We start from the raw sequence: 72,089 nt of genomic DNA, 5'->3' as shown, positions 1-72,089 counted from the left end.
ACCATCTGGTCCTGAACTTTTCCTTTTGGGGAGCTTCTTAATATCTGATTCAATTTCTTTACTTGTGGTTGGTTTGTTGAAGTCATCTATTTCCTCTCAAGTCAAAATTGGTTGTTCATGCCTTTCTATAAAGTTATACATTCCATCTACATTGTTGTATTTATTAGCATAAAGTTGTTCATAGTATCCTGTCATTACTTCCTTTATCTCTGTGGGGTGAGCGGTTATGTCTCCTCTTCCATTTCTGATCTTATTTATTTGCATCCTCTCTCTTCTTCTTTTTGTCAGTCTTGCTAAGGGTTCATCAATCTCATTGACTTTCTCATAAAACCAGTTTCTGGTTTTCTTGATTTTCTCCATTGTTTTCATTTTCTCAATTTCATTTATTTCTGCTCTAATCTTCCTCATTTTATTCTTTTTGCTTCTTTTGGGATTAGTTTCCTATTCTTTCCTTAGTTCATCCAAGTGGACAGTTAATTCCTCAATTTTTGTCCTTTCTTCTTTTTTGATATAAGTATGTAGGGCAATAAATTTCCCCCTTAGCATTGCCTTTGCTGCATCCCATAAGTTTTGTTATGCTGTGGTTTCATTTTCATTTGCCTCAAGATATTTACTCATTTCTCTTATAATTTTTTCCTGGACCCACTGGTTAAGAGCATATTATTGAGCCTCCACATATTTGTGAATTTTCTGGCACTCTACCTATTATTGATTTCCAGCTTCATTCCTTTATGATCTGAGAAAATGTTTTGCATGATTTCAACATTTTTAATTTATCGAGACTTGTTGGTGACCCATCATATGGTTTATCCTTGAGAATGATCCATGAGCACTTGAGAAAAAGGTGTATCCTGCTATGGTGGGGTGTAATGTTCTGTAAATGTCTGTTAAGTATAGCCCATTTATTGTATTATTCAAACTCTCTGTTTCTTTATTGATCCTCTGTCTAGATGTTCTGTCCATTGATGAGAGTGGTGAATTGAAGTCTCCAACCATTATGGTAGATGTGTTTATTTCTCTTTTTAGTGCTTTCAGTGTTTGCCACATGTATTTTGGAACATTCTGACTCGGTGCATAAATATTTATGATTGTTATGTCTTCTTGATGAATTGTTCCTTTTATTAATACATAGTATCCTTCTTTGTCTCTTTTAACTGCTTTACATTTGAAGTCTAATTTGTTCAATATTAGTATAGCTACTCCTGCTCTTTTCTGATTGTTATTTGCATGAAATATCTTTTCCCAACCTTTCAGTTTCAACCTATGTTTATCCTTGGGTCTAAGATGTGTTTCCTGTAGACAGCATATAGATGGGTCCTGTTTTTTAATCCATTCTGACAGTCTGTGCCTTTTGATTTGGGAGTTTAATTCATTAACATTTAATGTTATTAATGTATGGGGTGTACTTTCTTCTTCCATTTTGCCTTTTGGATTTTATATGTCATATCTAACTTTCCTTCTTTTTACTTTAACTCATAGTCTTTCTTCTACACTTTTCTCCACACCTCTCTTTTCTGTCTTTTCATATCTGTCTCTAGTGCTCCCTTTAGTATTTCTTGCAGAGCTGGTCTCTTGATCACAAATTCTCTCAGTGATTTTTTTGTCTGAAAATGTCTTAATTTTTCCCTCATTTTTGAAGGACAATTTTGCTGGATACAGAATTCTTGGTTGGCAGTTTTTCTTTTTTAGTAATTTAAATATATCATCCCACTGTCTTCTCGCCTCCATAGTTTCTGCTGAGAAATCTATGCATAGTCTTATTGGGCTTCCCTTGTATGTGATGGATTGCTTTTCTTTTGCTGCTTCCAAGATTTTCTCTTTCTCTTTGACCTCTGACATTCTGATTAGTAAGTGCCTTGGAGTATGTCTATTTGGATCTATTCTCTTTGGGATATGCTGCACTTCTTAGATCTCTAATTTTAAGTCTTTCATAAGAGTTAGGAAATTTTCAGTGATAATTTCCTCCATTAGTTTTTCTCTTCTTTTTCCCTTCTATTCTCCTTCTTTATCTTTCTTTTTGATAGCTTAATTCCTTTAGAATATTCTTTTTTTTAATAACAATAATAGTAAATTTAGCTGGCTCTATTTGAAATGCCCTGAACATAAAGGGATAACTGTCTGATTCTCTCGTTCTTTAGAGAGAGATAGAAATGGAAAGAATTACAATGTAGCATAAAAATAACAGTGATACAAGAAAAACACAAAGGGTATGCTGAGAAAGGATTGATTAACATTTGGGGGTGGGTGGGGGTGGCAGTTGCATTCAGCTGTCAACTTGGCCAGGTGAAGGTTCTTAGCTCCATTGTTGTGGATATGAGCCAATGGCATGTGAATCTCATCTGCTGTTGATTATATTCTCAGTTGGCTAGTGGGCATACCTGCTGCAATGGATGATGTTTGATTTAATTGGCTGGTGCTTCAATGAGAGACTCAAAGTAGCATAGCCCAAGCAGCTCAGCATACCTCATCTCAGCACTCACAGCTCAGCCTTTGCAGATGCAGAAAGGAATCACCCCAGGGAAACTTGTTGAAACCCAGAGGCCTGGTGAGAAGGCCAGAAAAAATCACCCTGTGCCTTCCCACGTAAGAAAGAACCTCAGTTGAATGTTATCTGCCTTTCCTCTGAAGAACTATATGTCAACTCAATAAATCCCCTTTTATTGAAAGCCAGTCTGTCTCTGGTATGTTGCATTCCAGCAGCTCACAAACTAGAACAGTGGGTCATCAGTTAAGGAAAAGATTGAATGAATTTAGGGGAATCCAAGAAGCTAACTTTTGAACTTATATTTGAAGGATGAGAAGCAGTTAGACATTGTGTAAAGAGGAATGTTGAAGAAAATATTTCAGTGACACATGTGTAAAGACAAGGAAGTGTGGGCACAGTCAGGGAAGGTGAGACAGTTTTGTTGGACACTGGGAGAGAAATAGTAGGAGAACAAGTTTAAAGATGGACAGGGCCTCATCTCAAATAGCCTTATATGAGTTTTGTATTTATCCTACAGTAGGAAGAAGCAGAGATGTTTTATATGCAAGAGTGATATAACCAGAATAACATTGCAAAAAATCTGTCTGCATAATTATTCATAATGAGTGGCCATGTCATTGGATGGTAGTGAGAGTTCCGACAGAGAGAACACCTACAAGTCTTTAGTTACAAGTTACAAGTAATTATTAAGACTGTGATAATGCAAGTTTAGAAACAATACAAATGATCACCATGAAGGACTAGGTAAGCAAATTACATGATACATTATGATGATATAGTTCAATTCATTGAATGGAAAGAGACTACTATGTGGGAAAATTAATTTTAAAAGTGGATATGGAAAACAATTTAGTGATGACATGTCTATGTATGCATTTATCTATATATCCCTGCATCTATCTATATATGAATATACCCATTTATCTTTTCCTTTACCTATCATCTATCCATCCATCTCTCTAAAGCAATATTCATGCTATTACTACAAATAATGAATATCCCAGATTTTTTGTGCAATTACCACAAGAGACACTATCATAACATATTCTGGAGACTCGTAGGCAGTTTTGGAAAATATATGTAGAAAGATCACACAGGGCTTGAGTATCCATTCTACACTTACACCTTGAATCTGGATACTCACACATTTGTCAGCTGTAATTTCAAGCAAACTATCTAAATTCTCTAAGCCTCTGTTTTATCATCTGAAATATGGGACATTTTTACCCACAACATAGTGTTCTTGTGAGGATTTGATGCTATAATGTATGCAGACATTTTTAACACCTTAATTAGGGCATGATAGGAAACCATAAATGTTAGGAACTGCTGTTTTCTGGTCAGCATTATCATTCTATTTACAATCATCAAATCATTAATTTGCAGTGTGAAAAGAAATGTTGTATGTCTTATAAGTTTATTCTTTAAAATGGTCCTGTGCTGGAAGTAGTAGTCCCATTTCTTAAATGAGGCTCAGAGTTTATGACTTTCCCAAAAGTGCATGGCTAGATAGATGAGCCTAGCATAAACCTAGGTTTGACTCAAAATCCTTTTCTTTTCTCACTATGAAATCTTGTCTCCCAAAGAAAGGTGCTACTGGTAAAGGAAATTCCCATCCCTGGGGAATTAGATAATTACCTCACTGTACTTCTACCTAAACTGCATATTCATTAATCTTAATGAAAATTTGAAACTTTGAGCTTCAAAATTATTTTCTTTTCTCACTATGATATCGTGTCTCCCAAAGAAAGGTGCTATTGGTAAAGGAAATCCCCATCCCAGAGGAATCAGATAATTACCTCACTGTACTTCTAACTAAATTTCATATTCATTTATCTTAATGAAAATTTGAAACTTTGAGCTTGTTGTGATTGATTTTAGTTAATATGTCCCCAAGAAAAACTTCAGAAACCAGTCATTTTAATAAGGCCCCTGGAAACCGATTAGCAAGAAGAGCCATTTTACAGCAATTAGGTAAGGAATTCTATTTGCAATGAAGAGCTTTATAATGAGACCCAGTGAGACAGTTTTGCATCAACACTGACCAAACTCTGACTTTGTTTTTTCTTTACTTAATGATCAGCAATTGCCTAATTAAAATCAACAGATGAAAAATGATACCCCCAGAAAATGACATTTTTACTAAATTTTTCTAAACACTTCAAACTGTTGTAGCCCAACTATAAATAGATGCACTAACTAACTTCTTTCATACTATGTAATATGGGGTGGCAATAGGCAAATTGGAACTCCTAAGTTCTGTGGTGATGTATTGCATATAAATCTGCACCAAATAATTAGGGAATGTAATCACTGATTGAAATCCTCCAAATTCAGTAGCTACCACTACTTTTATCACAGTTGAATATTTTTGACCTTTAAAATAGTTAGAATGTGTTAATGAGGCTAAATAATATTTAATCCTTCCCTGAACAAAAATATTCAGAAAAGTTGACTAGGTAAATGCCTATTCACATGGAGATTGGAAATAAATATCAAATGTAAGATATAAATACTAGCAACACAAAGTAGTATGTGTTGTGTCTGCACAGTGCAAAAGGGGGTGATGGTCTGTGTGCTGTAATAACTGGACAAATTAGCACCTACAAGGCTGTAAATGCGAGACTTGAAATATGAAGAATCTTCTATAGTTTCTTTATTACCTTGTATTAAACATTATGAACCAAATTATGACAAATATTTATTCTTGTAGCTTCAAAATTTTATAAAAATAAAGCATGCCACAAAATCTGACCACCATGTTAACTTTATATTAAAAGATATGAAAAAAATCACTCCAGGAAAAACTACTTAAATAAAGTTGCTTGAAGTAGGAAACTAAATTTGCATCTTAAAATAACAGGAAATAATAGCATATGTGCACGTGTGTTGTGTATGTGTATCTGTAGGTATCTGTATTTTTATATTGAAACTTGTGGCACACAAGTGAGGAGAAACACAAGATTATCCACATATAGACATATGTATATGCCTTTGTAGTTAAACATAACATGTAAGACTAAAGCTAGATACAATAGGAATTTAGTACCAAAAATTTGGTTAAAAAAATGCTTGAGCAAATTGAGTTGGAGATTAGAAGTAAAAAGGAAAAATAGCTAATTAAATTCTGTAAAATAAATGGTTAAGAGTTTGACATTGGAGGCGGAAGGAAATGACCCTACATTCTGTGTCTCTAACCTATACAACTTGGGTGAGATTAAACACTGATTCTTTCTTCTCCTGACCTTTGTTTTCCTCATATGCAAATAGATTATATATATACATAATTAATATATATCAATTAAACTTGCAATCAGTGTTTCTGTAAATGTTTCCATGTTTATACTCATGTGTCAACTTGACCAGGTGGTGGTGCCCAGTTGTCTGGTCAGGCAGGCTGTAGCCTGTCTGTTGCTATGAGGACATTTCATGGACTTACCTTATGACCACATTGGCAGCATTCATAGCTGATTGTGAACTGATTGCAGTGACTTCTGCAATGAGTGACACTTAATCCAATAATTGGAAGGTTTTTAAGGAGGATTCAAAAGAGACAGGCTCTCTTCCTGCTTCTGCCAGCCAGCCTCTCAAGGAGGACCTTTGTTGGAGCTGCTAGCTCCTGGTCTGCCCTATGGATCCTGGACTCTTACATGTCCATGGTTGCCCAGCCAGCCTCTCTTGGGACCTTCATTGGAGCTGCCATCTCACAGCCTGCCCTACAGATATTGGACTCTATATCCTCATGATGACACAAAACACTTTTATAAATTTTATGTTTGCAGGTATCTCCTGCTGATTCTGTTTCTCTAGAGAACCCTATCTAATGCAAATGTCAAATGATATAATACATGAAAAGAACTTAAAAAGTATCTTAATATATATGTTTGAAAACATACATATATGGCTTTATTATTAAACAGCACAACATTTCCCTAATGTAACAAACATGCTTCTATTTTCAGCAGTGGTCAAATATTATCAGGAGAAAGGATAATTATGAGTAGGAAAGCAGTCATTAAGAAAAATGACATTCAAATTTATTGTCAAAGAGTAAATCTATTTGCAAGATATTTTAAATGTAAGAATTATTCTAATGATTTATTTTTTGATATAATTTATTCTAGTAATTTATTAAATTAAGATAAAAGGAAAAAACATTTCTTTTTCAGTACATTAAATATATATTTGATAAAAATTCTCTCCTAATCCTAAAGCTCCTGGGAAAGATGTAAGAAGTAAAACATTATCATAATTATAATTATCTGCCATAAAACAGTAGTTACTATCACATTTAATAGAGAAAGGTTATAAAACATCTCAATTAATACTAGGAAAGATAAGGATTTCTATTATCACAATTATTAAGAGTTAGTAAGTGTCTAAAATAGGGATATTTGTAGGGTGAGGATCAAGACAATAAGAGAGAGGAACCAAGTGCAATAATGTTTAGGAAAATAATAGTAGGCTTAAATATAAGCAAGGCAAAGGGAATTTTTCTATTGCCATAAAGATATTAATACATACTACCCTCAAGTTAATTTATAAACATGATGCAAATATAATCAAATTAATTTTTGTGGAAAATAATATAATTTACATAATAATTTACACAATTTGCAATAATTTGAAGAATTTATGTAAAATAACATGTTAGATATTATTATATATTAACTATGTATTATAGATATTTATATATAATACTCTGCTTAAATAAATATATACTTATGTGTGTATTATATATTATAAATATCATAATTATATGTTAAAACAACTGCATGCAATTATATATTAACATATATATATATATAATAGATTGAAAAATAATCAAGGGGCCTTAGTGTTTAGGTAAAAAATGCACTACTGTGTATTAAAGCATATTCAATCTGTAACAGTGTGGAGCAGGCAACAAAAATAGCTCTATTAGTGATGCATAATGAAAAATCAGAGAAACAAAACCAAGTTGAGAAGGAATATTGCAAGGATTTAATTTTTGTCTGTTAGCTGCTATTCATTCATATCTGAACAGAATTTTAGTGGATTTCATTTTAGGCTAAGTTTTCCTGTTATGTTTTCAGCATATTGTACTTTTTTTTTCATAATTGACTACAACTTGGGAAAATCTATTTATTTCACTGTGAATTATTGCCTCCCTCACTAGACTGTATGACATAAGAACAGACTCTGCATACTCACTGCTGGGTCCCAAGCACATAACATAGTATTTTTTGTATAGTAAATCTTCATTATTTTGAATAAATAGGGAAAGGATAAAGATTCATTTATGAAACTCTGTAATCAGTTATATGGGGAAAAACTTGAGGCTACTTTGTAGATTCTTTGTATTTCACATACTAAATTTAATTATAGATTATTTAAAGGTTTCAGTATTTTAAAAAGCATGAAATGTCCCTGATGAACATTAGCATAACATTTAAGATTCAGAAAGTGTTTCTTAGTATAGGAGATGGAAGGATGGAAGGAAGGAAAGAAGAAAGGAAGGAAGAAATGAAAGGTGGAAAGAAAAAATGAAAGAAGAAAAGAAAGAGGAAGAAAGAGAAAGATATAAACTTTTATATGTTAAAAAGCATTATCAATAAAATTATAATGCATAAATTAAAATGGGAAGCTTCACAATAAATAATAGTATATTAAAATGAAATATTTCTATAAATCAGCAAAAAAAATCAGCAAAAACTGAAAATACACAGATGAAAGGACACCAAAGGGTAAGGATGATTAGAAATGAAAGAAATGTGAATAAATGGCAAACATAAAAGTAGTTATTATGCTAATGACCAAAACACTCACATAAAAGCATAGACATCTGTTTTTAAATAATCACCTAAGCAAAATGAAAAATATACAAAATGTAATGAATATGCATAATATATAATAGATATAATATATAATTACATACTGAAATATATTAATATATATCTATATAGTTCTCAATGTTAGTACAGAAAAAAATCAGCATCCTCGCAACACTGCTGGGAGTCAAATTATCAAAAACTTTTGATATATATTCATTGTTCAACAGTTGTTTCTTGTGCTCTTTGTTTGTCTTAGACATTACAGATAAAGTAAAAATGAAACATCCAAGGATCAAAACCATTTCCCATAACAAAATCACAATGACAACAAGCAAACTAATGTAAAAATATTATATAAATGTAAATGAAATGGAGAAATATATAAATCAGCAAAGGTAATTAATTATAGTAATTAATGCTAACATAGCATTTATGATATCCTGACAATATTCTAGATCTTTATATATTTTACCTCATTTAATTGTCACAATCTGTGCTTAACATAGTTACTATTACTATTCCTGTTTTAATGATGATGAAAACAAAACACAGAAATATTATGTTGCTCGACCAAGTTCTGAAATCCCATAAAGGCAGAGCCAAAATTTGGAGCTGAACAATCTGGTTCCATTGTTCTCACACTTCACTACCATAGAAATGTCGGGGGCTAAGGGAGTAGCCCATAGTCAATGAAAGCAAAGATCTAAGCCTGGCATGTGGCTAGAGTGTTTGGGGCTGGTGTGAATAGAAGGAATGAGGGGCATGGTGGGTATAAGGTGGAAAACTAACAAAGGCCAGTTCATGTTGGGGCTTGTGGTCCTGTGCAAGGACTTTGGAGATGACTTTGGATGAAATGGGGAGCTTTTCTAGGATTATGTGCTGAGGAATGCTGTCCCCTAATTTACTTTTTAAAAGGATCATTGTAGGTACTGTAGGAGGCAGAATAAAAGCAGGAAAGCAATTGGAAGTAAATTTGCATTAGAAAGAATGGAGAAGTTGGTGGATTTTAATGAATTACTTAAATTTATAAAAATATTTTAAAATTCTAGTTAATTGTAAATTAATAAGGAAGTGTTGATTTATTCAATCAATAATACCAGGGTTATTCCTTAGCTATTGGAGTCAAATATCCAATTAGATCCTTGCCTCAGTTCATACAACAAATTGACATAATATTTTAAAAAGCTAAATGTCAAAAAACAAAATTGTAAATTTTATTAGGATGTAAATTAAGAGCACTGCTTATTGCCTTCATTTCCACACTTAGTAAAGAAAATACAAATAGTTTATCTGCTTAAAAAGGTAAAACTTCTATGTATAAAGCAAACTCCGCTAGGAGAAGGTCAAATAAATGATTGCCAGACATTCTCACAATGAAGTACACTGGCAATGGAAGGGACAAATGATAATACATTAGAAATGGTTATGAAATTTACATTGTTTCCCATCTGTTTTTCTTTTGATTTGTTTTGTTTGTGCAAATAGGATCACACATATATAAACAAAGACTGATACTTCCATAGTGACATCTAGTTCAGATATTACCTCATGTTACCTTTGTCTTTATAGATTAATTTTTAAGTTTTTTTTAGAATTTCTGAGGGATAGTTGGGCTCTGGAGGGCCAGCAATTCTTGAGGCCAGTGATTCCTATTATGTCAGCGATCATAATGAATTATCACTTAAAAGAAGAGAGAAGAGAGCCTGCATAATATACACATATCCTCACTATCTGGGAAAAACATTTGGAAGGAGATCCCTGCAAAAACTTGTAGTGGAAAATTTTTTCTGTAACCAGGTAAACTGACAGGTTCTATGGGTCATTTCCAATTGCTCATCAAGTTATCTACAGCTTTTGCCATCAAAAATAAATAAATAAATGACCTTGTGTGATATTGCACCAACTAAATGAGGCTGACATCTACAAATAGGAATTAATTTACCCTCTGAACTCTCCCAAAATAGCTCTTTAAATTTTTCCATGAGGGTGGGACTTTCTTTGGAAAGAGAAAATATATTTTTATCATTGACAAAGTTTAATGAATCAGTTCTTTCTATGGAGAAACATTTGCATGTGAAAGAGCTGCCTTTCTCTTAAGAGAAAAAAGAGGGTGTTTTAAAAGAAAATTGTGTATCAAGAAGACAAATCTAGGCAAAAGTAGTACACAAAAGCAGGAGACCCTCTTTCTGAAATTTTAAATTGAAGAGGCTATATGACTGTTTATTTTCTCTTTCCTTGTAGAAGGAAGGAAAAATGAATTTGATTTTAGTGACTGTACAAAGAAAACCAGATACCAAAGTTCTCATTAATTATCTCTAAAATTCCAAAGTGATGTATATAACTTTTGGAAGACTTAAATTGGGGCATAAGTCAGTATACCTAGAAGTGAGCAAATGCTGGCCAAATTAATACTCTATCATTCATAGCTTTATCTCACACTAAGAATTGTGAGCTGCATTACAGATAGCTGTGCTAGGACTCCAATTCAGGAAGACAAGTTAGTTCAAGCTCCGTTCTAACAAGCCTCTCACACACTGAGCTTCGGTTACACAAGGGAGAAAATAAAGGGAAGGGGAGAAAATTGTCTTGCCATATTTTACATATATATATATATATATATATATATATATATACACACACACACATATTTGTAAATATATTTGCATACATCAATATATATGTATATCTATTTATCATCTATCTGATCTATCAATAGTTTGCTTGTTTGTGTTTGAGAATTATTAGGCACTAATTACGGTGTTAAATTTGGGTCAGTAGTGGAAGAATAGAAATTTAAAAGGACATATTATCTTACCTTTAAGTCCAAACTGTTGAAAAACAAAAGGTTTCATTTTGGGCAATATATTTGGGGAGCAAAAGGGGATTATTCTTCTTTTATACACCTTATATTTTCGCAATTTGATATGTGAATTTCTTATGTTTCACATTTCCCCAAAATTAAAATTAGCTTTCTCAGTTTCAGAGGTGGTCAGGTGCACATAACTCCCAGTGTCACATGTAGGTTGTGATACCCACAGGCCTATTATAAACATGGAAGTGAGGTAAATGAATTCTGACTATGGAGGTAGAGGTGAGAGGGCACAGAGGGACAAGGCTCTGAGAAGACTTCAGAAAGATGGTGGCAATTAGAAGAGGGCATTGTGTTGCACTTCCTATGAGCAAAATTGCAAGGAAGAAGTGATCACTAGCAAGACAGGGAAGACCGTCCATCCTGTGGCTCTATCTTCTCTCCCTGCTTCCTCCTTTTAATAGACTCTCACACTATCCACATTGAAGACTGACAGCTTGGGAGCTTTACCATGAACCAAGAGACAATACTGATGTAGCTACAATTTTGGATGTCAATGATATTATGCTACAGTGATAACTTTCCATATTCATAAGAAAGAATGAATACATTTCTTCTAATGCAATTTTATTGAGATTTATTCAGAAACCATAAAATCCATCAAAAGTACAGAATCAATGGTTCACAGTATCATCATGCAGTTGTGCATTCATCACCATGATCATTTTTAGGATATTTGCATTACTCCAGAAAAAGAAATAAAAAGAGAAAAAGAAAACCCAAACATCTCCAAAACCCATATATACCCCTTATGCCTCTATTTTATTGATCACTAGTATTGTACTCTAGCCAATGTTAAGAATTGACAATAGAGGTAGAAAAGATATTATAATATTGTCAGATATATATTTTTTCTTAAAAAATAATGTTACTTTATCTAAATATCCCTATGGTTAAGCTAACTAAGATATCCATTTTAGTGGTTCTAAGTGTATTATTTGTTTTCTTAAATAAAAAAAATATGGGAAAAGAATGTCACTAAGAGAAACTTTTATAGAGACTTACATAGAGCCCAGGGCACTCCTTAGAGTTTTCAGGAATACTATTGTTTGGGGCTTGTTTATCTGTAATATAACTAAGACTTGCATAAGGTTAACCTCCAGAATGACCTCTCAACTCTATTTTAAATTTCTTAGCCACTGAAACTTCACTTGGTTCCACTTGTTTTCCACTATTTGGCCAAGAATCCATTCTCAATAAGGTGAATTAATTCCTATTTGTAGATGCCCCTCAAGGGGACTTTGCAAATACTAATTTTAAAAATTTCTGCCCAAAATACTCTGAAATATATAGCCAAGTGTTACATTAACCTGTATTGAATAATATCTAATTCCCTATTCTAGGTTTCATGTAATTGGGTTACTTAAACAAACTGACAGCACAGGTTAAATTAGATATTGTCCAGAATGACACTTAAATTTTGAACCAAATAATAATCTCTTCTTTGATCTCATGCAAAAGTTGAAATTTTAACACACCAACAATTTCATCCTTTACCCTGATTCTGATTTAACTTTGACTTCACAAGGTCCATATCACTCATATCTCTAATTGGAGTCTAACCTCTTTTTTAGCACCTTTAACAGTTGCAGTATGGAGTAATGCTGAGTTTCAAAGCTGCAGAACTCTAACTCAGAATCTTAAGTGTCATACAGATATCAATGTTCCAGGTAACTATCCGGTTATACACAGAGAGCACAGCATTTCCGAATTTAGAGACAATAGTTAAAACTCAGGAGTAGAAGTGACTGCTGTAAGAGCTTACAATCTAGAAACCTTTATAATAAGCCCTATTAGAACATTCTGTATCCTTTAATCATTCATTGCCCAATCTCTGCCCACCTTCTATCACCTGAAAACAGTGAATAGGTATATCTCTCTCTGCACATCTTCTCCAGCACCTGTATACTGCTCATTTTCTGAATAGTTTTATTCTCACACCTACAATTCATCCTACGTGTACAATCAATGTTTGCCAGTATCAGCATATATTCATGCATTCAACACCACAATCTATACATGAGTACACTTCCATTTCTTCCACAAATGAAAAAGAAGAGAGAAGAAAGAAAGCAGAAAGAAAAAGAAAAAAATAGAGAAACAAGAATCCCATAGTCCTCCAAGATATGCCCCTCCCATTCACATTTAGCTTTGGCTTATTGCCTTTGTTACAATTAATGAAAGAACACTACAATGTTACTGTTAACCATAGACCTTCATTTGTGATAATTGTATTTTTATCTTATACCATCCCATTTCAACATCTTTCAATGGTGACTTTCAATTGTTTTCCTCCAAGTAAAAATTTTCCTATATTTGCACATTTAATAACCATCATTGTCCACCTAGGATTCACTATGTCATACAGCCCCAAATTTGATCCTCTTTCCTTCTGATGTCATACATGAGCCTAGCCTTCTTCTTTCAACCATTCACACATTAAGCCTTGTTCATTACAGTTACAATATTGTGCAACCATCACATACTATTGTGTTATACATTTCTGGGTCTCTACAATCAATTCTGTTGAACGTTCTGTACTCCTTCAGCATCACGTGTCCAACTTTACCCTCTTTCAATCTCCTGATAATCCATGTACTCAATTTTACCTCTCAGAGTTTTCTCATTCCCGTTCATTAATATTAGTGAGACTGTACAGCATTTGTCCTATTTTGTCTGGCTTATTTTGCTCAACATAATTTCCTCAAGTTTCATGCACATTGTTATATGGTTCATAACTTTATTTTGTCATACAGATGCATAATATTATATCATATGTGTATCCCACAGTTTTCTTTAAACCACTCTTCCATTGATAGGTATATTAGTTTGTTAAACTGCCAGAATGCAATATGTCAGAAATGGAACAGCTTTTATAAAGGAAATTTAATAAGTTACAAGTTCACAGTTCTAACCTATAAAAATGTCCAAACTAAGGCATCCAGTAAAATATACCTTAATGCAGGAAAGGCTAAAGTGTCTGGAACACCTCTGTCAGTTAGAAACACACATGGCTGGCATTTGCTAGAGTTTATGACTTCTGGTTTAAAACAGTTTACCTGGGGGCTTTTTCTTCTGCATTTCCAAAGATCTCTGACTGTGTGTGCTCTCGCACCTCTGCTCTCCAAGCATATGCATCATCTCTGCTCAACTCTCTCCAAAATGCTCCTTTTAAAGGACTCAAACTAATCAAGACCCTCTGGGAATGGGTGGAGTCATGTCTCCTTCTCATCAAAAGGTCACACCCACAGTTAGGAATGCCATATCATCCTGAATATAATCTAATAGAAAAGATTGACACTCAGAGTTGGATGTGTCATGTCTCTGTGGAGATAATTTAATAAAAAATTTCTGCCCTTCAGTATTGAATCAAGATTAAAAGAAACAGCTGTATCTAAAAGATAAGCTTAGAATTAGAATATGATTTTTCTGGTGTACAAAATCATTTAAAAACAGAACAATGGACATTTGGGCTGTTTCCATCTCTTAACAATCATGATTAATGCCAATATAAACATTGATGTGGAAATGTCCGATTATGTCCCTGCTTTCAGTTCCTCTGAGTATATACCTCATAATGGGTGCCGCGTCCTCTTTTTCCTCCCCGGTTTGACATGGTTCCCTGGAAGGAAGGGCGGTGGCAAGGCCTTCAATGCCCCAAAAGAGGACGAGGCATAAAATGGTGTAATAGAAAAATACTGGGATTAACGACACTAATTGTGTGTTTCTTGTTGCTGGTTGTGCTCCAAGCATTATATCAAAACGAATCAGAAAGCAAAAATTTTGTATTAAGAACTGGAAAAAATGGTACAAATTTCAAAACTTTGTTAATGACTGTTTGGCAAAAATTAGGTTGGGATACCCCCATTAAGCAAGTCATGCTGCAGATGCAGCAGGCAGAAGTGCTTTTAGAACAAGTCACAGAAAAGTACCCCATAAAGAGTAAACAATTACAATTAAAAAACCCTGCATTGAGCCATCCTAGAAATTTACTTCCCACTGTGCAAGGACCACCTAATGTGAAATATAAAATTGGAGACAGATAGTGGGAACCCCCTAAAGGAGCTAATGTCAATGGGAAAAGATTCCCTGACCCTCCATTACCATACACAAGAATTTACAATAAAGATGGCCATAGAATTGTAAATGTCAATGGTAGGCACGTTAGATTTAACTCTTTATCATTTATAGAAAAACTTAGAAGAGCAAGCCCCCCTTGGTGTCTTTTTGGAGCCTAAAATGAAACGAGATCTTTTACAACAGTTAGTGAAATCACATTTAAGATGGAGTTTAACATGCTGCCCCTGGTTCAGGGAACCTGTCCAAAAAACTTCAAGAGGAAATAAAAGAATAAGAAAAATTAATACCTATCACCACCCAATCTCCCCCACCATGGCGCCGGTCCATGCCAATGAAACAATAAAAAATCTAAGTAGACAATATAACCTTTTAATCATAAACCAGATTAAAATAGGTCTTGACATATAGCCTCACCTGTAGAATAATAGGAACAGAAAATCTAAACTCAGAAAAACTGCAAACACAATGTCTGCGGCTTAAGCCAATATCTTGCTGCTATCGAAATCTTATGTACATGTTCCTAAGAAAATCAGAAGGTGTACTTTCGCTTTGCTTCCCTGAACCTGTAACTTTACCTAAAATGTAAGCCATAACGCAACCATGATCCTGTGATACCTGTCTTTTTGCCAAGAATAAGGGTATAAAATCAGTTAAGCAAAAATAAATCTAAGCAACTCTTCTCAGAGCACTCTAAGCTGTCTCTTGGTGTTCTTCTCACGCCGATGACCCTTCACACCTTCAAGCCCGTTCCCTCTGCTGCGACTGGACCATGGCAAATGGGATTGCAGAATCATAGAGCATTCTATACTTAGAGGCTTTCAGAATGAATTAATGTACCTATTTCTCCACATCCTCTCCAGGTGGCATGATACTGGCATAAAGATAGATGTACTGACCAATGGGATTGAGCTGAGTGTTCAGAGGTGGAGCCTCTCATATATGGCCAATTGATCTTTGTAGTTTTTCATTTTTTTGGAAGATGTCCATTCTAGTAGGTGTTAGTAGATATCTCGTTTTGCTTCTGATTTGATTTCCTTAGTCATTGGTGAAGTCAAGCATCTTTTCATGTTTTTGAGCCATTTGCATTTTCTCTTTGGAAAAGTGTCTATCCATGCATTTTGCCTATTTCTTAATAGATTTGTTGTCTTTTTGTTGTTAAGTTGTAGTATCTTTTCATATATTCTGAACATTAAACCCTTAGCTGATATGTGATTTCCAAATAATATATCCCACTTCATAAGTTGTCTTTTTACTCTCCTGAGAAAGTACTTTGATTCAGAAAAGTATTCAATTTTGAGTGTCTATTTTTCCTTCATCACCTACACTTTAGATGTGAAGTTGTGGAAGACATTTCTTATCAAAAGTTTCTTAAGATATTTCTCGACATTATCTTCTAAACATTTTATGGTCTTAGCTCTGATATATAGGTCTTTAATCAATATTGAGTTTATTTTTGCATAAGGTGTGAAATAGGGGTTCTTTTTCATTTGGATACAGAAATCAAGTTCTCCAAGAATCAAGTGTTAATGATGTTGCTCTGTCCCAGTTGAGCTGAACTGACCACCTTATCAAAGATAATTGACCATACATAAGAGGGTCCACCTCTGAACACTGAGCTCAATCCCATTGGTCAGTACATCTATCTTTATGCCAGTATCATGCTGTATTGACCACTGTAGCTTTGTAATATGTTTTAAAATATGGTAGTGTGAGAGTTCCCTCTTTGTTTTTCTTTCTCGGGATATTTTTAGGCATATGAGCACCCTGCCCTTCCAAGTAAATTTGGTTGTTTTTTTATTTCTGCGAAGGAAGTTGTTGGGTATTTAATTAGTATTACATTGAATCTATAAATCAATATGGATAGAAGTAGCATCCTAATTATATTTAGCTTTCCAATCCATAAACATGGTATGTCCTTCCATTTATTTAGGTCTTTCTTGCTTTCTGTTATCAGTGGTTGGTAGTTTTTTTGTGTATATGTATTTTATATTCCAGAATAAATTTATTCCTAGATATTTGATTCATTTGGTTGCTATTGTAAATGGAATTTTTTTCTTGATTTCTTCCTCAGATAGCTCATTGCTTGCATATAGAATCTACTGATTTTTGGTTGTTGATCTTGTATCCTGCCACTTTGTTGTACTCGTTTATTACCTCTAGCAGCTTTACTATACATTTATCAGTATTTTCTACATATAGGATCATGTCATCTTCAAACAGTGAGAGCTTTATTTCTTCCTTTCCAACTTGGATACCTTTTTTTTTTCTTGCCTGACTGCCCTAGCTCAGACTTCCAGCACAATGTTGAATAATAATGATGGCAGTCGACATCCTTCTGATCTTATAGGGAAAACTTTCAGTCTATCCCCATTGAGCATGATGTTAGCTGGGAGTTTTTCATGTATTCCCTTTATCATATTGAGAATGTTTCCTTCTATTCCTATCCCTTGAAGTGTTTCCATCTAGAATGATCATTGAAATTTGTCAAATGCCTTTTCTGCACAGTGTGATTTTTTTACTTTGACTTACTGATATGGTGTATTATATTAATTGTTTTTCTTTTGTTGAGCCAGTCTTGCATATCTGGGATAAATCCCAATGGATCCTGGTGTGTAATTATCTTAATGTGATGCTGGATTTGATTTGCAAGTATTTTTTGAGGATTTTTGCAGCAATATTCACTAAAGAGATTACTCTGCAATTTTCTTTACTTGTAGTGTCTTTGCCTGGTCTTGGTACCAAAGTGTTACTGGATTCATAAAATGAGTTAGGTAATTTTCCATCCTCTTCAATTTTTTGAAGAGTTTGAGCATAATTGCTACAATTTCTTTCTTGAATACTTAACAGAATTCACATGTAAAGAGATCTGATACTAGATTTTTATTTAAGGCAAATTTTTCTACACTCAATCAATATTTCTACTTATTATCAGTTTGTTGAGGTATTCTATTTTATCTAGATTCAATGCTAGTGGTTCATGCTTATCTAGGAAGGTGTTTATTTCATCTGAGGTATCCAGTCTATTAGCATATATTTGTTCATAGTATCCTCTTATAAACATTTTTATTTCTACCCAGGAAAAGTTATGTCCACTTTTCCATTTCTGATTTATTTTCATCCTTTCTCTTTTTTCTTTGTCAGCCTAGCTAAGGGTCCATTGATTTTAGTTATTTTCTAAAAAAAAAAAAAAACTGCTGGTGTTATTGATTTTCTGCATTGTTTTCATGCACTCAGTTTCATTTATTTCTGTTCTTATTTTTGTTCTTTTCTTCCATTTGTTTTGGGAATTGTTTGCTTTTCTTTCTCTAGTTCCACTAAGTGAGCAGTTAGTTCCTCAATTTTTGCCCTTTCTTCTTTTTTAAAATAAACATTTAAGGCAATAAATTTCCCTCACCACACTCCCTTTGCTGCTTTCTTTAAATTTTGATATGCTGTGTTTGCATTTTCATTTGCCTTGAGATAATTACTGATTTCTCTTGTAATTCCTTCCTTGACCTACTGGTTGTTTAAAAGTGTGTCATTTAGCCTCCATATGTTGGTGAAGTTTCCAGAAGTTTCCAGCTTTTTGCCTCTTACTGTTTTCTAACTTCATTCAATTATGATTTAAAGAAAAATTATACAAAGAAAGTGCTTTGTATAATTTCTATCTTTAAAATGTATTGAGACTTGATCTGTGACCCAAGATTAGGTCTATAGTGGAAAATGACCACCAGAGCACTTGAGAAAATTGTTTATCCTGGTGTTGGGTGCAATGTTCTGTAAATATTTGTTAAGTCTAGTTCATTTATTATATTTTAGATATTTGTTTCCTATTTATACTCTGCTTCAGTTTGTTAAAGCTGCCTGAATGCAATATACCAGAAGTAGAATGGCTTTTAAAAGGGAATTTATTAAGTTGTAGTTCTAAGGTCATGAAAATGCCCAAATTAAGGCACCAACAAGAGGTTACCATAATTCAAGAAAGGCTGATGCCATCTGGAAAATCTCTGTGAGCTGGGAAGGAAAGTGGCTGGTGTCTGCTGGGGTCTCTGGCTTCTGAACACCTCTGTCAGCTGGGAAAGCACATGGTGACATCTGCTAGCTTTCTGTCCTAGATTTTTCAATGACTTCACTGGGGGCATTTCTTTAATCTCCAAAGATCTCTGGTTGTGTGGGCTTCGTTGGCCTTGAATTCCAAAATGGTACCCTCTTAAAGGGCTACAGTAAGCAACCCCACATTGAATGGTTTGAAACACATTTGTATGGAAGCCACCTAATCAAAAATTACCACCCGCAATTGGGTGGGTCACATCTCCATGGAAACAATAAAACAAAATCTCACTCAGCACTATTGAATGAAGATTAAATAACATATTTTTCTGTCTAGATGTTCTATCTATTGATAAGAGTGGTGTATTCAAGTTTCCAACTATCACTATAGAAGTTTTTACACCTCCCTTAAGTGATGTCAATGTTTATCTTATTTATTGTGGGGCACCTCAGCTCAGTGCATACATATTTATGATTTCTTTGTCTTCTTGATGAATTGGTCCTTTTATGAATACATAGTAATTCTTTGTCTTTTTTAGTTGTATTAAACTTGAAGCCTAATTTGAATGATATTAGAATAGCTATCCCTACTAACTTTTTTCTGTTGTTTGCAAAACTATATTTCTATAACCCTTAATTTTCAACCTGATTTTGACCTTGGGCCTTTTGTGAGTCTTTTGTCAACAACATATAGATGGATCCTGTTAAGTTTTAATCCATTTTCCCAATCTATGTCTTTTGATTTGAAGTTTAACCCATTAATATTAATTTTATTACTGTAAAGGTAGTACTTTCTTCAACCACTTTTATCTTATCTGTCATCTCATTTTTTCTCACTTTCTACCCTATTTGTTACCCTAATGCTAATCTTCATTCCTATACTCTTCTACAAACCTCTCCCTTGTCTTTTCATTCTCTTTAATATTTCTTGTAGAGCAGGTAGTTAGTTTACAAATTTTCTCAGTGTCTGTTTATATGTAAATATTTCAAAATCTCCCTCATTTTAAAGGGCAGTTTTGCTAAGCATAGAATTCCTGATTGGAAGTTTTTCTTTTTTAGTATCTTAAATATATCATACCACTGCCTTCTCACCTCCATGGTTCAGCTGTTTAGATCAACACTAAGTCTTGTAGCTTCCCTTGCATGTGATAGATTGCTTTTCTCCTGCTGGCTTCAGAATTATTTTTGTCTTTGACATTTAAAAATCTGAGTAATGAGTGTTTGGAATAGTTCTATTTGGATCTATTCTATTTCGGATATGCTGCACTTTTTGGATGTGTAGTTTTAGGTCTTTCATAAGAAAATGGAAATTTTCAGTAATTATTGCCTCCATTGTTCTTTCTGCCCCTTTTCCCATTCTGGTACTCCCATAACATATATATTCATGTGCTTCATGCTGTCATTAATGTGTATGAGAACTTGCTCAAATTTTTCCATTCTTTTCCTTTTTTGTTCTTTTGTGGGTAGGGTTTTAGATGTTTGAATTAGTTCACTAATCCTTTTCTCTGCCTCTTAAAATCTGCTGCTGTATGTTTCCATTGTGTTTTTCATCTCTCTTATGGTGTCTTTCATTCCTATAAGATCTGCCAGTTCATTTTTCAAGCTTTTGAGTTCTTCTGTATGGACAGCTTATATATTCTTTCTATCCTTCCTCTCCTTTATCATATTTTCCTTCAACTCATTAATTTGATTCAGAAAATTTCTCTGAACATCCTTAATTAGTTATTTCAACTTCTGTATCTCGGTTGAGGTGTTAGTGTGTTCCTTGATTTGGCTATAATTTTCTTCCTCCTGGTTTGAGTGATGATTTTTGGCTGTTGTTTAGCATCTGATTTTCTTACTCAGTTTATTCTGGAGGTTGTTTTCTCTCTTTTGCCTATGGCTTTCTTGTGATTTTTTTCTCTAATTGCTCATATTTCTCACAAGCTAATTGTCAGATTGGCTCTGTTCCCCAGTACCCCCCAAAACTGGGCTCCCACCTCAGGCTGCCTCAGAGATATTGGGTAGGCCCTGTGCAAAATAGCTGTTTTTCCATCTGCTCAAAAGAGCTTTGTTTGTTTTAGGGCTCTGTATTAAAAATTGCATCACCCATATTTCTCAGCCAAAACAAATATAGGCTCCTGTAAAGGGAATCTAGACCAGATCCAGTGGTCCTGAGAAAAGTTCTGTAAAGTCTCTGAAAATCCTTTCAATTCTCTTGCACTTTCCTGTCTGCCTAGAAGTGGGTGCTGTTCAGTAATTTAATTGTCTTCAGAAAATGTTTACCCTTTTGTGTCCAGGCTGTGTCTGACTGAGCAGATTTGAAACCATGAGGTCCCTGGGCCCTACTTTACCAAGGAAACTTTGATTCAATGTGGGACTATGTCACTGTGCTGCTTTGAAACTATTATGTATTCCAGAAAAGCCTGTCCTCTTAATCTTAATCCAATCTTGTTGAAGCAGACCTATTATTTGGGTAGACCTTTTTGATGAGATTTTTTCTATGGATACAATCTGCCCATTTGACTGGATGGAGACGTGAACCCAAGCTTGCAGGATGGGTCTTAAGCATTTTACTGGAGCTGTGTATACATGTATAAAGAGAATAAAAGGCATAAAGCATAAAGAGAGCCCAGAGCCAACATGGAGAGCAGAGATGAAACCAAGCCTAGTTGTTTGGAGATGCTAAGAAATTAAATCCATAGTTTTCCCTGAAGAAGCTAAGAAAGGATTCATAGATATTTGGAGATGCTGATAGAGCCATTTGAAACCAGAATCTGGAAGAGAAGGACAGCAGACATTACCATGTGCCCTGCCATATAGTAGAGAACCCTGGACTTGATTGGCCTTTCTTGATTTAAGACATCCTTTTTTGTGTGTGCCTTAATTTTAACATTTTCATGGCCTCAGAATTGTAACTTATAACTTAATAAATCCCCTTTATAAAAGCCAGTCCCTTTCTAGTATATTTCATTTTGGAAATGTTAGTAAACCAAAAGAATTCCCCAATTTATTTGTGGCAGAGGACTCCCCAAGCTCTCCTGGTTTTCAACTGTTTCCCAGGCAAGGGTCAAGCTGCCCACTAAAATTTCCCTGAGGGGCTGGAGAAGGCATTTGAATGCAGGACTAGAAACACAACCACTGCCATGTTTACTCAGATTTTTGCCCTTCACTGTTCTGGGCCTTGAAATGTCCTCCCCTATCACCCAGGCCTCCAAATAATCGGGCTTTGTCTCATTTTACTAAGAGGTTTTATAGTCTGTGTCCCTGATCAAAGATAAGAAGGGCTGTTTCTGTGCCCTTTGCATACTGAGAACAAGTGAGGGGAAGGTGAAAAAAACAGTCAGTTTGAGACAGAATTTTCCTTCCAGATTTTTTTTTTCTTTTTTTGGATCAGGAATTGTAAGGTCCTTCTCCAGTCTATATCTTCCTCCAAAGTTCCAAATAATTCAAAATTGTCTCTTTTTCTCATTGAATCTCTCCAGTCTATATCTTCTCCAGTCTATATCTTCCTCCAAAGTTCCAAATAATTCAAAATTGTCTCTTTTTCTCATTGAATCTCTCTGGGGAGAGACTTTCAGTAGTTGTTTATGTTCACCATATTGATCATGTCACTCCATAAAAGTGTTAATTCTTGAATAGTAGTTTTTGGTTTTCTTGTTGAAAATATTTTGCATTTTTCAAAGCAGGACATAATGTTATTTTTCACTGAAAATTAATCAGATGTTGAAAAAACTAACTCTGATTATAAATTTTGGAAGTAATTCACAAGGAACATTATCATTTCCTTTAACTCAGAATAACAACTCTTTTTGAAACATATATATTGGTATGCACAGGTAGTTCAGTGTTAGAAGACTCACCTTCCATGTGGGAGACTTGGGTTTGACTCCCAGACCATGCACCCCACACCCCCAAAACAAAACATATGTTATATTCTTTCTCCCAAATTTATACTTATATTTTTAGAAAGTAGTATTTGAAAATGAAATAGTCACCAACTTATTCAAAGTTTCCCTGAGTTTGCAAGTAGATATGTTTAACTTCCCTATTTATTTTCTCCATTGAGCATTATGCTTAACTTTTTATTTACCATAATACATTTTTATAAAGATAGGTATTTGTGGACTAATATTTTGTTTCTCCAAGGCAAAACAAGGTAGCAGGGAGTAGAAAATGGTCTTCTTATCCTTATTCAATATAATTTAATGTTTTCTGAATGTGAAAAATTAAATACCTTTACAAACATATGCAAGTTTGTTTTATTTTGCTTTGATTTTATCTTTAGTGTGCAACTTTCAATTGCCATGTTTTTATTAGCCCTATATAAATGTGAATAACCATGGTGAAGAGTTTGAAAAGGGATGCATTTGTTTGTTAAGAAATCTTTCTGCACCGAACAATATCTTATTACAAGTCAAAATACATATAATGCATCTGATTACAATTCTGTGGCCCCAAGAATTTGTCTCTGGCCCCACCTTCTTTTTTCTCAGCAGATAAAATACTGAAATGAATATTTGCAGGAACTAGCACCAGGATTACAGAACTCATGCTTTATAACTTTTCTGTTCTTAGAGAGATTAAAATCATTCTCTTTTTGCTCATTTCAGCTATAAGCTTTCTGACTTTGGTGCTGAAATTTGGGAAAATTTCATTAATTTCTTTTGGATTCTTGACTTCATACACTATTACACTTTCTCCTCAGTAATCTGGTCTTTTTGGGTATTTGTTATAGCTCATTAATAGTCTCCAACTTCCTGGAAACCCTCCTAACTGAGCACAGGTCTTTATCTTTCAATACAGGTACAACACAGCTGATTTCACAGATGTTCTTCATTGCTGTAATTGTTTATGATTGTTGTGTGGTCATCTGCAATCCTCTTCTTTGCAGGATGTTCATGCCCCCCAAAATGTGTCTGCAGTTGGTAATGTGTTCCTACATTTAAAGTTTTTCTGCTGTCTTGTTTCACACAGATGTTGCTTTCCAATTGATCTATTGTGACCTCAATATCACAAATCACTTCTACTGTGATGGTGTGCCCTGGAGGGCCTTCCTGCTCAGATACCAACCTCAAATAGATTCTGATTTTTATCTTGGCTGGATTCAATATGATCAACTGGATTCAATTTGATCAACTGTTTGCCTATGGTCTTTATATTTAAATTAAAATATCACAAGAGGATACTGTGAACAATTGTATGCTAGCAAATTAGACAATTTGGATGAAATAGACCATGTGCCACAAGCACACTAGGAACCCACACTGACTTAAGAAGAAATAGAAGACATCAACAAGTTGATTACAAGTAATGAGATTGAATCTGTAATCAAAAACCTTTCAACAAAAAAAAATCCCAAGACCAGATGGCTTCACGGGTGAATTTTTCCAAGTCTTCCAAGAAAAATTGATACCAATCTTGCTCAAATGGTACAACACATAGAAGAAGAGGGAACACAAACCTAACTCATACTATGAAGCTAATATCACTTAAGCCCAAAGCTTGTTAATGATATAAGAAAAGAAAACAAACACCAATCTCTCCAAAGAATATGGATGCAAACATCTTCAACATAATTTTGGCAGATCAAATCCAATAGCATATTAAAAGAAGAATGCACCTTGACCAAGTTGGTTTTGTTACAAGTATGCAAGGGTGTTCAGTGCAAGAAAATCAATTAATGCACTATACAACATTAATAAACCAAAAAGGAAAAACCACATGCTTATCTCTATTGATGCAGAAAATGCATTTGACAGAATCCAGAATCCTTTCTTGATAAAAACACTTCCAAAGAAAGGAATAGAAGGAAACTTCATCAACATGATAAAGGACATATTTGTAAAACCTACAGCTAATATCATACAAAATGGTAAGAGACTGAAACTTCAGATGCCCACTGTCACCATTGTTATTCAAAAGTGTGCTAGAATTTCTACCCAGATCAATTAAGTAAGAAAAAGAAATAAACAGCTACCAGATTGGAAAGGAAGAAGTAAGACTTTAACCATTTGCAGATGGTATGATTCTGTATTAAGAAAATCCAGAAAAAAACTACAACAAAACTACATCTGCAAATAAAAAAGATCCACAAATGGTAGGATATACAAGATTAATATGGAAAATCCATATGGGTTCTATTGTGTTAACCTAGCCAAGGAAGCAATACATTAAAAAAAATCCTTTAAAATAGTAACTAAAAGAATTATATATGTAAGAATAAACTAGATAATATAAATATATAAAATATTAGAATAAAAATCTAAAAATATAAAGAATTTGTACACACACTACAAAATATTGCTAAAAACACTCTAGAAAGACCTGAATAAATGCAAGGACACCCCATGTTCATGGATTAGAAAGCTAAACATCATTAAGATATCAGTACTACCCAAATTCATCTACAAATTCAAAGCAATGCCAACCAAAATTCCAATAGTCTCCTTTGCAGAAATGGAAAAGATAATTATTATATTTATTTGGATGGGTAAGGAGTCCCAAATAGCCAAAAATATCTTAAAAAATAAGTTTGAAGTAAGAGGACTCATGCTTCCTGATTTTAAAGAACATTATAAAGTTATAGTAGTTAAAATAGCATGATACTTACATAAAGATAGACATATTGATCAATGGAATCTAATTGAGAGTGCATAGGTACACTCTCAGATTTATGGTCAACTGATTTTTGACAAAGCACCAAAATCCACTAAGCTGGGACAGAACAGTCTCTTGAATAAATGTTGGTGGGAGAACTGGATGTGCATATCCAAAAGAATGAAAGAGGACCAGTATCTCACACCCTCCACAAATATTGATTCAAAATGGAAAAAAAAGCCTGAATATAAAAGTCAGCATCATAAAACACCTAGAAGAAAATTTAGGCAAACTCCTTCAAGATATAGTGATAAGAAGTAGATTCCTAGACCTTATGCCCTGAAGCACAAATAATAAATGAAAAAATAGATAAATGGGACCACTTCAAAACTGAATACTTCTGTACTTCAAAGGACTTTGTCTAAAGGTTGGAGAGGCAGTTGATGCAATGGGAGAAAATATTTGGAAACCACACATCTGCTCAGGGTTTGATATCCCAGATATATGAAGAAATCCTACAACTCAACACTAAAATGATGAACAGCTTGATTGAAAAATGGGCAAAAGACAAACATAGACATTTTTCAAAAGAAGAAATACAGATGACTAAAAGACAAATGATAAGATGCCCAGCCTCACTGGTTATTAGGGAAATGAAAGTCAAAACCACAATGAGATAATCCTCTCACATCTAACAGGATGGCCACCATTAAACAAACAGGAAACTACAGTCATGGATAGTATGTGGTAAATTAAGGACTCATATTCACTAGTGGTGGGAATATAAAATGTATAGCTGCTGGGGAAGAGAGTCTGGACGTTCCTCAGGAAGCTAAGTATAAAGTTACCATACAACAAAGCAATCCAGCTTCTCAGGATATGCCCAGATGATTTAAAAGCAGGAATTCAAACAGACATTTTGCACATCAATGTCCATAGGGACATTATTCAAAGATGTCAAAAAATGGGGAAAAACAGTGTCAATTGACCCATCAATGGAAAAAAAAATGTGTTATATACATATGATGGAATATTATTCAGCAGTAAGAAGAAGTTGAGTCCTGAAGCATGTGACAAAATGGATGAACCCTGGGAAATACATATAATATGTAAACTCATCGACACAAAATATGGAACAAAGCTTACCAGGATCCAAAATGAGGCCGGAGAATGGGGAGCAATTCCTTATTATGCACTGAATGTTTTAATTCACTTGTACTAAATTATACCAAAATGAATAGAGGTGATGGTAGCAGGTTATTATGATAATTAATCCTATTGAATAGTGGTTGAATGTATGGAAAGGTGAAATTAGAGTCATTTATTTCACCATAAGGAAAGTTGGAGTTTAAAACATGAAAATGTATAACAGCGAATATTATGGTGGACTGTGATTAAATAAACAAATATAAAAAAATATTAAAAAGTTCTTTCATGAACTAGAACGAATGTAAGACATTATTATAAGGAGTTAATTATAGAGAGGTATAGAGGCAAACTTATTTATTGCAAACAATACAAGAGTTAGCAGTGATATTTTTATGTTCTTTCATCAAGTAACAAATGAACTTCACCAACACTATGGGTCAACGGTTAGATAGAGGGATAAGAGGCATAGGAGTATTGGAGATTGACTTCTTTGTTCTAGTTTCTTCTCTAGAGTAATGAAGATATTCTAAGATTAATCATGAGATATCATGAGATCATAAGTTAACATGAACAATTTATTTTATTCTTTGGATGGGTTATATACAGTGTGAATATATTACAACAAAGTTACAAAAAAAGGGTAGGCCATGGTGACTCAGCAGACAGAGTTCTCTCCTGCCATGCTGGATATCCAGGTTTGATTCCCAGTGCCTGCCAATGCAAAAAAAAATACAAAAATGTTAATATTACTATGTAGAGGCTGGAATCAAACAACATTTTAAAATAAAATTATTAGCCAAGGGTTTAATGGGACAACATTATATGGCCAAAGTTCAGAAGTTAAACATCAGAAAACACATACTCATTCTTCCTGTGTTTATGATTGTTTTAATGAGAACCTTTCAAAGATATTCCACCTTCAATATCAGGAAAAAATACATCAAAATGCACATGAATGAATAGAGTTAGGATGGTAAAACAAATAATTAGAATGTTATTTCATCAGATGTTTCCTATCCAATGTCGCATACTGAGGACAAATTTTATTATTACATTAAGTAACAAGTTTTTTAAACTACTAAAATGTCACTTTTAATAAAATCATTAGATATGTAGAACAGAGCATGACAGGTCTGCACAGTCCATTCTTGATGTAAGGCATAATGGTGTTTGGATCTATTAGTGTAAGCAAGAGTTGGCCATAGAAAGTCATTTGTGAAAAGGGACATTTATAATATTTTCCAAAAAAAAAAAAAGTTTCACTGCCCCAAGTTAGCCTTAATGATTGCTTCGTTGGCTGCATCTTTCACATCCCTATTCCTTAGACTGTAGATCATGAGATTCAGCATGGGAATCACCATGGTATAAAACACAGCCACCATTTTCCCTGGCTCCACAGACTCCTCCATGGGCTGTCTGAGATACATGAATATGAGGGTCCCATAAAACATGGTAACAGCTGTCAAGAGGAACTCACAGGTGAAGAAGGCTTTATTTCCCCCATCAGCAGAGTGCATGTGCAACACAGCTACTACAATGAGGGTGTAGGAGATGAGGACAACAGAGAGGGAATATGTGAAATTAATGCCAGCGATGATATCATTGTGTATTCTTTGAGGTGGACCCTGCCACAGGCAATCTTGATGAGAGGAGGATCTGCACAATAGAAGTGGTTGATTTCAAAATTCCCACAGAAGTACAAGCCATAGGTCCACAGTGTGCACATTAGACTAACAGAGAATCTGTAGACATAAGGCACAGAGATGAGTCAAACACAGGCTGTCCTAGACATTTTGCTGCCAAAAAGCAAAGGGTGACAGATGGTCATGTAGTGATCAAAGGCCATCACCACCAAGATGTAGACTTCCACATGGACAAGGGCAATGAAGAAGTAACATTGCACCAAACACCCCACATAGGAAATGTTTTTTGCCTCTGATAATAAGTTTTCCAGCATTTTGGGGTGACATTGGATGAGGACCAGATATCTACAAATGAAAAATGACTCAAGAAAAAGTACATTAGGCTCTGAAGCTGGGCACTGATGCTAATCAAAATGATCATACTAATGTTCCCTAACAGAGTGACAATGTAAACTAGTAGAGACACCACATAAAAGAGAACTTGTAGCCCCTGGTGACTAGTGAACCCCAGCAGAATAAATTCTGTCACATCTGTGAAATTTGGCATTTCCTTATCAGAGGCCCAGTCTGTTTTGCCTATGGAGAAAGACAAAGCGTGAAGAGGATTTTTTTGTTGCTGAAACATTTAAGTCACATTCATCCTTACTCTAAATCAAATCATTTAAGAAATGATATAGAGTTTGCACATTGCTCAAAAGAGAGATAATATAGGCATACATAACCGTTTTTTCCCTATGCATTATAAAGTTACAATTTATCTTTTTCCAGTATCTCATCTGCAAATATGTAGATGACATTCATTACAAATAAATATACCATTAGAATTGGACAACTATATATATCTTTTTAGATTATTACAGGAGACATACTTGAAATCAGAGAGCACAAGCATGACCAAATTCCGACTGAGAATTGCAAAACAAGACTCAGACTATTGCAATATGTTATTGGATGGAAAAGAAACTTGAGACACAGAGATGGTATAATATAAAACCAGAGTAGCTAGCCAATTGTTAAGTCAGAAGAAACTTTTGATACTCAATGGAACATCTTTTCCATGCTATAGCTGCCTCTAATTATTTACAAAAGTGGAAAATTATGATATTATCCATTTTTACATGCCTTAGAGAGTAAGCTTTCACTGTTTAACCTTTGTACAGTGAATGACCCTATATGTTGGCCTTATAAACTAGTTCTTGATATGTTTGTCCTACATTATACCAAGCTACTTTATCATATGCTTTCCAAATATTGGATTCAGCCTCCTATTTTATTTTATTTTTGCTTTGAATTATTCTGATTTGATTGCTACCATGACAAGGGAGAGGTAAGATGGAAATAACAGCATAACTCTATTTTTATAATCTCAGAAAAGTAAGCTACAACTGTATCAGTCACTTAGTGTCACTATCAAAATGTAACAATAGATACATATTGAGGTAAAATATCACTGATGTGCTTTATTAACTGCAGTGGCTCATTTCAGGTTCCATTGTTTTTCACAGAACCAGCCCTAACCATTCAAATCCTGATTTCAAGTTATCACAGAGAAAATATATCCAAATAATACTGTGGTATCTAGATCTAGGTGTCAACTTCGCCAGGTGAAGGTATCTATTTCTGCTGCTGTGGACATGAGCCAATGGCATGTGAACCTCATCTGTCACTGATTACATCCACAGTCGGCTAGGAGGCCTGCCTGCTGTGATGAATGATATTTCATTTAATTGGCTGGTGTTTACATGAGAGAGCTCAATGTAATATAGCCCAAGTAGCTCAGCATACCTCATCTCAGCACTCGCAGCTCAGACCAGGGCTTTGGAGATACAGAAAGAAATCACCCCAAGGAAAGTTGTTGGAAACCAGAGGCCTGGAAAGAAGGCTGGCAGAGATCACCCTATGCCTTCCCATGTAAGAAAGAACCTCAGTTGAAAGTTAGCTGCCATTCCTCTGAAGAACTACACATTTTTAACTAAATAAATACCCTTTTATTAAAAGGCAATCCATCTCTGGTGTGTTGCATTCTGGCAGCTAACAAACTAGAACATATACTTTCCCCACTTGGCTTCTTACAAGAGACAAAAGTGTTATGAATCTTTAAAGAAGTGTCTGTATGATTAGGACCATATTGAGAATTCAAGTTCTCCATAATAATAGTGTGTGAACACTTACCACACACTGGTGTGCAATTGGCCTTTGTTTGCAATCAGTTTCATTACCTAATTCTACAAACATAAAGTACAACTAATAATATGCAGATGTATTTATTAGATGGTATCTCAAACTATTGTAAATTCTGTAAATATGTGTGCGAAGAAGATACACAAGATTCCTGCTATCATCATAACACATTCTTATTGAACAGACATAAATAAAAGAGATATTTTAGGTAGTAGGAACAGTTGTGAGAAAAGTTTAGCCTGCTAAGAAGATTGGGAATAACTGGGAGAAGGTGAACAAAGTATCACCAAAGAAAATTTTTCTGAGGTTAATTTTTCAGTGAGTTGAAGTAGCCAGCTTTGTAAAAATTGGGTGAAGAAGGAGTTCAAGTTCAAAACCTCAGAAGAGGAACTGTTAGGTTGGCATATTCCAAAGGCAGATTACTACAAAGATTCTTGCTATATTAGTGAATAAACTTTATGATATTTCATGGTCCCTTCACTTAGTAGCAGTATATACATGGGAAGTTAATCCCTATGGACTATTTTGCTAACCTTAAAATGGTAAATAAGAGTAATTGACATATTATGTTTAAATGAATTGGGTACATAATGTAATAAGCACTGAAGTTTCAATACTGATCTAAAGTTTCTTCTTATAAATTTTCATGAAATGAAAATAGACAATAAATGTTCTATTTTGTTTCATGTGTGGAAATAACCAGATGAGAGCTATAGACATTGGAAATAGAGCTAAGCTCATAGACTTTCCTACTTAAAAACTCCTGACCTTCAAAGCATGAATGCATGATTCTCTAACAGAGAGCTCTACTTGCATTAATTGAACTACTGTATTGTTTTAAATGCAAGATATTATATAAAAATTCAAGCATCTTAGAAATATAAGCTAATATTACCTGCTGTAAAAGAAGATCAGTTTTCTAGCCCATTTTTCAATTTTGTTTCAATTCTTTTGTGGAGTGTGAATATGTCTTCCTCTACAAACAATCATTAGTTATTTTGTAGTAGAGTTTATCTTATTCCTCTTGGAATTACTTAACCTAATGAGCTCACTTATATATCTAAAACAGATCCTCAGAAATATTCACAAGAACATGTTTTAAGCCTCCTGAAATCAGTTTCATACAATAGATTTAAATTCCAATGTTTAAATCTGTGAAAAATTCTTCTAGTAGAAGTATCAGCAGCTTTAAAAAATTAAGAATAGGTGACTTACTGATGGCTTTCTAAGCCCTCTGCATGCAAAGGTAATATGAAGCAGGCCCTATTAACATCTCCATTTCAGGAACTGAAGTACTGAAAGATTCAGAGCCTCCTTGGGTCTGAATCCTGGGTCAGATAGGATTGATGGGATTGACATGCAAACCAATAAGTTGACTCCTGTATTATATCCTTAACCACCTCTTATGGATGCATCCATGATAATCTGTTCTATTATTCAATTCATTTCTTTTTAAAGTTCAGTTTGATTGCTCTTACAGACAGAAGAAAGTTATTCTTTTGGTAGTTCATCTTTGATGGACTAGCTGAGGGTTGCATGACTCTCCCCATGAAAGCTGAGCTACAGATGTAGTAGACCATTGCAGAACCATTCCCACAAAAGTTGGGTGATCTCAACAACATAGGGTCAGATGACTAAGTGCAGTTTATTATATATTGCACATCATATTGTCTATTGTGAGGATGGGACATACAGTATGAAAATACAGACTATTCTGTATTAACATTTCAGGAATTTCTCATAGAGAAAAACTAAAGGAAAAATCATTTCTCCAAGCCCTCATACTGCTCAATATCCACCACCCATTGACACATATTTAAAAAGAACAATGTTAAAACCAATTTCCTGTAGCTGTGTAAGAAGAACAAATGAGGAATGAATGAGTTCTATAAATCCCCATTATAATGATCACATTCTTACCTAGTTTTGAACATGATATGCATAAAAATAAGAAAATATACCAGAAATAGATCTTCACACATTAAAATATTGTGCTAGCAAATAAATCTAAGTTGAAGATATTCAACTTCTCTTTAGATATGGATTAAAATAAAATGATTGGACAGCATTAATCTGAACTGCAATTAATTAAATTGGTTAGAATTGAATTAATCCTAATTGCAGAGTTCAGAATTTACAGACTTACCTTCAACAGAGGAGAACAGCCAATGAGTGATTTCTCAACATTTATAATAGTCTTGATATTAGGAGCATCTGCCTAAGGGACCATGCATGTAATAATGAAAGAAATAATAATTAAAATTCTAGAAATATCTCAGTGGCAGGATATAGGAAGAAGTATTTACTGGAAAAATAATTCTTATGAAATCAAGAGATCAAAATCTGTTTACCAACTTCACATGGGTTCTGTCCTCTTTATGTAACACTTTGAAATCATGCATCTCAGAATATTTTTGGTTTCTAACATGGAAAATTTTGATGAATCACTTTCTTTCCTTTGCTGCTATGTCCCAAATAAGTACCACTTTCAAGATAGAAGATTATAGCAATGCATATTCTTTGCTATAATATATAATACATCTGTGAAATTTACCGTTGCTTGGTAATTTTCACAGATGACACATGCCTCAATAACAGGGGTCATGTGGCAACAATATGGAAGAAGGAATTTAAGGAGAAGTCATTGGTGAAATAGTAGATTGTAGTATAAAGAATTTCTCCCTCTGCATTCACAGTTCTTGGATATAGTAAGGCATAGCAGTTGAGATGACCCACGTGCACTAGAGAAGAATGCATGTTCTCCTACTTTGGGGTTGTATGTTCTATACATGTCTAATGAATTTATAGTATCATTCAAGACTTCTATTTCCTTATTGGTCTTCTGTCTAGATGTTCTACCCATTACTGAAAATGTTCTATTGACATGTCCTACTAATTATAAGCAACACTTTATTTCTCTCTTCAAACCTGTCAGTATTTGCTTAGTACACTTTGGGGTCTGCCTGATATTCATATCTATGTATAATTGTAATATTTCTTGTTGATTTGACTGACCCATTTATCAGCATATAATATCCTTCTTTACCCCTTATAACAGTTATAATTAGTTAAAGTCTATTTTGTCTGATATTTTCATGATAATATGGATCTCGTTTGGTTATCATATTTTTTAAGTACTTTAATCCTCATGCCATATAATCCATCCCTGTGTACCTCTATGGCCCTTGGTATAATCACAGAGCTGTGCATTCATTACCACAGTTATTTTGAGAATATTTTCATCTGAGCTTAAGTTTTTCAACCAAGTTTTCAAAGTGAACGAGTGAAATAATTGGCGACCTAAATTGTTCATTAACTCTAAACTATGTCCTGCCTCTGTTTGCTCTGGAAACCTATGGGCTGAATTGTGCTTAGGTAAAGTTTTTATTTATTTTTTTGCTTCACTCAGTGCCCAAGTACTCTGAGCTCTTAAGTTCCTTCCCGTCATTTATGGAGGAAATCCATTTTGTGATCTCATTTGCACTACAGAACTATATCCAGTACCCACTGTCCCAAGAAAGTCTAAATTTGAAAAGAAGAAAATATGTGAGTGTGTGTGTGTATATATGTGTGTGCATTTGAAAGAGAAAGAGAAACAGAGACAGAGTTAGAGAAAAAGATACAGAGGGAGGAGGGAGATAAATGTGTTCTATGGTTACATATATTGGTGATGGTTAAATATAATTAAGCTAATAGAGGTAAAAATAATTAAAGCAGTGCCACCAATTTTTAAAATATATTTTGCAGAAGTATCCTGAATTTTCAGCAAATGACAAAAGTCAATTTAAGCTCTGCCAAAGAATCTAATCCGATGGGCATCATAAATCAGAGAAATCTTGAAGATCATAGACTGTTATCTATGACACTGGATGTGACATAAGCGAGTGGTCCAGCATCACCCACAAATTAATTTGAAGTTTGAAAACTCAAACAGCAACAGTTATTAATCACTGGCCATGGCTTATTTATTCTTCATGTAATGATAACTCTCTAAAAATGTAAGCAGGAAGTGTTTCATCTTTGAAAAACTGAAGTAGTGAAGATAATTCAAACCCTTCTGCCAAATACTGCCAAGTTTTAAAAGCTTTATAATTATTATAATTTTTTATTTTAACATTTGTTCCCCCTATTATTTTTTTAATCCATATGTTCTACATTTGTTGACAAGGTATATAAAAGGAGCATCAGACACAAGGTTTTCACAATCACACAGTCACATTGTGAAAGCTATATCATTATACAATAATCATCAAGAAACATGGCTACTGGAACACAGCTCCACATTTTCAGGCAGTTCCCTCCAGCCTCTCCATTACCTCTTGAATAACAAGGTTATATCTACCTAATGCATAAGAATAACCTCCAGGATAACCTCTCAACTCTGTTTGGAATCTCTCAGCCATTGACACTTTGTCTCACTTCATTCTTCCCCCTTTTGGTCGAGAAGGTTTTCTCAATCCCTTGATGCTGAGTCTCACCTCATTCTAGGGTTTTTCTCAACCCTTTGGTGCTGAGTCTCAGCTTATTCTAGGATCTCTGTCCCATGCTGCCAGGAAGGTCCACACCCCTGGCAGTCATGTCCCACACAGACAGGGGGAGGGTGGTGAGTTTGTTTGTTGTGTTGGCTGGGTTTTTTGAAGTATATTCATAATCAGCCCCTTTTTTGGCATATATATGTTTTCTAATAAGTGACAAGTAAATGGTTTTACTGACAAAATACGTTTAAGTCATCTGCAATGTAACATTAAATAAGTTAATTCTTAGCATCCTTACGGTTTGAATTTTTTAACTAAAGATAGTAATATTACAATTTTATCTAAATTAGCAATCCATTTGCATATACAAATAGTTTTATAAAGGTTGCCCATTCTATCTGTGTATGTTTGTGTGGAAATGGACACATATGTGTTTCTGGTTTTCCTTAAAGAAAATACAAATTCAGCAAAGGACAAAGAAGAATAATTCTTCTCACATAGAAACTATCTTGTTTTATTTTTGCATCATTGAAGAGAAATTTGTAATTACTTACATGTGTAAGAAAAATGTGTGCATTGCATTTCACTAGCTATTTGTCATCAGCTCCAAAATCAAAAATGCTTGCTCAGTTGATTTACTGATTAATTAGCCTGAGGACACATAGACTTTCATGAAATATATTGTTGCCTCAGGTTGATGATTTATGAAATGAGGTACAAGAGATATCAGAATACATTAATATTATCATATGGGAAATTAATATTCACAACAAATAGCATCCCTTCACTAAATATTATATTTCTTTCAAATATAAAAATAAACCAGAGAAATTAGGCACTGTATCTTTGTCCCAGAGGTGCAATATATTCCATATAAATATCAGTTTAATCTGTTAAGTGGAATCCATGAAGCCATGCTTTTATAATGACACATACATCTAATTCTATGTACTGCTCCATCAGGCTATAGGCCAAAGCTAGTTTGGCTAAGGCAGGTGAGAAGTGAACTATTTGTCACCCTAAAGTTAAAATACAGTCATTACTATAGTCTTTAAAGACAAACAATTACCAAGATGTTTATCTTATGAGACAACAAACATGGAAAAATAATGAAATGTATGTTTTGATGTTTTGAATGTGAAATTTCTGAAGAGTTCTGATCTTCTTCACAATGAAAACAGAATTAAACAATTTCATCCCTATTAGTAAGGCTAATAGTTTAAAATTGTGCTATGAAACAAAATGAAATATGTTGTTAATTTCCTGCACCATAAATTATTCTCCAGATAGAGAAGTGAATAACTATTTTTAAAATTCACCCACTGAATTTTTAAACAGGAAAAACTATCTTTTGATTTTAGCTAAGTGTTTAGATTTCTTTTTTATTAGGTATCTTTTTTGTTAACTTTTTATTATAATAGTATTTGTAACAGTATTTATTCAGTTTAAATTTTCCCATTGTAGATTATTTTAATTGTATATATTAATTAATCCTCACTACTTATATCACCAGAAATGGATTAATCTATTTTTATAAGAGTTTTATGTAGATATAAATCACATATCTTATAATTTACCTGTTCAAAGTGTTCAAATTAATGTCTTTTAATCTCTTCAGATTTGTGCAGACATCATTACAAAAAATTTTAGAACATTTTCATCACCTCAGCAAGAAAATCTTTGTCATGAGCAGTCATTACCTTCTCCTCCCCAAGCCTTAAGCAATGTAAATCTCCTATCTCTTTGACTACTTCTATTCTGGACTCTTCATGTAAATGGATTCTTACCATATGTGGTCTTTTGTAACTCTTTCACTTAATGTTTCAAAGCTCATCCATGTTATAGCATGTATCAATACTTCATTCGTTTTTATGATGAATATCACTGCATTATATGTCTGTGCCAAAATTGGTTTTTGTCCATTTATCAGTTGATGGATATTTGTACTGTTTCCACTTTGCAGCTATTATGAATCTTGCTGCCATGAACATTCATGCATATACAAGTTTCTGTTTGGAAATATGTTCAATTTTGTAGAAGAACTTCAATACCTAGGAATTGAGTTCCTGGATCAGAATGTAACTCTACATTTAGCTATGCCAGAAATTGCCAGATTATTTTCCACTGTGACTGAACTGTTTTACATTCTCCCAATGTATATGAGTTACAGTTTCCCCACATGTTGACTAACATCTGTTACCAGGTTTGTTTGGTTTTTCTTTGCTATTTATTTTATTTTTCTCATGCATGTCTCTATTTTGTACTTGTCTACCCATACATTGGATAAAGGGAGAGTCACACACAAGGATTATACAATTACATGATTTTATGACAAAAGAAATGTAGTGTACAATCATTATCAAAGCCCAAATCTACTGGATTGCAATTTCAGGTTTTCTCTTCTGGCTATTCTAATGCACTACAAACTAAAAAGAAATATGTGCCGGATGAGTCAGTAGTCATAATCATTTGTTAAATCCTAATTTCTCAGTCACACTTCCTTCTCTTCTTTGATCATTCCCTCACTCTTCAGCAGTATCTGGGCAATGATCAACTTAGTTCCTTTGTGCTGGGCAGAGGTGCTAACTTTATTGGGTAGAAGAATGAAACTGTTTGATGTTCTTGGAGACTCTGGTATCTCAGGTTTTCAGAGCTTATCTGACATAGGATCAGTCTGTAAAACTTCTATGAAATCTTAGATAGAGCACAGGGTTCTTTAGGGTTTTTAGGAATAATGTTGGTTGAGGTTTGACATACTGTGGGAATTTTCAATACCTAGCCAAAGCTTTAAGAGTAACCTTTAGAGTGGATGATCAATACAATTCTCACCATTGCACATTAAAGTGAATTTATATTAATGAGACTCTACACCAGGAATGGGTCAATCTACTATTTTTAATCCTAATTTAAATCTCTCTCTCTTTTTCAATACACAATTCTTCAGTGTAGCTTTTATTGATATCAATACCTTGATATTAATAGGTTGCCCAAAAAGTACCTGTGAAACATATAAGACATAATTGCTCAATTTTTTTTCAATAGAAATGTTTTGTGATTACTTTGTTCATAGCTTCCTTCACATCCTTGTTCCTCAGACTGTAGATCATGGGGTTCAGCATGGGAATCACCGTGGTATAAAACACGGCTACCATTTTCCCTTGCTCCACTGACTCCTCCGTGGGTCGCCTGAGATACATGAATATGAGGGTCCCATAAAATATGGTAACAGTTGTCAAGTGAGACCCACAGGTGGAGAAGGCCTTCTTCCTCCCATCAGCAGAGCGCATATGCAGCACAGCTACTACAATGAGGGTGTAGGAGATGAGGACAACAGAAAGGGAATATGTGAGGTTAATGCCAGCGATGATCATCATTGTGTATTCTTTGATGTGGACCCCACCACAAGCAATCTTGATGAGAGGAGGATCTGCACAATAGAAGTGGTTGATTTCAAAATTCCCACAGAAGTACAAGCCATAGGTCCACAGTGTGCACATTAGACTAACAGAGAATCCATAGACGTAAGGCACAGAGATGAGTTGAATACAGGCTGTCTTAGACATTTTGCTGCCATAAAGCAAAGGGTGGCAGATGGCCATGTAACGATCAAAGGCCATCACTGCCAAGATATAGATTTCCACATGGCCGAGGGCAATGAAGAAGTAACATTGCACCAAACAGCCCACATAAGAAATGGTTTTTGCTTCTGATAATAAGTTTTCCAGCATTTTGGGGGTGACAGTAGATGAGAACCAGATATCTACAAATGAAAAATGACTCAAGAAAAAGTACATTGGGCTCTGAAGCCTGGGACTAATATTGATCAAAATGATCATACCAACGTTTCCTAACAGAGTGACAATGTAAACTAGTAGGAACACCACAAAAAAGAGAACCTGTAGCTCCTGGTGACTAGTCAACCCCAGCAGAATAAATTCTGTCACATCTGTGAAATTTGGCATTTCCTTATCAGAGGCCCAGCCTGTTTTGCCTATGGAGAAACCAAAAACATGAAGAGAATTTTTTATTGCTGAAATATTTGAGTAACACTTATTCTTATTCTATATCAAATCACTTATGAAACAATGTAGAGTTTGCACAATGTTCAAGAGAGAAATAATATAGGCATAATTGTTTCCGTCCATATTTCTTATAGATAGTTACAATTTATCTTTTTCCAGTTTCTTATCTGCAAAATTGGTAGATAACCTTCATTACTAATATGTATAGTTTTAGAGTCTAGTATAGCATATGGTATTAGAATTAGGTAATTACCTCTTTGCTAGGTTATTATAGCAAGCATAACTTAAAATCAGAGAGCATAAACATGATGAAAGTACAACTGAGAGTTCTAAGACAAAGACAACCTATTCCAACATATCCTGTGACAGAAAAGAAACTTGAGACCCAGAAATGTTAAAATATAAACCCAGATCAGCTAGACAATTAGTAAGCAAGAGGTGCCCTTTGACATTTCATCAAACATCATTTTCATGTGTCGTATTTGCCTCTGAATGTGAATGAACTTTTAAATATACATGAGATTACCCATTTTTATATGTCTTGGAGAGTAAGACTCCCCTGTATAATTTTCATGGACAATGTTCTTACATATTGGCCTTACAATCTAATTATTGATGCATTTGTACAACAATTTACCGAGCTACTTTATCTTAAGCTTTCCAAATATTAGATTCAGGCACATATTTTATTTTATTTTTGCTACAAATTATCCTGGTGTGACTGCTACCATCTGCAAGGGTGATGTAAAAGGGAAGTAAGGGCATAAACTCTTCCTGCTTTTATTATCTCAGAAAAGTAAGCTACAAGTGTATCAATCACTTAGTATCACTATCAGAATGAAACAATAGATAAATATAGAGGTAAAATATCATTGATGTGCTTTATTCACTGCAGTGGCTCATTTCAGATTCCATTAATTTTCAGAACCAATAAATACCATCCCTGACCATTCAAATCACAGTTAAAAGTTACTACAAAAAAGTAACTCCAAACAATATAGTTTGCTTCTTACAAGAAACCAAAGTGTGTGATGAGTATTCAAGGGTGTATCTCTAGGATTAGGACTATAACAGAAATTTAAGTTCTCCGTATTAATGGAGTTGAGTGATTAATACTCACTGATATACAAACAGGCCTAGTTTGTAATTGGCTTCATTTACTTATCCTGTAAACATCAAGGACAACTAATGATATGTCAGATGTATTTATTACATGTTATCTCAAACTTTTCTAAATTTTGGAAATGTATAGGTGAACAAGATATGCAAGATTCCTGTTCCTGTTATAATTCATTCTTATTGAAGAGTGATAAGTAAACAAATTATTTTAGGCAGTAAGAGCATTCGTGCCAAATTTTTAGCATGCTAAAGATTGGGAATAAGGGGGAATAAGATGCATAATGCATGGCCAAAAATAATTGTCTCTGAGGAGATGACTTTTAGGTTCATATGAAGTAGTCAGTTTTCTAAAAATTGTGGGAAAGAGGAACACAAAGTTCAGTGGCTCAAAGAACTATAAGCTTGGTATGTTCCAAATGAGCATTGCTAAAAAGAACTTTTTGTATATTAAAGAATGAATGAACTTTAATGATCATATCATGTTCCCTTAACTTACTAGCAGTGTACCTTTAGGAAGTTAATCTCTATGGACTATTTGGTTATCCTTAAAATGCTTAAAATGAGAAATAAAAATGTGTTTAAAATGAATAACTGCATAAGCACTTAAGTTTCAATACTGGCCTGTTTCCCCTTATTTTAGATTTCCAAGAGAGTAGATTCTCTATTTTGGTTCATATGTGGAATTAACCAGATGAGAGCTGAAGACACTGGAAAAAAGGCTCAGTACAAAGACTTTCTTATGTTAAAACTCCTGACCTTGGAGGCATGAACACATGATTCTCTAATTGGCAGAGTGTTACTTGGGTAAATTAAACTAATATATACTATCTTTATATGCTATAATGATAGTATATAAATATTCAACCATCTCAGAAATATAAGCTAATACAACCTATCATAGCGACCCAGCTTATTTTCTAATTTTGATTCAGTTCCTCTATGATGTGTGAATTTATCTTCCTCTACAAATAATCATTAGCACCCTGGCAGTGAAGTTTGACTTATTCCTCTTGGAATCCCTTAAGTTAACTAGCTCACTTGTTATATATATATAAAACAGGTACTCAAGAATATACACAAACACATTTTTTTAAAAAGCCCCCTAATCTTGAGATCAGCTTCATACAATACATTTACATTTCAATATTTTAAACCAAAGAAAAAAATTTTTACTAACGGTAGCCAGTGTTTCAAAACATTAAGAATAATAAACTTTCTGACTGCTTTCTAAGCTCTCTGCATGCAAAGGTGATATGAATCAGGTTCTACTGACATCTCCATTTGAGGAACTGAAGCATTGAGAGATTCAGAGCCTCCCTCGGTCAGATCTGAATGACAGGATTGAGAAGCAAACCAATAAATTGACTCCTGTATTATACCTTTAACCACCTCTGTGGCTGCCTCTTCAATTATCTACTCAATTATTCTTGTTATTTTAATTTAGATTTCAGTTTCATTGCCCTTCCAGACAGAAGAATGTCTTTGATGGACTAACTGAGGGTTGCATGACTCTCCCCATGAAGGCTGAGTTGCAAGGCATTGCCTCCCCATTCCTTCAAAAGTTAGGTGATCCAACAACATAGTATCAAGTGGCTAAGTGCTGTCTATTATATAGTACACATCAGATTGCCTGTTTACACAATAGGGGTGATGGAATATGTAATATAAAATATAGAATCATCTGTGTTAAAATTTCAGGGATATCCCATGGGAAAAACTGTGAAGGAATAATCACTTCTCCATACTTCATACTGAATCCGTGCTTCCAACTCTTTTCATACTTATTTTTAAAGAACCATGTGAAAACCAATTCTCATTATCTATGAAGAACAGTTATAGATGAACCAATGAGGAATATCAAGTTTTATAAATCTCCATTATAATGATAACATTCCTAGATAACTTTGAACATACTACGGATACAAGTAAGAAAATGTAATAGAAATATATCTTCACACAGTAAAATATAGCTTTAGCAAATAAATTGGAAGTCAAGGTCTTCACCTTCTCTTTAAATATGGATAAAAATAAAATGACTGAGCTGTATTAATCTGAATTATCAAGAGTTCAGATTTTCAGACTTACCTTCAACAGAGGAGAACAACAAATGAGTGATGTGCCAACATTTGTAATATACTCTTGAATATTTGGAGCATCTCTCTAAGGGACCAACCATGTAATTATGAAAGAAACAATAATCAAAATTCTAGAAATGCTTAATGGGTAAGATAGGGAAGGAGTATTAATTGGAAGAATAATTCTTATAATGGAATCAGGAGATCAAAATCTGTCTACCAATTTCCCATTGGTTCTGTCCTCTGATTGCCACACTTGGAAATCATGCATCTCAAGAAAATATTCTTGGTTTGTATCATGCAAACTTTTTATGAATCACTTTCCTTCATATGCTGCTATGTCTCTAATAAGCAGCAATTTTTTCAGGGTTGATGATCATAATAATGTTATGCTAATGTTAGTCCTATGCTTCACACGGTAATTTTTACAAATGACACCTGCCTCAAAAGTATGGATCATGTGGCAATAATTGGGGAGAAGGAATCCAAGCAGAGGACATTGGCAATATTGTAGATTGTAGTATAAATAATTTATCCCTCTGCCTTCATAATTGTTTGGCTTGTAGTAGACTATGGCCTTTGACGTGAAACAGGTCTAAAATCAAGCCATGGCCCCATCACCTTAGTTACATGACTGTGGGTAAATGACATAATTTTGAGTTTCAATTTACTCACTTGTGGAATGGAAAAATTCTATCTTACAAGGTGGTTATGAGATAGATAAGGAAAGACAGTCAGCCCAGTGGCAGGCGTCTCAAGTTGTAAAATAATGGAATTATTTGTATAGTTTCACTTTTAATCAGTTTACAAGTATTAATTCACCAACATCTATAGAGTTGTGACTAATAGCCCCAATTTTGAATAATAAAATATTGATTTTATAAAGTAAATAAGAGCTTAAGTTTTTTTTTAGCAAGTTTACAAACTGAGCAAGCAAAAGAAAAAGGTGCCAGAGAGAAAGATAAGAGACACTGAAGGAGAGAGGGGTATAAATGTGCTCTAGGGTTATATGTTGGAGATGACTAAAAATAGTTAACCTGATAGATGTAAAAATAATTATAATAATGCCATTGATTAAAATATATATATTTTACAGAAGTATCTTGAATTTTCATCAGATGGCAAAAACACTTTAAGCTCTGCCAAAGGAATCAAGTTTGATAGGCATTGTAAGACAGAGAGGAATTTGTAGACCATGACCTACAAAACTGGATGTGATGTAAGTGACTTGTCCAACATCACCTACAAATTAATTTGAAATTTTAAAACTCAAAACAGCACGACTATTTAACCACTGACTTTGGCATAGTCATTCCTTATGAAGCACTAACTTTCCCAAAATAAAAACGGAATGTGTAGTGTTTTTGAAAAATTAGGGAATAAAGATTATCCAACCACATTTTCCCACCTACCACAAAGTTTTAAAATCATATTTTGAAAATATTCATAATCAGCAAGTAGTTTGGCATATCATCACCAATAAATTGCAAGTAATTGGTTTTACCCACAAAATAAATTACTTTCAATCCAACCCATCCCCAAAGTAGCATTTAGTTCCTATACTCATTAAGGATTTCAATTTTTGCAACCATAGACAGCTATATAACAATTTAGTTAAATTAGTATTAATTTGCTAATGGTTTTTGAAAGAATGCCCATGTTATCTGTGTATGAGTGTGTGGATACGTTTCTGGCTTCCCTTAAGGAAAGCAAAAATTCAACAAAGGACAATCTCATTTTATCTTTGCATCATTGAAGAGAAATTGGTAATTACTGATGTGTAATTAAGAATGTGTGACTTACATTTAATAATTTATTTATTATCTGCACCCAAACTAAAGGTGATTTTTTATTTGATTTATGTATTGATTGATTTTTAAGGACATATATACTTTCAGGAAGTATACTGTTGCCTCAAGCTTGTGGTTTATGAAATGAGGTACAAGAGATATCAAAATATATTAAGATTATCACAGCAGGAAATTGATGTTGACAACAAAGAGCTATCCTCACTAAAGATTTTATTTCTTTCAAATATAAAAACCAAAGAAATTAGCATCATATCTTAGTCCCAGATGAAGAAAACATTCTGAAATAAATATCAATTTAATCTGGTAATGGAATCCAGAAAGCCATGATTTTATAATGATGCACACATCTACTAATTCTACCCACTGCTCCATGAGATTGTAGGTCAAAGCCAGTTTGGTTAGGGAGGTGATAAATGCACAATTTGGAATCCTAGAATTAAAACTCTGTGGTTACTGTAATCTGTAAAGACAAAAACTTCTTGCTTCTCTTAGGAAGCAAGAAGACTGGAAAAACAAATGTGTAAGTTTTGCTCTCTTGAAAGTGGAAATCTCTGAAGAGTTAGTCCTTTTCTCACAATGAAAGAAGAGTTAAACAATGTCATAGCTATTTGAGAGACTCATTTAAAAAACCATGTTTTGAAACAAAATTAAATGTGCTGGCAATTTTCTCTCCCACTAATTCCTCTTTAAATAGTCAAATAAATAGCTACTTTAAAAATGCATCTGCTGAATTTTTGAATAAACAAAAATATCTTTTGATTTTAGCAAGGCACTTGAACACCTTTTCAATGGTCATTTTTTCCACTTTTTATTGTAATAACAATTGTGCCCCTCAAAATTTTCCATTTTAACAGCTTTCAATTACACCATATCGATTAGTCCTCACTAATTACATTACCAGGAATGGATCAATCTACTGTTTTTACTCCCAATTTGAGTGTCTCTCTTTCAAAACACAGGTCTTCCACTTAACTTTCCTTTGTCCTTGACAGAAATATGCTGCCCAACAAATATCTGTGAAACACAGAAGAGACAATTAACTCAATTTTGTTTTATTGACCTAGTTTCCTGATCACTTTGTTCATGGCTTCTTTTACATCCTTGTTCTTCAGACTGCAGATCATGTGGTTCAGCATGGGAATCACTGTGGTATAAAACACGACCACCATTTTCCCCTGCACCACAGACTCCTCTTTGGGCAGCCTGAGATACATGAATATGAGGGTCCCATAAAATATGGTAACAGCTGTCAGTCAAGTGGGACCCACGGAAGAGAAGGCTTTCTTCCTCCCATCAGCAGAGCACATGTGTAGAATAGAGATGAGAATGAACTGATAAGAGATCATAACTATCTTCAGTGAATACATGAAGTTAATGCCTGCAAGTATGATCAATGTATATTCTTTTACAAAGGTCTCAGAGCAGGCCATTTTGATGAGACGTTGGTCTGCACAGTAGAAGTGGTTGATTTCAATTTTCTCACAGAAGTGCAAGCCATATGTCCATAGCGTTGCTGCCAGACTAGTCAGAAAACCATATATGTAAAGAAAGAAATCAGTCAAATGCAAACAACCCTTGACATTCTACTGACATAGAGTGGGGGTTGCCAATTGCCATATATCTATCAAAGGCCATCACAGCAAGAATAAAAACTTCTACATGCACAAAGACAATGAAGAAAAAATGCTGTACTAAACAACCTGCATAAGAAATAGTTTTTATCTCTGATAACAGATTTTCCAGCATTTTAAGGGTGATATTGGAAGAAAAACAGACATCAATGAATGACAAATGGCAGTGAAAAAAGTACATGGGGCTATTAAGCTGTGGTCTGGCCTTAATTAGCATGATCATACCAAAATTGCCCACAATAGTGATAAGATAGACCATGAGAAAAATGATGAAGAAGAGAACTTGCCATTCCTTGTGACTAATTAATCCCAAATGAATAAACTTTGTCACATCAGTGAAACTGAGCATTGTAATAGTCATAAACCAGTAGTAGTGTAAAACTTTGTGATATCTAAAAGGAAAAAGTGAAAAAAAATCAGGAATTATTCATTTCTTAATCCATATATTGATTTTTTTTATCCATGGTTGCTGTCATTGTCACTTTATTGAGTATCTGTGACTGTACTTTGTCATTGTTTACAGCAAATGTTTTTGGTGCATAAGGTTTGCTATGTGGAAAGCAGTAACAGCTAAGGAATAGGATCTTTGAAGATAATTTAGATAAAGAAATACATAGACACTATTATATAGCAGTTATATAGAGTAATGGGATTGAAACATTAAGGTGCTAAATACTTCATTGGCCCAACGTCCAAGACTACTTTTTAACCATCTTGTGTTGCCAATGTTGTTTTGTATTTTCATATTTTTTAAGAAATTTATGAAGGGTTAGATATCTATTTTTAACAGAATTTAGAAATCATCTTATACCTCTTGTCTCTTTTATCATTATAAGAATGTTCTCTGTCGTTAGAGATGGAAGCTACTGAATCATAATATTCATCAGCCCAAAATGTCAGATAACCTAGCCTTATTCTTGCACTAATTTAAATTGAAAAGGGGGCAAACCAATCATAATAGCCATCTGTTTCAACTATAAAATGGTGACTCACTTATTCACATTCATGCATTATACATAGTACCTGGATAAAGATGCCCCCTATACATAACATGCAATTATAATCTACTAGAGAACAACATTGCTATGCTCTATTGATTCAAAGGTGAAAAAGACAAGGAGATTAACGTCAGCATTTGTGCAAGAGTCAATTTTAATAAATACTTTCAAAACTTGTGATCTATTCTTATAGAGTTATATAATGGGAACAGAAATTGGGAAATGATGCAGTCAATTTTAGAGATTCTTTGGAATATAAGAAAACCTGAATATTTTGAAAATGCATTTTCAAATTATAGTTGTACAAAATGAACATTTTAGTAGAACGATGTTTCTCAAAATATATTTCTGATAATACATTAATATCTTGCATGATGCCAATAAGAATTATGGGGAAAAACACGTGTTTTTTCATCAAATAATAATGGGAAATCTTTACACTTTATCTAATCTCTTAGGGATATACAGTCTACTGAAATATAGTCAAACTATTAGAAGTTTCATGAAAAAGAAATCGGTGAAATTTGAACTAGCATTCACTTAGATTTAAATTTTTTTAAAAATTATATGAGAATTACATCAACATCATTGATCATTCATGCTCTTTAGAATAGAGAACAATTTGTAAATATGAATATTGAAATTTCTTTTCAGCAAGACAATGGATTTGTTGAAGATGAGATTTATGCCATGCCCTCTGATGGCTACATGTAATCTTTAGGGCAAATGATGGGTCCTAATTACTTATTTTTGTCTTCCAGAATTATAGTTTTATTCAATAATTTGTTGGACTCTGTCCATAATTATCACTAGGCAATCATTAGGAAAGACAGAGAGCAGGTAAGCAGGTTAACCTCAATGCTGTAGTAAAAATAAGCAGACTTGCATCCAGAAAAGTGATTCATAATTTCCACCCACTCCTCTTGGAAAGAAAATTTGCCCTTTTTACATTCAAGAAGAAAACAACAATTCAAAGTGACTTAGACTCTACATGGCTGCATAGTCTCATGTTAAGTAATAAAAATTTATGGTATTAACAAGTGAATTAATAAAAAATTGAAGAACAATAGTCTAAAATTGGTAAACTGCTTTGGAATATATGAGCCAGAAAATTAATCTCTAAGACCCTTTGTTTTATTGTACAAAAGACACCTCCCTTCTCACTTACAATAGAAGTAGGTTAACTGAGAGAGTGTGTGTATATATATATATACACACATATATCAGTGAAATAGTGGAACATAATGAAACATTCAGCACCAGATTCACACAAACATGGGCACCCAACTTTTTTTATGCCATATGGTTTTAAAATTATCATCAAAGTTTTGTGTTACTGTTACTGGATGACAGTTCAACAACTTCAGGTATTTCCTTCTGACTATTCTAAAACACTGCATACTAACAGAGAAGCATCTATATAATGTCAGTAGTCACAGTCATTTGTTACACCATAATTTCTCCATTGTACATCCTCTTTCTCATTAGATCTTCCTCTCAATCTTCAGGGAACAACAAACTTACTAAGAAAAATGTTCGCAGATACTTAGAGTCTAGAGCATTCCCTAAAATTTTGGTTCGGGCATGGCATACTGTGGTTCAACTAAAATTTAAACATTAAAATTTGCTAGAATTATAAATTGTTTTTTTAACCTTCCCTGTCATCCTCAATTTTTCTTTATGAATTATTTTTAGGGTGGGAGGGGACGTGGGAAAGAATAGCAAGATGGAAAGCAGCATGATAAAAAACCTATCATTTATGTTGGGTATATGTCTTTAATGTGTTGCTGTATACTCAGACTTGAATATGTTCTTTGCAGTTCTGGGGGTGTGGTGGGAATACTTTTTGAATACTCCAGATATGCTGCAAGATTATTGTGAGATGATGGTGAGTCTGAGCCATGGAGGAGGACAGAAATAAGAAAGAAAGATGCCAGATAATGCTGCCTTAATGAAAAGATGTGCATTAACTTTGAGAAAGATGAATTTCCTAAACAGGAAAACTTGGCATTTGAATGTACAATAGGATATATTCAAAGAGAGAAATTGATTAGAATACATTATAGACACTATGATAAGTGTTAGAAGAAATACAAATGAATAGAGGTTCTGCGTATAGAAAGAGATTGCAACCATCTCAGTGTATCATACCTAATCTGTGCTTTAACAGTATTTTTCAGTGATTGCCTATGTTTTTCAACCTCAGTTCATTTTCAAAGATTAACATAGGAGAATTTTTATTTGACAGATCTATTGTGGGGTAGCAAGGAAGAGACAAACTGCATGTAAGAAGGATACAAAAGATGGTGTTGGTGTTTTCAAAAAATGAAATATGAGACCATCTTACTGATGCATAGCCAGGTGAGAGATAACAATGCTAAAACCATTGGAAACTGCAACGCTGAGATCTATCCCTGGATCCGTTTTTACAGACCTCAGGAGCACTGCAGGATTTTCCTCACCATTCCAAGGCAAAGATACATACAACCTTCCCCTATTGTATTAGAATTTATTTCAAATTAAACTACCAATGAATGTGTATTCTTTCTCCAGAACAGGCATGAAGCAATGTTAAGGAGTTCATTAGTCAAAGAGATCTGTTTCCATTGTCAGACTTTGGTTGAACTTTGGCTCCTTGATTTATTTTATGAATGTAGGCAAGCTTTGTCTTGTTTCTTTTTTGTTGTTGTTATCTGCACCTCAGTAGCATGTGACAATAACAACATTATCCACTTCACTGGGTGTTTGTATGAAGAGAGATATTGCATATTGACATATAATATAAATGTAAGGGGTGATACTTATTAAATACCCTCTTGGAACTTGAAGCTATTATTGATAGTTTATAATAATCAGATCACCAAATCTCCACAGAAACTTTACCTCTACCTTTTTTTTCCTCTCTCCCTCTCCATCTCTTTCAAACACACATACACACATATCTGTGGCTGTGCACAGATAACATATACAGAATAATCAATGTATCCCTATAAAGAATAAAAGAAAAGAAAATATAAGATACATATCCCATGCAACAATTCCAGATAGAAATTTTTAGACCTACCAGAAAGTAAAGAGAAAAATATTCCCAGTAAGAATGCAGAGTTAAACAATGAATGCTCCAAAATGAACAGTAAGAAACTTATATTGGGCAAGGGAACAATACTTATGTGAGTCCTCCCTGAAATGTTTGCTTAGAAAACAAGGAGCAATTAAGAAGTTTCTCCCAGAAAGTGCCCTTGGAAAAGTACCTCTCTAGAGGAATAATCAACTATTGAATTGTTGTTTTTTATTTATTTATATTTAATAACAGATCCATGCAATTTTCTTCTTTCTCAAGCTGTAGTTATTTTGAGTGAACCTGGGATCAAAAACCAAAATTTGCTTTGGGTTTGTTTCATACTCAAATCATTGATAGGGTTATTCAACCTACATATGCCAATCTTGTGTTCTGTAATTCATAGTCTGTTCCACTCCGACTTGGCTTTTCCAGTTATAGACGAAGCCAATGTAATCTCTTATAATTAAAATTATAGCACATAAAAACAGGAATAAACTATCTGCTTCAACTCCTTTGTTTTATAAATAAGGAAAAGGAGGAACATAACAATAATAATAGCAAGAAGAATGCCTTCTACTAAATTAATGCATTGCCAGATACTATGCTAATTTTATTCAGTTTAATTCTAATGTAACTTCACCCCAAGGTAATTATTGTATGGCCATTTTATTCCTTACTTTTAAGACTTATGTAGAAAATTCCTGGTTTCCCCCCAAATTCATTCTTTGTTTTCCATTTTAATAGTATTTGATTAGAAGGCCACACTGTATAAAGTCTATGATTCCCAGCTTTCCTTCTGATGAGTTGACAATGTTCTATCCCATAAATTATAAGTGGAAGTGTTAAAAGGCAATTTCATGCCTTTCTCAGAAGCAAGGTGCAGGATATATCCTTTTTCCTTTCCAATCCTGTCATTCTGCTACATAAAATGCATACATGAGTTCTAGAGTCCCATCTAGGACCATGTGGATGACAGCTAACCCCATCAATGACAGAGCAGAAGAATGCTTACATCTTGACTTTTATGTAAAAAAGAAATAAAAGATGTCTCTTGCTTAAGCAACCACTATTTTGACTCTGTTGTTGGCAACTAGACCTAATTCTGAGGCAGGTCTTCTTGCATTGGTCTTTCCACTATCTTGACTGTCCTTCCCCTGAGACTTCATGTAATTGCATTCTCCAATGTCACCACCCAAGGTGACCTCCTTGAGAACTTCAGGAACTCCTGACCATAACTTACCACTATGATTGTACAAGTAGCATCTGTCACTTTCTAAATTTTTATTTGTGTGTCTATTTATTGTCTAGACCCATTTCATCTGAAACAGAAGCTAGTGTATGCAGCGATCTTAACTGTCTTGGCCACAGCCCTGCCTCATACCTATAGCAATACTTGCACATGGGGGATGCCAATAAGTATTTTTTAAATTAAGAAAATGAATAAAGTGGTCAGACTTTTTAATAGGGGAGCTGCATAGGTAGCAGCAGCACACATGTAAGCATCAGTCAGATACTTTTCAAAATCACATTGAAAAGCCTGAGGTGTACAATGAGGTCATACTTTGGAGTTGAAAAGCACTGATTAACGTTCTGCAAAGTAGAGCTCTGTGTAAATCTTGAGAGACTTGTACCTGAGAGAATAATTACTGCTTTAAGAGAATAATTGTACCACTTAGAGCTAGGAGGTTATCATCCACAGAGTCTCAAGCCTAGCACTATAATGGGTAATCTATCCATTATGAATTCTATGAACTGAGAATTCCTTTTAATTACAAATAATGTTTTAATTCTCTCCAATGTTTCATTAAATTTAAATTTAATGTCAGCCTCTAGAAGAGACCAAATCACACGTAATGTGATTCCTCTGGGTTTTGTGTCAAAAATGTGGTTCTCAATGTATGAAAATGTGAAGACCATTCATTTAGCACAGAGATATCTTGTAGGACAACTTTCACAAAACAAGAAAGTGAATTTCCATTATTCACATCCTAATCACAGTCTTCTCCATGCTGCAAAGAATATAGCTCAACTCATGAGCTATCTATATGACTCTGGAAAAAATTCATTTCTCTTTAAACATTTCCTTGAGTCTCACCAGGTAAAATTAATCATGTCTTTGGCTGTATTTCCAAAGCAGTTAGCTTTTATTCCTATTTGTACTCACCATATTGTTTGCAGACCATTTTTTAAGTGCATGCTTCATGATGCTAGACTATGAATAATTTGAAACAAGACGCAGTGCCATATTCATCACTGTTTCCCTGACAATTATGTAATCATCACATCTAAGCACTTTGCTAGATATTGTGGAGGATGCAGACAGGTGTGTAACATTTTCTGTCCCATTGCCTTCCAATTGAATGTGGATGTATGTCTAAGTTCTAGCCCAGGAGATATTTGTGAGAATGTTGTGTACAACTTGAAGGTTAAGCTTTTTTTTTTTTTAAAGAGGAGGTTATGCTCTCCTTCTTTTCTCATTTTTAGGTCTTCTGAGTTCTGTTGCTTGGAATGTGGTCAGAGTGATGAGGTATCTTAATCCTGCAAAACATGACAAACCTGAGAGAGAAGGAAGAAGCTGTCTTCCTGGTGAGCACATGGAAGAACCAGGCCACACCAGGTTGCACCGCCTACTTACCTGACAGAATAGACACCTGTCAACCCATTGTAGTTGGGGTCTATATTACATGCAGTTAAATAAATGCTGTATTTATACATTTAAATTGTAGATAGAAAATTAATAGAACAGAGTTAACATGCCAAATCTAAATTCAGTACTTACATCCAAGAAGAAAATTAAAAAAAAAAATGCTCAAAAGGACAGACAGAGAGGCTCTTCCTTTGTTTTCTTTACAGGGATATTGTACTGACTTTATTTCCCAAGATTATTAACCTTCCTCTATTTTTAAAAATCTCCATTTTCAACCACGCTACCTTCATGTTCCGTAACCTCTCTCTATAACTTATATCTTTTTGTTTTTCTATACTGAAATCAGAGCAATTTCTTCATCTCTATTTCAGTTTTCCTAGTTTCCTTTGCTGTTGTTTTACATTATCATTATAAATTTAAAAAGTTCTGTTACATATTTTTATTTCTAGTTGTTCTCTTTGATTCTTTTTCATATGAGCTTAGTTGATTTCAAATCTCTTTATTTCTTTCCTCATAAATTTAAGTTAACTTTAATAATTTTTTGTATGCTGTATGGTAGGGGTCACATTTCATTTTTTTTCCATGTGAATATCTTCTTATTGCAGCACTGTTAGTTGAATTTTTTGTTTGTTTAACTTTTCATTTGTTTGCTTGCTTGTTTGGGAAGTACGTGGGCCAGGAATTGATCCCAGGTCTCATGCATGACAGGTGAGAATTCTACCACTGAACTAACCTTGCACCCCTAATATTTTTAAATATTTTAAGCATTATAAGTAAATTATATCTTAAGATGAAGTTTATCCTGTCTCAGATTCTTTTGACTCATGTAGTCAGGATCTCTTGTCATTGAAGCATTCAATAAAAGATAATAAACAGAGTTGTGAGGCAACACCCAGCATACCTGCAAATAGGATTTGGCCTAAAACCAGTTTAATATCTCTTGCACACTTCTCCCACATGAAGGGCTTAAACAGAGCTGAATAAGGGTGAGGAGGGGGTCTGAACCTTAGACCTACCTACTAAGGTAAAGCATGGAGAACTATTTTTCCCCAACTCCAAATGAAAAGGGAGGATTTCAGTGTGACCACTTGAACAGTTAAATGCATATCCCCTGAAGTTGAAGTTTAACACCAGAAAAATAAAAATTAAAAGAAAAAAAGATAAAATAACTTGCTAGCTGTTTTGATAGGAGAGCAAAGGAATTGTGCTCCCACTTGGAATCCCAGATTGTTCACCATGAAAGATATGTGAGAAATAAAGGAACATCCTTCACTTTGAGAAAACTTTAGTTCAAGGTTAACACAGTGGAAGAAAAGGCTTTCTGAAAATGAAAGTGTGCCATGTAGGGAAGACTCCTTGTCAGAGTATACAGAATCATTTTGTGAGAATAAGAGTCAAAAAAATAATTTCCTGCTCCTTTTACCTCTCCAGTGCCCTTGCCCTCCACAATTTGGATATTCTGAGGTCAAAAATAACAAATTGGAATTGGGAGACTTGAACTGAGTGAGGGAAAAAAGAAGGTATTAATACCATCTTTACCTAATGAAGGCTTCCTATTTTTGGCAGCCCCATTCTGGAAAAGTAGGGGAAGGCAGAGGTTTTATGCTCTGGAATGAGACAGAAATCTTCTAGTAATATCTACATCTGGATAGTTTCAAATACCAAACTAAGACAGTAGGGACATAAAGTGTTCCTATTACTGATGAGTTACCAGTAAATTAAAAAAGCAAAAGAAAACATAAGTCCATCAGATTTTTTTTTTATCTGAGGAAATAAGAAGGGCCTCTCCCTCTTAATATATTTTAAAGGAACAGCAGAGATAATACAATGTCCTTGGGGTTCAATATGATGATTATATTCTATATGCAATAATTTTAATATTTGAAAAATTTGCAGGTTTGATTTTTTGTTTCTTGTTTGTTTGTTTTCATTTATTACTCTTGCTCTTGGTGCCTTATTTCCTCAAGTGTTCTATGATTGTTGGTTGTGATTTAATATGTATTGAAATTTTAGCTATGAGAATTCTTATTAACTTAGGATGAAAGTATGTTCCTCTAGGGATATATAAAAATTAGTTTCAACCAGGAGCCTGGGAGGATTTCTATCTTAAGAACACTTAAACAAAATCGTTGGTTTAGAGTTTTTAAGACAAGAATATAAAAAGAAATGTGCAATGTAAACCTGTAAGAGAGCAGCTTGTGACAATCATTTCTTAGGTAAATTTCCTCGACTCTCCTTTCCATCTCTCTCACTTTCCTTTGCTCTCTTCTCTCTTCACCAAGACTAAGCTTGAGTAGCAGACAAGTCTCTTGTCTTTTCCATTTAAAGAAAAGATATTTTTTCTTGAAACTTTATTCATCAAAGAAAAGGTTATAACCCTTTAGGGTTGCAAGTGATGCAAGACTCTATTTGTAAGACTCATATGTAAGACATCATGTTAAGTGGGTCCTTTTGCTCTCCTATGCTTGCCACTTGGCAAAGATGTTAATCTTCAGAGGATCCCTAGCTTTAAAAATAGTTAACATTCCTGAAGTTTTTATTCTCTTTCAGTTTTAGTTTCCAATAACTTACACTATTACCAGATGACTTCTTCATGCTTAAAAGATTTTAATGCTATCTAGTCTTCCATGTTGTCAGAAATAGCAGTCTTCAAATTTACATAAATTAATTGTTCTAAGTGTTCCAGAAACCAGGTGATTTGTTCCATTTATGGGTGGTCTTTTGTGGTCTGTAATTCTGAAGTTGCATATACCATCTTCATTCCCTTGAAAACATTCAAGAATGTTCTTTCTTTGTAAAATCTGTTATAATCAACAGCTCTATGACAGACATTAGAAATTTAAGACTGGGACAAAAGTTTTTAAAAATTGGGTAGATGGAAATACTAGTGGTCAATGAGAGGGAGGGGTAAGAAGTATGGTATGTATGAGTTTTTTTCTTTTTTCCTTTCTTTTCCTAGAAAGATACAAATGTTCAAAAAATGATCATGGTGATGAATACACAACTATGTGAATGATATTGTTAGCCACTAATTGTATACCATGTGTTCTAGTTTTCTAGCTTTCAGAATGCAATATACCAGAAATGGAATGGCTTTTAAAAAGGGGAATTTAATAAGTTGCTAGTTGTACAGTTCTAAGGCTATGAAGTGGTCCAAATTAAAAAAGTCTATAGAAATATCCAATGTAAGACATCCGGGGAAAGATACCTTGGTTAAAGATGGCCAATGACATTCATTTCTCCCTCAGCTGAGAGGGGACAGGGTGAACCTGGCAGCATCTGTTAGCCTTCTCTCCAGGCCTCTTGTTTCATGAAGCCCCCTGGGAGGTGTTTTCCTTTTTCACATTCAAAGGTCACTGATTGGTGGACTCTGTGCTTCTCTCACCCTTCTGTTGTGTTTCTGTGGTTCTCTCTTCCTTCTCAAAAGGTGCTCTCTCCAAAATGTCTTTTCTTTTATAAGATTCCAGTAAGCTTATCAAGACTCACATAGAATGAGGCTGTACACATATCTCCACCTAAACAAGTTTAATACCCAGTATCGATTGAGTCACATCTCTGTAGAAATAACCTAGCCAAGTTTCCAACCTATAGCACTGAATAAGGATTAGAAGGAACCAAAAACAACCATTGCTCCCACAAGATTGATTAGGATTTAAACATGTTTTTTCTAGGGTACATAAGTTCTTTCAAACTAGCACACCATGTGTGGAATGTTTGTATGTTATGAATACTTGTATGTTTGTATGTTAAGCTTAATCAATAAAAATATTGAAAATGAAATAAAATAAAATAATTTAAAAAAACAAAAAGAGAGAAAGAAAGAAGGAAGGAAGGAAGGAAGGAAGGAAAGAAGGAAGGAAAGAAGGAAAGAAGGAAAGAAAGAAAGAAAGAAAGGAAGAAAGGAAGGAAGGAAGGAAGGAAGGAAGGAAGGAAGGAAGGAAGGAAGGAAGGAAGGAAGGAAGGAAGGAAGGAAGGAAGAAAAAGAAATTTAGGACTGGTAGCCCCCTAGTGGAAGAGGAGTGCATTGAAAGAAAATTTAGTTGAAAATTCATTGATGCTTTTACTTTGAATTTCTGGAGACACTCATCTATTTATATGTTTGGCAACTTAACTTCAGCAGTTCCTGACATACTGAAGTGGAATTACAACAAGAGAAATAAATAAATTTCTCTAATATAGAATAGTATCAAGAAATCAAGGATATTTTCTCTTTTATTCACTGATAACAAATAACTCAAACAATGGAGCACAATAACCAGTCAGTAAATATTTGTTACATAAATGAGTGAATTATTTATAAACAACATATTAGAATGCTGAGAAATAGACAAAAATAAATATAAAGTAATTAATGTAAATTTTAGTAACTTTGGTATATGACTGTATAATCATTTATGCTATTAGCATATTTTAAGAAAAAGATGAAGAATATAAAATGGCAATCAGTCTCAATTTAATTATCAAATATCAGTTAGGCTCTTATAGCAAATACGCTTAATCAGTGATGATTAAGACAAAAATTGTCTCTTCTCTTGTGGACTTTAAATTTCAGTGAGTTAATAGTCTTATACATAGAGTTCATAGACAATTACTTCATCTCAAATTATATGTTTATCCTAAGAGAAAAATAGATGATATAAACCCAATCAAAGTAATTCAAATGGCCAACACTCATGTAATGTTTAACTTCACTAGTAATACTCAATAGTACTTAAATTAAAATGAACTATTACTACATCTTACAAATTGACAAAGTTTTATAATCCATGGTGAGAACACAGAAATATGTCTTTTATTCAATATTCTTTGTTAGGTTTCTATAATTATAGAAATAGAAATGTTCATATTTGTAGAGACTAAATTGTTGTAGAGATAAAGGGAAATTGGGAACCAGGGGCTGGCAGAAGAGAGGATAACTGGAGCTGTCTGCTTGATTTCTAGTATGTGTAGCCTTTGAGTCTTGAGATTGCCTGAGTCCACATCTGTTTAAAACTTTTCTGGACAAATCTAATGCATCCACGCTCAGGCAGGAAGTATGAAATGCATGGTCTAAAGTGTTCTTTTAAAGTCAAATATAAAATGCATGATGAGGTACAAATGAGCATGCTGGTACTACTACAGGACAGCTAGTTTCTACTTCCTCCAAAAAAACCCTAAATTAAAAACACAGAGAAAAAACAAACAAATATATCTCTCTATGTCCCCAAAATATTATGAAAGTAAATTGCTGAAATCCAATCAAAGAGGCAGATTTCAAATTTCAGAACACTGGTGAGAAAATATCTTCAGTTTATTATAGTCATTATAAAATGAATGTTAAAAGGAAAACATAGGATATTGTGTTAAATAATGCAATGTAACAGAAATGGAATGGCTTTTATAAAGGGAATTTAATAAATTAAATTTTGTTACCTAAATGAGTGAATTATTTATAAACAACATATTAGAATGCTGAGAAATAGACAAAAATAAATATAAAGTAATTAATGTAAATTTTAGTAACTTTGGTATAGCTGACTGTATAATCATTTAAGCTATTAGCATATTTTAATCAAAAGATTAAAATTCCACCAAACAAAACTTTAAATAAATTAAAAAGTTAAAAAATAAGTTAAAAAGTTTAACTTATTTAATAAGTTAAATGGAAAGGCATGTGACTGGAATCTGCTGGTCTCTTGCTCCTGGGCTCTTTATTTTCAGCCTCTGCTCCTGTGGAGATTCCTCACTTTGCTTCTCTGGGGCTAGCTTTTGTCTCCTGGCTTCCCTTGACTCTCTTCAGGTTCTCATTTGCTTAACATCACGGATGATGTCTGTTGGGCTCTGAGCATCTCCAAACATCCATGTCTCTGTTTTCCAAGCATTGGCATCTGTGTCAGCTCTGCTCTGAAGTTTCTGTCCACTCTCTGTTGGCTCTGAGCTCTTTCTAAAGTGTTTGCTCTTTTAAAGGACTCCAGTGAACTAATCAAAACCTACCCTCATTGGTTTAGTCACAACTCCATCTATTCAAAAGGTCATACCCACAATTGAGTGTGTGACATCTCTGTGAATATAATCTAATCAAAAGTTTCCAACCTACAATATTGAATCAGGATTAAAAGAAATGGCTGTTCCCACAAGATTGGATCAGGATTAAAACATGGCTTTTCTAGGGCACGTAATGCTGTCAAACAAGCAAAGATATTAATAAATGCAATTAACTTACATACATTTGAAAATAAAAACTCATGAAGTAAATAGTTATCATAATTAATATTGCTGAAATAGACTTCTTAACAGATTTCAACTAAAATATTCCATTGTCAAAGAAAGCATGCATGTGGAAAAAGCTTTCTTTCTTCCTTCTGAAGAGCACATTTTTAGGGTGGCAATAAGGATAAATATGTAGGAGATTATTATAATCAATAAAAATAAGAGAAGTTGAGACCTGCTAAAGTCTGCAGAGTGTATTCTTTAATAAAGTTCCTTGCACAGGCCATTTGATGAGGGCTGGATTTGCCCCATAGAAGTTATCGGTCTTGATGTTATCACAAAAGTACAAACCATAGTCCAAAGTGTGAAGATGAGACTAATAAAGATGTTGTATATATAAGGAAAGAAATTAGTTGAATACAAACAGTCATTGACATTCTGCTCCCATAGAACAGAGGGTTGCCAATTGCCATGTAGTGGTCAAAGGCCATCACAGCAAGGGTGAAGATCTGTACATGGACAAAGGCAGTGAAGAAGAAACATTGCACAAAACAACCAGGGTAGGAAATGGTTTTGATCTCAGATAGCAGGTTTTCCAACATTTTAGGTGTAATGTTGGAGGAGAACCACACACCAGCAAAGGATAAATGAATGAGAAAAAAGTACATGGGGCTGTTGAGCTGGGGACTCATCCTGATTAATAGGATCATGCCACTGTTCCCAACCAAAGTGATAATGCAGACCAGTAAGAAAACCCTAAAGAAAAGGAGTTGTAATTCAGAATGAGTAATTAATCCAAAAGAATAAACTCTGTCAATCAGTAAAATTTGACATTTTCTTAAATCTGATCCAGGTAGAGATGCATTTAATCTAATGAAATAAATAGAAACCAGTAAATACACATAACAAATACAGCCATTCCTCATTTATATTATCTTTTCTTACTGTTGGATTTCAGAATAAGATTTCTAAGGGCAAAAAGGAACTCTTGATGCAGAGCTCCTTCATCCCCTCTCAGCATCCTCAGCAGGTCCATATACCCAGATGTGAACAAATTGCCATACTAGCTAGTATTGTATTCTCCAGATCATGATGCTGATGACACCCACCCCCACCAGCATTTCGCCTTGCCTGATACATGTACCTGCACATCAAAGGAGAATACCTCTGCAATCTATCATACCCTAAGCCAACAAGCCCCCATCCAAGCAAGGGACAACACACCACCTAGTGAGCACCTCCCCTACTCGTGTCACTTTCCTTTTGAGACATAACTCCCAGGACAAAGAGTTGGAGCCATTTTTCTAACTTCCATAGACCTTTGTGTCAGTGGCTCCCTTCTGCTTCTTCCTGCTTTTTCTTCCCCAATAAATCCGTTAAGCTTTGACTTGCTGTCTCATGTCAAATGTTTAATGACTCTGTGCCTAACATCTGGTGCTGAAACCTGGGATTGAGGACTGACTGAGGCTTCACTTTCCAGGCCCTTGGAGCTATGGGGGCAGCTTTCTAGCTGACTCCATCCCCCAAACCTTCACAGTTGTTCAGGTTTCCATGTAATTAACAACTTGAGTCTACAGGCTCAGATGACCTCAATGCAATGCCAACTCACATCCACAGTACACAAACATCTACAAATAATTCAGCCCTAGGTAAGTGATGCTTTCTGCCCAGATCCTCCCCTTGAGAGTTTTGTTTGACTGAGCATGACATTGAAGGAGCCTCATTTGCTTATGCAGCAGCAAAGTCACTTGGGGGACACCTTGAATGAAAGACTGCATGCACTTTCTTGGTTCCCGATAACAAACCAGGGATGTCTGCTTTTTATCATGAAGGTTTATGGATCTGAGCTGTTAGTTTCACTTAATTTTGTCCAGGATCTAGGAAACACTCCAGCCTGCCTCAGGGTTCTGTTCAGGGAAGACCACAGTTCATTTTAGCATGGCACCTAAACCCAGCAATCATAGGGAACGATCAACCACTTCATCAGCTCTAAAACTACTCTTCCCCCAGAATCTACTCCTTTTGAATGTTTATTCCATATTCAAAATAAACTCAAATTAAAAGGGGAAATAAAACCACAGAAAGTTCATTTCATTTTGCAACTCAATTTGGCCACAACAACAAAAACGCTGTCCAGAAAATGCCACTCTTGATTGGCAAATTCTCACTGAACTTAAGTGTAATGGTAAATGGTCTAAGATTCCCTATGCCCTAGATTTCTGGGCCCATAGATTTCACCCTTCTCTGTGTCATTGGTTGTATCAGGTCAAATATTCATTATTCACAAAAAGCTTTCTAAGCTTTCTTTCTCCCCCACAAAGGCTATTAACCCCCTCAACAAATCACTTTAATGCTGAGGAGCCTTTTATAAAACATCTTCTAAGCATTCTACCCCTCCCCTACAGAGGTGTCCTTCAGTCACTTCTTCTTCAATCCCACTTACCATCCCCCATCAAAGCCTAACAAAGTGTTGGTTAATTGTTAAGTTAATGTGATAAATTTGTTATGTCTGTTTACTTGTTAATTAATATATTCAGTGTGTTCTATGCAAAATTTATAGCCCTGGCCTAAATTTGTCTGTTAGCTATGCTCCCCCCGAAATTAATAATCCAACAATTAATTAATGTTTAATAAAGTTAAGTAAAACTGTTTTAATGCTAGCCAGTGTATTACCTGGTTATAGTAGAAAATAATGTCTGTTTTAAGCAGTTAGTACCTGTTTATTAGCTAGTGTGTTCATTTCAATTATTCATTGGTCTCTTCCTACATTCATATTAACCAAACATTCACAACTGGTTACTAGTTACAAAATTTTTTTTAAATACAAAGACTACTATTTAATATCCATAAAAATTTTATTTGTTATAATAATTGCTAACTACAAACCCTAAATGGGTAGACAAAATAATAAAATGTTAAGGAAAGTAAATTTTGTTCATTATAATCATTGTTAATTATGAGCTCGAAATAATCATAAAAAGTTGTAAAAAAGGAATTTATAAATATAAATTCTGTCATAAAATCATTGTAAAAAGTTGTAAAAAAGGGGGGGTTGTGAAAATGAATTCTGGCTATCATAGTCTGTGTGTATCAAAATTAAAGATACTGCAGTTAAAAGCATTTTGCAGAAAGTAAAAATGAAATAAAATAGCATTCAAGGGCGGGCCGCGGTGGCTCAGCGGGCAAAGTGCTTGCCTGCTATGTCGGAGGACCTCGGTTCGATTCCCGGCCCCAGCCCATGTAACAAAAACGGAGAAACAGAATACAATAAAAACAAGAAAATGTTTAAAGATGTTTCCCTTCCTTCCTTCTATCCTTCCTTCCTTCTCTCTGTCTTTCCTTAAAAAAAAAAAAAAAAAAAAAAAAAAAAAAAAATAGCATTCAATCAAAAACACCCCATGGCCCAGTAAGTCAATAATTTCCTCCTCAAAAAATAAAAATTTAAAAATAGTCATAACAAAAGAATGATAGGCAAGTAGTGAAATTAAAGGCAATGTCAAACCCAATACTTAAAAAAAGAAGTAAATGTCATTTACTTACTAATTCATAAGCAGTGGTCAATAAGTTAATTATTTAAAAAATGCCTGATTATGTTCCATACCCAAACAAAACTTTCTTACTTTCTCCATTAGTTTATAATATCTCTATCTCTTCTCCCTTTCATAAATATTTTATTGGAAAAAACATGCAGGTTCAAAAACTTCCTAAATTTATTGACAAATTTATTCCTAATTATGTGCAGTCTAAATAAATAAAAGCTATAAATAAAATACATATAAAAAGTAATATCCATAAAAATTTTATTTGTTATAATAATTGCTAACTACAAACCCTAAATGGGTAGACAAAATAATAAAAAGTTAAGGAAAGTAAATTTTGTTCATTATAATCATTGTTAATTATGAGCTCGAAATAATCATAAAAAGTTGTAAAAAAGGAATTTATAAATATAAATTCTGTCATAAAATCATTGTAAAAAGTTGTAAAAAAGGGGGGGTTGTGAAAATGAATTCTGCCTATCATAGTCTGTGCTAACCAAAATTTAATAGATCTGTTTATCATATATCTCAAAAAAAGGAAAGCTTTTGCAATCAAAGTTACAGGCATAAAATATGTTCTTCCATAATCAGAAAATAAAAAAATATTATCTCTAGTTATTTTTCTTGCAAATCTGAGGTATTTATTATTAAAAAACTTAATGAAAATGTAAATTAGCTTAACATGAATCCACTACTTTATCAGAATAAAAAGGAAAAAAGAGAAAGAAAGCGTCTTAAGCATCACATTGATTAAATAATTTTTGAAATTTTGAAAATTAACCTAGATAAGAATTGAATCATTGTCAGCTGTTGTCTACATTGCCAACTCATTTAAGGAATTCAAGCATCTCTCTTTAAAATCATCTCCTCCCTTAGGCTTTGAACCATTATATTCTATGATGGCCTGTCATTTGCATTTCTCTCTGCTTTAAAACTATTGAACTTGAAATCAGGAACTTTGTGCTTATTTACTTTTATATTCCTGTTCATTAGCCCAGGGCTATGAGAAAATGAAAGAGAAGTGCTTTAATCTAATTTACCCTTTTTGATTATTGGGGTTAATCATTATAAAAACTAAGTATAGTTTGAAGAAGTCAAAAAGTGATGTCTTGTACAACTGCTAAACATCTAATTCTTATTTCAGCCTAATTTATTATGCCTTTGGAGATAGATGATAGGTAGATAAATGCTTGATAGAGAGATGAATAGATAGGCTGAGAAGTAGTAGCTATATATTTAGTCATTCCTTTATTCCCTATTTCCTTGCTTTATTCTGCATTTCTTTTAAATTTCCTTAGATTTCAAGCAAAATAAGAGAAATAAAATGCTGAGTAAAGGAGCTACATGATTCTTTTGTAAATATTTAAGCCTAAATTTATGAGATTTCTAAAATGTATTAGAAAGCAAGAGAAATATTTTGAAGCATTGGAGAGAAGGTTATTTTTGTCTTGTTACTATATCAGATTAAGTTGGTTAGCTATCTGGATTTTGTAAACCTTCTAGCACATTCTAATACTCTAAATATTTTGAGCCAATTTATGAACAGGAATTTTTCACAAATTTTCTATTTATTTGAGACCCAAAGGATTGCAAAACTGATGGTGCTTCATAACACTCTCTTGAATTTGCCACAGAAGTACAAATTAAAAGAATATCATCACTTCCCAGCTGGCCCCTGGTGATGCTGAGTAGTTGAGATAGAATAAAGATTACATGGATGTACTTTTTATTGTACTAAGAAGTATATTTGAATGAAATTTGAGATGTTTCATTAATAATAAAATGGCTAAAATCTTCATTTCAATCTCAGCTCTTTATTTGTTTTGTTTTTGTTGTTTTTGTCTTTGTTATTATTTATTTATTAAAAATTAACAAGCCAAACAAAACATCAACTATATATAATCATTAATTCACAATATCATCACATAGTTGCATATTCATCATTTCTTAGAACATTTGCATTAATTCAGGAAAATAAATAAAAAGACGATAGAAAAAGAAATAAAACAAACAGAGAAAAGAAAAAAAGATCATACCTATTATACCCCTTACCCCTCTCTTTCATTGATCACTTCCATCTCAAACTAAATTTATTTTAGCATTTGTTCCCCATATTATTTATTTTTATTCCATAAACATACTTGTTTGTTGATAAGGTAGATAAAAGGAGCATCAGACACAAGGTTTTCACAATCACACAGTCACATTGTGAAAACTATATCATTATTCAATTATCCTTAATAAACAAGGCTACTGGAACACAGCTATACATTTTCAGGCAGTTCCTTCCAGCCTCTCCATTACATCTTGAATAACAAGATGATATCTACTTAATGCATAAGAATAACCTCCAGGATAACCTCTCGACTCTGTTTGGAATCTCTCAGCCATTGACACTTTGTCTCATTTCACTCTTTCCCCTTTTGTTTGAGAAGGTTTTCTCAATCCCTTGATGCTAAGTCTCAGCTAATTCTAGAGTTTTTCTCAATCCTTTGATGGTGAGTCTCAGCTCATTCTAGGATCTCTGTCCCACATTGCCAGGAAGGTCCATACCCCTGGGAGCCATGTCCCATGTAGACAGGGGGAAGGTGTTGAGTCAATCTCAGCTCTTTTATTTGCTGGATGTGTAAACTTCCATTCTTGATTTAATATTGATGCATTCAGTTTTCTCATGGGTAAATGGAATAATGACTTAGTCTACCTTATGGAGTTGTTATGAGGATTAACTAAGAAAATACGCATAAAATATTACAGTAAGCACTGGTTTAAGAGATCCCTAAGCTTTGTGTTATAGTCCTGATTCTGTTATTAAATTTCTTTACCTGGGGCTCAATTTCCTGATGTGTATAAATAGGAGACTGATAAGATTAAGGGACTTCTACCAAGGCTAAGAATTCTATTAAAAGAACCAAAAGTATGTTGTGTATTGCTTCATTGGGCTTTGAGAAAAATTCATTAATTGTCGCTTTTTTTTTCAAGGAACCTTTAATTTAAGTGAACTTTTCTGAGGAGCTATCAAAAAATATGGATATCTTCAGAATTTCTGTAAGTAAGCCTCAAGTGCCTCTAATATAATCTGCTTAGATTGTCTGCTATTGGTTAAGGCAGCTATGCATCTCAGTCAGAAGGTTCTAAGCTTTTATTGAATGTAGTAAATGTAAATAACTCAGATTATGATTATTTTTTTCCTTGGATAATCACAAACATTTCCAAGGATCAAAAGAAAAAAGTTTAATATGACTCTCAAATTTTCTTATAAATTGAAAAATCTCCTATTGCCATGTAACTGAAGAGTCTATGATTGCTGGTCTTCAAAAGACAGAAATGTCTTGATGCTGTCTTGCTTTGGGCATTTGCAAGACCTCAGTACCATAAGCTTGTGAACTAATAAATTCCCACTGTTTATTACATTTCATCAGCCTAGTAGACTAAAAGAGCCTGTGCTGGTTTGAATAATGTATGTCCCCTAGAAAAGCCATGTTTTAATCTAAATCCCATTTTGTATAGGCAGAATAATTCATATTCAATATTGTAGGTTTGAATCTGTAATCAGATCATCTTCAGGAGATGTGATTTAATCAAGAGTAGTTGTTAAGCTGGATTAGGTGTGACATGTCTCCATCTATTTGGGTGGGTCTTGATAAATTTCTGGAGTCTATAAAGACGGAAACATTTTGTATGAATGAAGGAGATTCAGAGAGAGCAGAGTAGAATGATATAGCCATAGAAGCACAGTTCACCAGCCAGCAACCTTTGGAGATGAATAAGGAAAATGCCTCCAGGGGAGATTTATGAAACAGGAAGCCAGGAGAAGACGCTAGCAGATGATGCTGTGTTTGCCATGTGCCATTCCAGATGAGAGAGGAACCCTGACTGTGTTTTCCATGTGCTTTCCCACTTGAGAGAAAAATGCTGAACTTCATTGGCCTTCTTGAACCAAGGTATCTTTCCCTGGAAGCCTTTGATTGGACATATTTATAGACTTGGTTTAATTGGGACATTTTCTCAGCCTTAGAACTATAAATTAGAAGTGTATTAAATTCCCCTTTTTACAAGCCATTACATTTCTGTTATATTGCATTCTGGTAACTAGTAAACTAGAACAGAGCCCCTTACAAATAATTAACTATTTTTTGTACATCTAGAGAGGAAAACAATTTTATGTTCTCAGTGTACTCCATCAAATTGCTAAGGAATACTTTTTTATAGATGCATTCAGTAACTAATAAACCTTACATATTTTAAGAAGACATTTTGATTGCTTATTTTTTCTACTTTAGACAAAAGTAGTCAAGAAATTTAAAGCAAAAGTAATATATATATACATATATAGTATATATATATATAAAATTGGTGTTAGTCTTCAAGCACCTTAAGTGCTAAGTATCAGTTAGCTGAAGCATATGACCTGAAACCCTGGCTCCAAGAAGAGCTTAAATTTGGTAGCTATGTAATGACAAATTGGGACAGGAGATCAGGATGAGGTTCAACTGTTGATCCACTACAATTGCAATCTGTAGTAGGCTATATATAGGGTAAACAACTGTGACTCCAATTTGACAAGGATTTTCCTCTTTTTAAGCACCAAAAGTTCTTTCTGCATCCTGGAAATCCTTTCAGTCTTAGGCAAACCAAGACAGTGGGTCCTACAAGCAAGAGTTGGGACCCATTAATTAAGCTGACTAGGACTTCAGACATCTCCAGAATTACTACTATTCATGACAGAGCAGAGAACTCTAGAAAATGGCATACAGTTCTGACTTGTTTTTACAGGCATTTTTCATGTTAAACTCTAATCATTTAGGATATAGAAGGAAGACCAAAGAAAGAGCCCTGTGGCTTCTTAGCAATATAGAAGAATGTATTAGTTTCCTGAGGCCAAGTGGACTTCTTTGTAGGTAGATAGATGGAGAGAAAGATTGAAAATTACAGACAATTATTGTTAGAACCAGAAACAATATTATCTGATTACTGTTTAGTACCTCTTTATGGGATAGAATCTCATTGGTTAGGTAAGTCTGTTTATATTTCTGTCACTGATAAATTGTGGTGTTTGTACTGGAGCATCCAGAAAAAACAATGCACAGTTGATTTCCATTGCCACATTGGAGTCTCTTCAATCTCACTTCCTAAAAGCCCTCAACAAAACATTCTATGTCAATGGAGAATTACAAGGATGTCTAGAGGATTGATACTTTCAGCTGATTTTATAGGAACATGTAAACTCTCAGTATGAATAAACCTAACTGTACATGAAGAAAAACTGTTCTTGGAAACATCTCTTCAAGTCATCATGAATGGATAATTCAGTAGGATTTATTAGGGTTGGAAATCCAAATAAGCAATTTTCTCACTGGAGAATTTAGACAGGAACATGAGGGTGTAATTAAAAATGCCTCACCTGGGACAGAACAGTGTCTTCAATAAATGGTGCCTAGAGAACTGGATATCCACATGCCGAATAATGAAAGAGGTTCCATATCTTACACCCTATACAAAAATGAACTCAAAATGGATTAAAGACCTAAACATTAGATCTAAGACCATCAAACTTTTAGAAGAAAATGTAGGGAAATATCTTATAAATCATATAATAGGAGGTGATTCCCTAGACCTTACACCCAAAGCATGAGCATTGAAGAAAGAAATAAATAGATGGGAACTCCTCAAAATTAAACACTTTTGTGTATCAAAGAACTTCATCAAGAAAGTAAAAACACAACCTACACAATGGGAAACAATATTTAGAAATTATATATCAGATAAAGGTCTAGTATCCAGAATATACAAAGCTATTGTTCAACAGAACAACCAAAAGACAGACCACCCAATTACAAAATGGGCAAAATACATGAACAGACACTTCTCAGAAGAGGAGATATAAATGGCCAAAAGCACATGAAAAGATGCTCAATTTCCCTGACTATTAGGGAAATGCAAATCAAAACCACAAGGAGATTTCATCTCACACCCATCAGAATGGCCATTATCAATAAAACAGAAAACAACAAGCAATGGAGAAGATGTGTATAAAAAGGCACAGTTATCCACTGTTGGTGGGAATGTCAAATAGTATAACCACCACAGAAAGCAGTTTGGCAGTTCCTCAGGAAGCTAAGTATAGAAAGGCCATATGACCCAGCAATTACTAGGTATCTACTCAGAGGACATGAGGGCAAGGGCACAAATGGACATTTACACACCAATGTTTATAGCAACATTATTTACAATTGCAAAGAGATGGACACAGTCAAAATGTCAATCAACAGTAGAGAGGTTAAACAAGTTGTGGTATATACATACATTGGAATATTATGCAGCTGTAGGACAGAATAAAGTATGTATTGCTTCAACAACATGGATGGACCTTGAGGAGATTATGCTGAGTGAGATTAGCCAGAAACAAAAGGACAAGTACTGTATGATCTCACTGATATGAACTGACATTAGTGAATGAACTTGGAGAATTTCACTTGGAAACAGACAACATCAGGTGATAGAAATAGGGTAGATATTGGGTAATTGGAGCTGAAAGGATGCAGATTGTACAATAGAATGGTTGTAAAAGTTCAGAAATTGATAGCACAATACTACCTGATCGTAGCACAATAATGTTAGAACACTGTATGAATCTGAATGTGAGAATGATAGAGGGAGGAGGGCTCAGGGCACAAATGAAACCAGAAGGAAAGATAGATGATAAAGACTGAGATGGTATAATCTAGGAATGCTTAGAGTGTATAATAATGGCTAAATATACAAATAAAAATATTTTTACATGAGAAAAAAAAAGAAACCATACTGAATACCAGTCAGTAAAAGTGCTATTAGAAATATGTTAAATTCACGCATCTGTACAAATAAATCATTTGTAAACTTTATATTGTTAATCCAGAATTGAAAATCATTGATATACAGAAGTTGTTTACAGGCAAAATTTGGCTTGCAGGCATATTTTAATTGATTCACAAAATATTTTTAACATAAGAAAATTCCATGCAAATTTCTGTTTCCAGCTTCTCTTAAAAATATCAGATCTGGCAAGTCTAGCTCTCCTGTTCTGCATAATAATTGTATCAAGCTAAGTAACTATACCTTGTGGAAAAGCACATATGCTTCATTTCAGCACATTCCTACCAGTTCATACTGCATTACATGCAGTTCATTTTTGTCCCTGTCTGGCCTTGGTAGACATTTACAACTTCTGGCCTGGATCATGTTTTCTGGTATAAAATATTAAATAGACTTCAGAACTTTGCACCTTTTCTCCAAGGAAGCAAAAACAAAAGCATTCAAGACAAATAGCCACCCATCACATTTTTAAATATCTCTAAGGAATGAAAATTGTATGTGAAAACATATACATATATTCAAACTATCATATATATATATATTTTAAATGCCACATATTGTTTCATCTATAATAGAAAATGGAATTCAAGGGCAAATAACTCTCAGCAGAATTTGACATTTTAAAAAATAAGGACTAAAGAAACTTGGTATTTTGCTTTCTTCCCAATATAAATTTATTTTTTCTGAGTCCTGAAGTCTGTGCTAATTTTAGTTTTGGAGGAGGTCTGTTTTGCTAGGCTCTCAAAGTTTCCAAGCTCACAGCTCAATTAAGTAACTCACTACAATATACTCTGATAATGATTTTATTGTAAGCAATAAAACTATAAATTAATTATAATAATAATTTAAAAATAAAATAACAATTAAAAATAATAAATTGTAATTAATGTAATAAATCACAATCATAAAATGATACCAATTGATTAAAATCACTAGATATAGTTAAGTTTACAAAAATGAGAAAAGGTCCTCTTTTACAGCATACAATAAACAGACTATGTGAGTGCACATGTGGTTTTAAAATACCAGGGGTTTTACTTCAGTTCTTGGAAAAGGGACCAGTTATTCCAAGAAGTGAACCAATAGCACATTTGCTAACAAGGGCACCAAGCTGATGCCCAGGGAAGAGGCCAGCTCCCTGAGTTAAAGGGAGACTCAGTGAACTCATTGCTCCTGGCTAATCTCTACTTTATCTTATTTTCTAAGGTGTTTTGGTACTAGGCGGTCTCTCCCCAAACCCAGTAATTTACTATGGGTTTTAAATTGCTCTTCTTATCAGTAAAAAATGGAGTTTCTTATATTCACAAAGTTATTTCTTATGCCAACAAATGGAAACGAGATGGTGTCTTTTAGCAAGAAACAAAGCAGACAATTCTCATTAAAAACATCCCATATCAAGCTCAAAGATTGTGAAGTTTCTTGTGACATAATTATTTATTGCTGATAATTTGAATCAGTCACAACATAGATTATGAATAATTTTTACTACAGAGCAGGCAAAAAACTAGCACTTTTCTTTCTATTAATGATAAATTCCTTTTTCAGTAAGAAAAATTTGGTAAAATGAAAACTAGCACTTTTCTTTCTATTAATGATAAATTCCTTTTTCAGTAAGAAAAATTTGGTAAAATGAGAGAATAAACACTGGCTTAGTTCATGTTCCCACTTCATTTATGAACTCAAAATGGGCTTTTATTTCTCTGAAAGAATTAATATAGTTATCTAAAGTCCAGCTAATTTCTGTTTTCTGCTGTTCCAAAGTTTTGCTCTGTTTTTTTTCTCAACACTATATAAAAGGAAATTTCTTCGTATATATATTTTATTGTTAGAAAATGATTTCTAATGGCTCTCTTCCCCATGTTTATAGTTTCTACCAATTTAGGAGAGTAAAGAAATTAACATGCTTGAGAATTGAAATAAATAATCTGCAAACATGTCACAGGTGGGTATAATTTTCAGTTCACAATCTCCATAATGTAAGATGCAAATTTATTTCCCAGTTGAGCACATTCAATATTTTGTGGTGCCATTGTGTAAGATGGAAGAAACTTAAATTTATTATGTCCTCTTCCTGATTTCCACAGGATTGCATCAATTCTTGGTGCCATCATCTATAAACATGGACATGAATTTATTTAGGTATGTATGTATTTATTTATTCATTACGTGCCTGGGATACAGTGGGTGTAAATACAGCATCTGTTCTCATTGAGTCATATCCATATGCTTGTGATAGATCCTTGTTCTTATCTGATTCTTACTAACTTTTGCTTATTTGAAAGTCAGATCTTTTATGTTTTGCTGCTTTTATTTATTTCTATTCCCCTTTAAGAAACAGAGAACATTTTGCAACTACTTTACCCTGCTGGACCAGAGACACCTTAGAGTCTAGCCCCTACCTCTCATGATGAGGGATGCTATAATAGATTAGGAACTTGCTTCTCTCAGTGGCCCAGTTAGTAAAAAAGAATACAGGTCTTCTTAGAATTTCATTTCTGCAAGCCTAATGGAATGTCTGTCACATCTTCTCTCAATCTTCAAGTGTCCCATGGGAAGAGGACAAGGGACATAGACTCCCCTGTTTCTCAGGTAACCAAAAAGCTTTGGTTACTTCTAGCTTAAGTCTGCCTCCTCCCTTCCTCCAAATTAGTTTTTTTCCCTAGATGCTTTAATAAACTAATCTTTCACACTTGTTGATTGCTTGAGCTCCTTTTCCATATGTTTGCAATATATAATTGTATAACATTATTCAGCATTGACTAAATAGAATTATTAATAGTGATAATCTAGAAAACAAGGCTGGACATCTCTCAGTCAAGAAGTTTTTTTTTCTTTCCTAAGC

The 72,089-nt window shown here is 34.0% G+C and overlaps 1 protein-coding gene and 2 pseudogenes across 1 annotated transcript; all 3 read right to left on the bottom strand.

Moving 5' to 3' along the window:
• Nucleotides 1–28,263: 28,263 nt before the first annotated feature.
• LOC143649738 (olfactory receptor 5M9-like) lies at nt 28,264–29,194 on the bottom strand (annotated as a pseudogene).
• Nucleotides 29,195–38,338: 9,144 nt separating this feature from the next.
• LOC143649311 (olfactory receptor 5M9) lies at nt 38,339–39,265 on the bottom strand. The gene has a single exon (XM_077119435.1). It carries the CDS (start codon nt 39,263–39,265, stop codon nt 38,339–38,341), a length of 927 nt encoding a protein of 308 aa, XP_076975550.1.
• Nucleotides 39,266–45,382: 6,117 nt separating this feature from the next.
• LOC143649737 (olfactory receptor 5M3-like) lies at nt 45,383–46,310 on the bottom strand (annotated as a pseudogene).
• Between the last annotated feature and the right edge of the window lie 25,779 nt (nt 46,311–72,089).

This window comes from Tamandua tetradactyla, chromosome 11 (assembly GCF_023851605.1).
Source record: "Tamandua tetradactyla isolate mTamTet1 chromosome 11, mTamTet1.pri, whole genome shotgun sequence".
In the NCBI taxonomy this organism is placed as follows: Eukaryota; Metazoa; Chordata; class Mammalia; order Pilosa; family Myrmecophagidae; genus Tamandua; species Tamandua tetradactyla.
This window is presented reverse-complemented; position numbering and strand designations above follow the sequence as displayed.

Bases quoted from the DNA above. Each gene is read 5' to 3' on its own strand.
- LOC143649311 (XM_077119435.1), bottom strand. From the start codon at position 39,265: ATGCCAAATTTCACAGATGTGACAGAATTTATTCTGCTGGGGTTGACT.